This window comes from Oncorhynchus masou, chromosome 5, assembly GCF_036934945.1.
Source record: "Oncorhynchus masou masou isolate Uvic2021 chromosome 5, UVic_Omas_1.1, whole genome shotgun sequence".
Classification (NCBI taxonomy): domain Eukaryota; kingdom Metazoa; phylum Chordata; class Actinopteri; order Salmoniformes; family Salmonidae; genus Oncorhynchus; species Oncorhynchus masou.
This window is the reverse complement of record NC_088216.1, coordinates 89,521,978-89,594,066: the sequence shown is the minus strand read 5'-3', so window position 1 is coordinate 89,594,066 and position 72,089 is coordinate 89,521,978. Positions and strand designations below refer to the sequence as shown.

Here is a 72,089-nt window from a genome sequence, read left to right as displayed (position 1 = left end):
TGGCCTTGAGATAGAAGCTGTTTTTCAGTCTCTCGGTCCCAGCTTTGATGCACCTATACTGATCTCGCCTTCTGGATGATAGCGGGGTGAACATGCAGTGGCTCGGGTGGTTGTGTCCTTGATGATCTTTATGGCCTGCCTGTAACATCGGGTGGTGTAGGTGTCCTGGAGGGCAGGTAGTTTGCCCCCGGTGATGCGTTGTGCAGACCTCACTACCCTCTGGAGAGCCTTACGGTTGTGGGCGGAGCAGTTGCCGTACCAGGCGGTGATACAGCCCGCCAGGATGCTCTCGATTGTGCATCTGTAGAAGTTTGTGAGTGCTTTTGGTGACAAGCCGTATTTCTTTAGCCTCCTGAGTTTGAAGAGGCACTGCTGCGCCTTGTTCACGATGCTGTCTGTGTGGGTGGACCAATTCAGTTTGTCTGTGATGTGTATGCCGAGGAACTTAAAACTTGCTACCCTCTCCACTACTGTTCCATCAATTTGGATAGGGGGGTGATCCCTCTGCTGTTTCCTGAAGTCCACAATCATCTCCTTAGTTTTGTTGACGTTGAGTGCGAGGTTATTTTCCTGACACCACACTCCGAGTGCCCTCACCTCCTCCCTGTAGGCCGTCTCGTCGTTGGTGGTAATCAAGCCTGCCACTGTTGTGTCGTCCGCAAACTTGATGATTGAGTTGGAGGCGTGCGTGGCCACGCAGTCGTGGGTGAACAGGGAGTACAGGAGAGGGCTCAGAACGCATCCTTGTGGGGCCCCAGTGTTGAGGATCAGCGGGGTGGAGATGTTGTTGCCTACCCTCACCACCTGTGGGCGGCCCGTCAGGAAGTCCAGTACCCAGTTGCACAGGGCGGGGTTGAGACCCAGGGTCTCGAGCTTGATGACGAGCTTGGAGGGTACTATGGTGTTAAATGCCAAGCTGTAGTCAATGAACAGCATTCTCACATAGGTCTTGTCTCTTGTCCAGATGGGTTAGGGCAGTGTGCAGTGTGGTTGAGATTGCATCGTCTGTGGACCTATTTGGGCAGTAAGCAAATTGGAGTGGGTCTAGGGTGTCAGGTAGGGTGGAGGTGATATGGTCCTTGACTAGTCTCTCAAAGCACTTCATGATGACGGAAGTGAGTGATACGGGGCGGTAGTCGTTTAGCTCAGTTATCTTAGCTTTCTTGGGAACAGGAACAATGGTGGCCCTCTTGAAGCATGTAGGAACAGCAGACTGGGATAGGGATTGATTGAATATGTCCGTAAACACACCAGCCAGCAGGTCTGTGCATGCTCTGAGGGTGCGGCTGGGGATGCCGTCTGGGCCTGCAGCCTTGCGAGGGTTAACGCGTTTGAATGTTTTGCTCACCTCGGCTGCAGTGAAGGAGAGGCCGCATGTTTTGGTTGCAGGCCTTGTCAGTGGCACTGTATTGTCCTCAAAGCGGGCAAAAAAGTTATTTAGTCTGCCTGGGAGCAAGACATCCTGGTCCGTGACGGGGCTGGTTTTCTTTTTGTAATCCGTGATTGACTGTAGACCCTGCCACATACCTCTTGTGTCTGAGCCGTTGAATTGAGTTTCTACTTTGTCTCTATACTGACGCTTAGCTTGTTTGATTGCCTTGCGGAGGGAATAGCTACACTGTTTGTATTCGGTCATGTTTCCGGTCACCTTGCCCTGATTAAAAGCAGTGGTTCACGCTTTCAGTTTCACACGAATGCTGCCATCAATCCACGGTTTCTGGTTTGGGAATGTTTTAATCGTTGCTATGGGAACGACATCTTCAACGCACGTTCTATTGAACTCGCACACCGAATCAGCGTATTCGTCAGTGTTGTTGTCTGACGCAATACGAAACATATCCCAGTCCACGTTATGGAAGCAGTCTTGGAGTGTGGAATCAGATTGGTCGGACCAGCGTTGGACAGACCTCAGCGTGGGAGCTTCTTGTTTTAGTTTCTGTCTGTAGGCAGGGATCAACAAAATGGCGTCGTGGTCTTCTTACCAGAAAGATGTTTGTTTCTGTCGGCGCGATGCGTGGAGAAACCAGCTGTCTGCACCGACTCCGATAGCGTCTCTCCAGTGAGCCATGTTTCCGTGAAGCAAAAAACGTTACAGTCTCTGATGTCCCTCTGGAATGCTACCCTTGCTCGGATGTCATCAACCTTGTTGTCAAGAGACTGGACATTGGCGAGAAGTATGCTAGGGAGTGGTGCGCGATGTACCCGTCTCCGGAGTCTGACCAGAAGACCGCTTCGTTTCCCTCTTTTACAAAGTTGTTGTTTTGGGTCGCCAGCTGGGATCCATTCCGTTGTCCTGGGTGAAAGGCAGAACACAGAATCCGCTTCGCGAAAGTCATATTCTTGGTCGTACTGATGGTGAGTTGACGCTGCTCCTATATTCAGTAGTTCTTCTCGACTGTATGTAATGAAACCTAAGATGACCTGGGGTACTAATGTAAGAAATAACACGTAAAAAAAACTGCATAGTTTCCTAGGAACGCGAAGCGAGGCGGCCATCTCTGTCGGCACCGGAAGTTTATTATAGGTTAAGTTTAGATTCCCAGTGGTTAACTTATTTTTGTACTCTGACGTCGTGGTAGGTGGAGGGAGTGGGTTGTCCGAGAATTAATAGCGCGACATTTGATAATCCTTGGTTGGGGTCTGCAAATACGTTTGCAGACCTACTCATTCAAAGGTTTTCTTTTTTTAAACTATTTTCTACATTCTAGAATAATAGTGAAGACATCAAAACTATGAAATAACACATACTGTATGGAATCATGTAGTAACCAAAAAGTGTTGAAAAAATCTAATGTATTTTATATTTTATATTCTACAATGTAACCACCTTTTGCCTTGATCACAGCTTTGCACACTCTTGGGATTCTCTCAACCAGCAGGAGGAATGCCTTCCCAACAGTCTTGAAGGAGTTCCCACATATGCTGATCACTTGTTGGCAGTTTTTCCTTTACTCATAGGCCCAACTCATCCCAAAACATCTCAATTGGGTTGTGGTCGGGTGATTGTGGAGGCCGGGTCATCTGATGCAGCACTCCATCACTCTCATTCTTGGTCATTCTTGGTCAAATAGCCCTTACACATCCCAGAGGAGTGTTTTGAGTCATTGTCCTGTTGAATAACAAATGATAGTCCCACTAAGCAAAAAAACAGATGGGATGGTGTATCGCTGCAGAATGCAGGTGGAGCCATGCTGGTTGGGTGTGCCTTGAATTCTAAATAAATCCCCTACAGTGTCACCAGCAAAGCACTCCCACTCCCTCCTCACTCTGGGACTCACAAAGAACCAAAAATCTCCAAATTTGGACTAATCAGACCAAAGGACAGATTTCCACCAGTCTAATGTTCATTGCTCATGTTTCTTGGCCCAACCAAGTCTCTTCTTAATATTGGTGTTCTTTAGTAGTGGTTTCTTTTTAGAAATTCAACCATGAAAGCCTGATTCACGCAGTCTCTTCTGAACAGTTGATGTTAAGATGTGTCTGTTTCTTAAACTCCGCGAAGCATTTATTTGGGCTGCAATTTCTGAGGCTGGTAACTCTAATGAACTTATCCTCTGCAGCAGAGGTAACTCTGGGTCTTCCTTTCCTGTGGCGGTCCTCAGTTTCATCACTTGATAGTTTTTGTGACTGCACTTGAAGAAACTTTCAGTTCTGGATTGACTGACATTCATGTCTTAAAGTAATGATGGACTGTCGTTTCTCTTCGCTTATTTGAGCTGTTCTTGCCATAATATGGACTTGGTCTTTCACCAAATCAGGCTGTCTTCTGTATACCCCCACTACTTTGTCACAACATAACTGATTGGCTTAAATGCATTAAGAAGGAAATCAATTCCACAAATTCACTTTTAACAAGGCACACCTGTAAATTGAAATGCATTTCAGGTAACTACCTCTTGAAACTGGTTGAGAGACTGTCAAGAGTGTGCAAAGCTGTCATCAATGCAAAGGGTGTCTATATGAAGAATCAAATATAAAATACACTTTTTTGGTTACTACATGATTTCATGTGTTATTTCATAGTTTTGATGTCTCCAAGTATCCTACAATGTAGAAAATAGTAAAAACAAAAGAAAAACCCTTGAATGAGAAGGTCCAAACTTTTGACTGGTACTGTAGGTGCACACAGGTCGAGAGACACATTTGATGTGACAGACGGTGCCACACGAGCAGACGGTGACATTCAATACCGCTTTGCACACACTTGCCTGCTGATAGTTAATGATAGTAATCATTAGTCCAACAGTTGCAAGCGAAAGTTTCTTTTGGACAAATTCAGGTATGTTTATCCCAGTTTTGTTATGTTTACTTCTGTTCAAGAAACGTTTTCCAACAGAATTGACGGAATGAATACACCCCTGATCATGCGTCAACACAGTTCACTTTCATAGCAGCCACCTCATATTCCTTCTCGAAATGAGCTTCCTTCTTTCACCTTTTCCCCTTGTGGACTTTAAATGCACAACACATCAGCTGTATGTTGTATTACAAAAGTATTTTGAAATGTTTTGGCAAAGTTTAAAGATGTTTTGTACTTTGCGCAAATTGTTTTTTTTTCTGGATCAAACGCACCAAATAAATGGACCAATTGTGATGTTTATGGGACATATTGGAGTGCCAACAGAAGAAGCTCGTCAAAGGTAAGGCATGTTTTATATTTTATTTATGTGTAGCGCCTGCAGGGTTGAAATATGCTACTCTCTTTGTTTACTGCTGTGCTATCATCAGATAGTACTATAAAATTCTAACTTTCCCTAAATCACACATGCAAGATAGCAAATTAAAGCTACAGTCATTGTGAATCCAGCCAACGTGTCAGATTTCAAAAAGGCTTTTCGGCGAAAAGAAGTTTTGAATCTGGCGTTCTGCATTTTCCCTGGCAATTGGCCAAGTGGGACATTTGCGTCCCCCTATCCCAGAGAGATAACACCAAAAGTTTACCTTGGAAAAGTTCCCGTGTTGTGTTGGGTAGTCATAGCCAGCTAGCTAACATGGCATCCCTCTGTTATAGCCAGCTAGCTAACATAGCACCCCTCTGTTATCATAGCATCCCTCTGTTATAGCCAGCTAGCCAACATAACATCCCTCTGTTATAGCCAGCTAGCTAACATAGCATCCCTCTGCTATAGCCAGCTTGCTAACATAGCATCCCTTTGTTATAGCCAGCTAGCTAACATAGCATCCCTCTGTTTGAGCAGAGTGTTTCAGTAGGCTAAACTTGCTAGCTGCATTTGGTAGCTAAGTAAGTGAAACTGAAAAATAATGACAAGCTCTCTCAATCTCTATTTATCTCCTTACTTTAGGAAGAAATGCATTTTTTAAACTGTTAAAATATTGTCTTTCTCTCTCTCTATGAGTCAAATACTCACCACATTTTATGCACTGCAGTGCTAGCTAGCTGTAGCTTATGCTTTCAGTACTAGAACAATTATCTGATCCTTTGATTGGGTGGACAACATGTCAGTTCATGCTGCAAGAGCTCTGGAGGTCCTCAAGTTGTCATAATTATTGTGTAAGTCTAGGGAATGAGGTGAGAACCATGAGCCTCCTAGGTTTGGTACTGAAGTCAATGTATCCAGAGGAGGACGGAAGCTAGCTGTCCTCCAGCTACACCATGGTGCTACCTTACAGAGTGCTGTTGAGGCTACTGTACACCTTCTTTGCAAAATAGTGTGCTTTAATCATTTATTTTGTGAAGTGATTATATTTAGTATAGTTTTATCTAAAAAGTATAACTTTTTAAATTTTTTAAAATGATCATTTTCATGAGATTCACTGAGGACGATGGTCCTCCCCTTCCGCCTCTGTGGAGCCTCCACTGCTCTCTGTATCTCTTTCTCTCTCGCTCTTTCCCTCTCTCCTCGTGTCTCGGTCTTTTTCCTCTCTGACTTTTTGTTTGACAATTGAGAGATAACTATGGAGGTGAGCTGGTTTCTAACACCATGTGGTTCCAAGGCTACAACTCAGCAGTATTGTGTATCTATAGCCTCCCTGCTACCAGTGATAGAAATGGACTGGGTCAACACTGTTATTCTCCTGCTCTCTCGCTTTTTGACAACAACGAAAAACATCCTCACCAGGATAAAGAACACCAGAGAAAATGTTCTGTGTGGAATATGTCCGTTTAGTTTAAATGAACTGGGGTTGACCTTGAGTTGACCTCATCTGTCTCTGCTGCGTGATGACCGGCTCCATACACCAAGGAATGTTGTCTATGTAATGGAGGCTCTTCCTTCACTGCTGAAGTGGTCAGAGAAACGCATCACAAGTCTGCTCAGTATTACAATTCTGATATACTTATTACAATCCCAACCTTCCCCTGGACCGGTCTCCCTCTCTCCATCCCTCTGTTCTCTGTCATCTATATTTACTGAGACCTGCTCAATGTATTTACAGAGGAGACTATGGCAGTTAGGACTAAACCCTGAAACTACAACATCCAGGGGGCCTTCACAGCCAGTCAGCTTGTCCTGGTGTACCAATCATGTCGCCGCTTTGTGTAAGGGTTAGGTTTGGTTAGGTAAGGGTTAGGGTAAGTTATTGTTAGGTTCGGCTTAGGTAACGGTTAGGGTTATGTAAGGTAGGGGTTAGGTGAGGTTATTGTTAGGTTAGGGTTAAGTAACGGTTATGGTTAGATAAAGGTTAGGTTAGGGTTAGGTAACAGTTAGGGTTAGGTAAGGTAGGGGTTAGGTGAGGTTATTGTTAGGTTAGGGTTAAGTAACGGTTATGGTTAGATAAAGGTTAGGTTAGTAACAGTTAGGGTTAGGTAATTGTTAGGTAGGGGTTAGGTGAGGTGAGGTTATTAGGTTAGGGTTAGGTTATTGTTAGATTAGGTACGGGTTAGGTACGGGTTAGGTAACAGTTAGGGTTAGGTAAGGGTTAGTATGTACTGACTATGACTGTGATATATGGTTGTCCCTCCTAGGTTAGATAAAGATGAATGTTAGTAACAGTTAGGGTTATGTCACCTAGCTATCTGGAGATGAATGTAGGTTATTGTTGCTTAGGGTTAAGAGCGTTATGGTTAGATAAAATGTTAAAATAGGGTTAGGTAAAGGGTTAGACAGGGATGGGGGTTAGGTGAAATATTGTTAGGTTAGGGTTAATAGTATCATGAAATTTGGTTAGATAAAGGTTAGGTTAGTAACAGTTAGGGTTTTTTGTTAGGTAGGAGGTGAGGTTGGTGTGCAAGGTTATTAGGTTAGGGTTATTTTGTTGTTAGATGGGCCATGTAATTCAGGGCAAACACTTAGGTAACAGTTAGGGTTAGGTAAGTCACCTAGGGCAAACACTACTGACCATGACTGTGATATGTGGTTGTCTCACTAGCTATCTGAAGATGAATGTAACTGACTATGACTGGTTGGTCTAGCTAATCTGGGATGAATGTACTGACAATGACTGGTCCACCTAGCTATCTGAAGATGAATGTACTGACTATGACTGGTCCACCTGGCTATCTGAAGATGAATGTACTGACTATGACTGGTCCACAAGCTATCTGAAGATGAATGTACTAACAGAAATTGCTCTGGATAAGAGCGTCTGCTAAATAACTAAAATGTAAAAATGTTAGGTAAAGGTTAGACAGGGATGGGGGAGGTTGAAATAATTGAATTATTTCACTACTCTAATAGTATCATGAAATTTGCTCAGATATATGCGTAATCGAAATACACTCAATTATTTTTTTTACTGAGTCTGGTCTGCTGTCACCTCAGGGCAAACACTCTAACCACAAGGCCACAGAGTTGGTCCATGTAATCTCAGGGCAAACACTCTAACCACAAGGCCACTGAGTTGGTCTAGGCTGTCACCTCAGGGCAAACACTCTAACCACAAGGCCACTGAGTTGGTCTAGGCTGTCATCTCAGGGCAAACACTCTAACCACAAGGCCACTGAGTTGGTCTAGGCTGTCATCTCAGGGCAAACACTCTAACCACAAGGCCACTGAGTTGGTCTAGGCTGTAACCTCAAGGCAGACACTCTAACCACAAGGCCACTGAGTTGGTCTAGGCTGTAACCTCAAGGCAGACACTCTAACCACAAGGCCACTGAGTTGGTCTAGGCTGTAACCTCAAGGCAGACACTCTAACCACAAGGCCACTGAGTTGGTCTAGGCTGTAACCTCAAGGCAGACACTCTAACCACAAGGCCACGAAGTTGGTCTAGGCTGTAATCTCAGGGCAGACACTCTAACCACAAGGCCACAGTTGGTCTAGGCTGTTTAGTTTAGTATTGTGTAGTTCCTTAAGTACGTTTGCCAATCGGTTGTGCTGCCAGACTTATTTGCCTTTTAGCCTCATCCCTCTCAACCATACCATTATTCAATTCCTCATCAATCCACAGGGATTCAACAGTTTTTACAGTCATTTTCTTAATGGGAGCATACTTATTATTAAATGGAATAAGCAATTTCATAAATGTATCAAGGGCAGTGTTGCTCCTCATTACACACCACAGACCAACAAATATTATTTACATCATCAATGTAAGAATCACTACAAAACATATTGTATAAATCCTCTTATACACACTATTAGGCCCAGCCTTTGGAACTTTGGTTTTCCTAGATATGGCTGCTATATTGTGATGGATCTGGACACTGCTTTAAAGCATATTTCTGCAGCATTAGTAAAGATGTGATCAATACATATTGAGGATTTCATTCCTGTGTTGTTTGTAAATACCTTGGTAGGTTGACTGATAACCTGGTTACAGTTTGACGTTTTTTCTTGAGTGGGCAGTTTGATGAGAGCCCGTCAATACTTAAATCACCCAGAAAAGATGCTTCTCTGTTGATATCACATACATTATCAAGTATTTCACACACATTATCCAGATACTGACTGTTCGCACTTGGTGGTCTATAGCAGCTTACCACCAGAATGGGCTTTAGGTGAGGCAGATGAACCTGTAGCCATATTACTTCAACAGTATTTAACATGAGATCCTCTCTAATCTTTACAGGAATGTGGTTCTGAATATCCACCATAATTTGCAAATAAATTCATAAAAAATCCTACAATGTGATTTTCTGGATTCTTTTTTCCTCATTTTGCAGTGGTGGGCCGTCAGGACCAGCAAGGCCTTCTCTGCTGGCCTAAACATCATCAGAATAAAAAAAAAATGTAAATATATTTTCCAACAAATATGTATTAAATTATTCCCCAGAGTAAGAGTTACAATCTTCATTTCATAGCGTTCCTCTTGGTTGCACTGCTTCCAGCCCCAGGTTGAGATTTGGAGGGCTGGTCTTTATTAGATATTAGATATTTTATCCAATCATATTCAGCCATCATGTGTTGCCAGGGGTCTAAAATCTGCCCTCAGGCCTTCAGAATCAACAGTACGGGCGCTTGTAGCTTAAAGTGAATGGAAATTAAAATGGGTTTTATTATGTGGTGTGTTTTGTTTTGGGTTTTTGGTAGGTGTTGGGATTGTGAATTAGTAGGGTTATCCAGAAAAGTCTATGGCTGTCTGAAGTGGTTCTCAATCAGAGGCAGGTGTTTATTGTTGTCTCTGATTGGGAACCATATTTAGGCAGCCATATTCTTTGAGTATTTCGTGGGTGATTGTTCCTGTCTCTGTGTTTGTTGTCACCAGATAGGCTGTTTCGGTTTTCATGTTACGTTTCTTGGTTTTGTTTTGTATTGTTCGTGTTTATTCATTATTAAACATGTATGAAAATTACCACGCTGCATTTTGGTCCGATCCTTGCTACACCTCGTCGTCAGAGGAGGAGATAGAAGAAAACCGTGCCAACTAAGCTGTTTTTTCAACCCACAATGGCGGAAGGAGAACATATCAATTTGGTCGAGGATATAATTATAACGCCATTCTCAAGACAAACATTTCAAGAAAAGTTAGACATTGTCAGGAGAGGTAGACGCCGACGCTACAAAGCCGACGCTACAAAGACAGGCTCCGAGAAGCACTGCAAACTGTACTGCTGGGAATGCCTATTATTTGCAAGTGATCGATTTGGTGTTTGGAGCCACACTGGCTTTGCAAACCTGAGTTGTCTAACCAAGGCAGCAGCGAGACACCAAAGTACGGCTGGGCACTTACAAACAATGGTGCTTTTGAAAACTTTTGGGGACGCCTGAGTGGATCTACAGCTCAACGAACAAGCCCGCAGGGCAACGAAGCTGCACGATGAAAAGGTATTGTACTCTTCCCCTGCAATTCTCTGAATAAAAATTTCAATTTCAAGGTGACGCAACGCCTGGTTATACTGCGTTCCTGTCTAAATGTATAGTGTCTAGAGCCATGGCATCATAATGATGGTAATAAGAGGTGGATTAATTCGGGTGGGACTGTGTAGGACTTCACTGAAGGCCCAGGTCCCAGAACCACGGCACGCTACTGTCATTTTGTCTGTCATAGTTGAAGTGTACCTATGATGAAAATTACAGGCCTCTCTCATCTTTTTAAGTGGGAGAACATGCACAATTGGTGGCTGACTGTCACGCCCTGGTCTATATTTATTATGTTATCTTCATTTATTGAGTCAGGCCAGGGTGTGACATGGGTTTATTTGTAGTGTGTTTCGTCTTGGGGTTGTGTGGGGTGTATAGATTAGTCCATGGCTGCCTGAGGCGGTTCTCAATCAGAGTCAGGTGATTATCGTTGTCTCTGATTGGGAACCCTATTTTGGTAGCCTGGGTTTCACTGTGTGTTTGTGGGTGATTGTTCCTGTCTCTGTGTTTGTTGCACCAGTCAGGGCTGTTTCGGTTTTCGACGTTTGTTGTTTTGTATTGTTCGTGTTTTTCATCATTAAAGATGTATCGAACGAACCACGTTGCATTTTGGTCAGATCCTTGTTCCACCTCTTCGTCAGAGGAGGAGGGAGAAGAAAGACGTTACACTGACTAAATACTTTTTTGCCCCACTGTACATCCACAGACTCAAATGATGTCAATTAGCCTATCAGAAGCTTCTCAAGCCATGACATCATTTTCTGGAATTTTCCAAACTGTTCAAAGGTACAGTCAACTTCTGACCCACTGGAATTGTGATACATTAAATTATAAGGGAAATAATCTCTGTAAACAATTGTTGTAAAAAATTACTTGTGTCATGAACAAAGTAGATGTATTAGTATTTCATAGTATTTCAGAAAGACAACATTCACTAAATCAAGCAATCTCATATTGAATGAGTGGTCTGGGTCACGGAGAGAACGAAGGAGGTTCATGGCAACATTCATTAAAAGGAATAACTCCATACTATCTGATCACCGACTCACAGCGACCAAGTACTGCTTTTTCTTTGGACAAAACACAGACAATAGATAATGATTAATAATGATACAACACAGATAATAGATAATGATTAATAATGATACAACATGGATAATAGATAATGATTAATAATGATACAACATGGATAATAGATAATGATTAATGATACAACATGGATAATAGATAATGATTAATGATGATACAACATGGATAATAGATAATGATTAATGATGATACAACATGGATAATAGATAATGATTAATAATGATACAACACAGATAATAGATAATGATACAACATGGATAATAGATAATGATTAATAATGATACAACATGGATAATAGATAATGATTAATAATGATACAACATGGATAATAGATAATGATTAATGATACAACATGGATAATAGATAATGATTAATGATGATACAACATGGATAATAGATAATGATTAATAATGATACAACACAGATAATAGATAATGATTAATAATGACCAGATAATGACCAGAACAGATGCTCTGAGAAATGAAATCCCTGCCTGGTATTACAGCTCTTTAAAATACACTTAGAGTATATGTATCGCATGCAGCACCCTATTCCCTATATAGTGCACTACTTTTGACCAGGGCCCATATGACTGGTCAAAAGTAGTGCACTACATAGGGAATCGGCTGAAATTTTGGATGCAGCCCTAAACTAGCCAGAAACTCACAGCCACTGTTGAATAATTCACATATGAACCCTGAATACTGGAATATGCTGTGCTTGCTTCTTTTAATGTCTCTCTCTCTCTCTCTCTCGCTTTCTCTCTCTCTCTCTTGCTCTCTCTTGCTCTCTCTCTCTCTCTCTCTCTCTCTCTTTTCTCTCTTTCTCTCTCTCTCTCGCTTTCTCTCTTTCTCTCTCTCTCTCGTTTCTCTCTCTCTCTCTGTCTCTCTCTCTCTTTTTCGCTTTCTCTCTCTCTCGCTTTCTCTCTCTTTCTCTCTCTCTCTCACTTTCTCTCTCTCTCTCTCTCTCTCTCTCTCTCTCCTCTCTGTCTCAACATCTTTCTCTCTCCCCCCTCTCCACTTTCTATCTCTTCCATCTCTCTCTTGCCCCTCTCTGTCTCAACATCTTGTCTCTCTCTACCCCCCATCTACCCCTTCCATTCTCTCACTACCCCCCCTCCTCCTCTCTCTCTCTGTACCACTGAGGCAGCAGCATCAGTCTGGGTCTATCCCTCAGTCCTCTCCTCTCTCTCTGTACCCCCTCCCCTTCCTCTCTCTCTCTGTACCCCCCCCCTCCTCTCTCTCTCTCTCTCTCTCTGTATCTCTCTCTCCTCTCTCTCTACCCCCCCCCCTTCCTCTCTCTCTACCCCCTCCTCCTCCTCTCTCTCTGTACCCCCCCTCCCTCTGTACCCCCTCCTCTCTCTCTCTACCCCCCCTCCCCTCTCTCTCTCTCTCTGTACCCCCCCCCCCTTCCCTCTCTCTCTGTACCCCCCCCCCCTTCCTCTCTCTCTGTACCCCCCCCCCCCCTCTCTCTCTCTACCCCCCCCTCCTCCCTCTCTCTCTCTACCCCCTCCCCCTCCTCTCTCTCTACCCCCCCCTCTCTCTCTCTCCCCCCCCCCCTCCTCCTCTCTCTCTCTGTACCCCCCTCCCTCCTCTCTCTACCCCCCCCCTCCTCTCTCTCTCTCTCTGTACCCCCCCCTCCTCTCTCTCTCTCTGTACCCCCCCCTCCCCTCTCTCTCTCTACCCCCCCCCCCCCTCTCTCTCTCTCCCCCCCCCCCCCTCTCTCTCTCTACCCCCCCCCTCCTCCTCTCTCTCTGTACCACTGAGGCAGCAGCATCAGTCTGGGTCTATCCCTCCTCTCTCTCTCTCTACCCCCCCTCCTCCCCTCTCTCTCTCTCTCTCTGTACCCCCCCTCCCCCTCTCTCTCTCTCTCTGTACCCCCCCCCCCTCCTCTCTCTCTCTACCCCCCCCCCCCCTCCCTCTCTCTCTCTACCCCCCCTCCTCCTCTCTCTCTCTACCCCCCCTCTCTCTCTCTGTACCACTGAGGCAGCAGCATCAGTCTGGGTCTATCCCTCAGTCCCCCTCCTAAGACATGCCTTATAATATAGAGTAAAACGTTCAGATTTCAAACAATGTTTTCAAAATTCTCTCCGGCTCTTTGCAAAAGTGTGACGCGAAATAAAAATAGTAGCTATTTTTAATCGTGGCCATCAAAAAAAAGTTTTTAACACGCGATTGCATTTAGAATTGTTGCGCAATGACTGGGCTTCTAAAAGTTAATGTTTCACTCCAGCTGTTTGATGAGCTGAAGCAGCAGCTCTCGTACTACATCGATTGGTATTTCAATCAATTAAGGAAACCCTGACTCTCACACTGAAGCACACACACGCAGACACACGCAGACACACGCAGACACACGCAGACGCACACAGACGCACACAGACGCACACAGACGCACACAGACGCACACAGACACACACAGACACACTCAGAGCTATAAACACACGTCCATTCTGACCTCACTGACATTTGCACCACATGAACCATACATCTCTCCTTCCGTGGCCTCCAACTGCTCTTAAACGCTAGCAAAACCAAATGCATGCTCTTCAACCGTTCGCTGCCCGCACCCGCCCGACTAGCATCACTGCTCTGGACGGTTCTGACAGAATATGTGGACTACAAATACCTAGGTGTCTGGTTAGACTGTAAACTCTCCTTCCTTACCCACATTAAGCGTCTCCAATCCAAAATCAAATCTAGATTCAGCTTTCTATTTCGCAAGGTTGCAGTTGTAAATGAGAACTGGTTCTCAACTCGCCTATCTGGTTAAATAAAGGTGACATATTTTTTTATTTTAAAAAGGTGATATAACAGTGGTGATTTAGACTACGAGGAATGCAGTAAACACACACACCATGAAGGTGTTCTTCTCAGAGTGTGGCCATGTCCTGTCCTGATTTAACCCCAATCTCAGATGACTTCTCAGCTCCTCCTGATTAATCGGGAATCCCTGTTCTTCTGACATAATCATGTGTTTATTCGTACATCACTGACATCATCACACTGACCAACCAATAACTTCTCCTGATCCTCTGATCCTGACACTCTGATCGCTGTCAAGGCATCGTCCTTCTGATCCTTTTCTTATTAAACCTCTATCCATCTGCTCCTCCATCTTCCTCTATCTTCCTCATCCATCTAATCCCCCATGTCCTCCTCCCCCATGTCCTCCTCCCCCATGTCCTCCTCCCCCATGTCCTCCACCATCTCCTCCTCCATCTCCTCCCCCATCTAATCCTCCATCTCCTCCCACACTTCCACCCACACCTCCTCCCCCATCTCCTCCTCAATCTCCTCATTCATCTTCCTCCCCCATCTCCTCCTCCATCTAATCCTCCATCTCCTCCCCATCTAATCCCCCATGTCCTCCTCCCCCATGTCCTCCCCCATCTAATCCTCCATCTCCTCCCACACTTCCTCCCACACCTCCTCCCCCATCTCCTCATTCATCTTCCTCCCCCATCTCTTTCTACATCGTCTCCTCCGTCTCCTGCTCAATCTCCTCCCCCGTCTCCTCCTACATCTCCCCCGTCTCCTCCCCCATCCCCTTCCCTGTTTCCTCCCCCATCTCCATCTCTTCTCCCGTCTCCTCCCCCATCTCCACACCCGTCTCCGTCTCCTCCACCGCCTCCTCTCCATCTCCTCCCCCATCTCCTCCTCCATCTCCCCCCCCCCCCCCATCTAGTGTTAAAGGCGATAGTCAGTCCAACTGCAGGGACTTCACTGTTAAAGGGGCTAGTCAGTCCAACTGCAGGGACTTCACTGTTAAAGGGGCTAGTCAGTCCAACTGCAGGGACTTCACTGTTAAAGGCGATAGTCAGTCCAACTGCAGGGACTTCACTGTTAAAGGCGATAGTCAGTCCAACTGCAGGGACTTCACTGTTAAAGGCGATAGTCAGTCCAACTGCAGGGACAGCCAGATGGTGAAGCGTGATTCGTCATTCCACCACGCGTTTCCACTGAGTCCACTGAGCTTTAAACCACTCCAACCGACACTTGGCATTGCGCATGGTGATTTTAGGCTTGTGTGCGGCTGCTCGGTCATGGAAACCCATTTCATGAAGCTCCACGATGAAAAGTTATTGTGCTGGCGTTGCTTCCAGAGGCAGTTTGGAACTCAGCAGTGAGTGTTGCAACCGAGGACGATTGTTACGTGCCATGCGTTTCAGCACTCGGCGGTCCCGTTCTGTGAGCTTGTGGCCTACCACTTCACGGCTGAGCCGTTGTTGCTCCGAGACGTTTCCACTTCACATTAACAGCACTTACAGATGACCGGGGGCAGCTCTAGCAGGGAAGAAATTTTATGAACTGACTTGTTGGAAAGGTGGCATCCTATGATGGTGCCATGTTGAAAGTCACTGATCTCTTCAGTAAGGCCATTCTACTGCCTAAATTCTACCGTGTCTAGACAAATAGACAGCAGAACTAATGGAGTCTGTTCAGGGAAAATTCTGGTTCCATCTAGTGTCTAACTAAGACCTAAAGGTTTATACTCTGGGCCCTTCTAGTGTATAACTAAGACCCAGAGGGTTCAACTCTGGTTCCTTCTACCGTCTTGAAAATAAAAGAGAGCCGCACATTCTAGGAGCGTTTCGACAGCTTGGCTGAAACGTTGGTAATTACATTTTTGGATCTGAGCTCCAAGAGTGTGCGGCTCTCTTTTATTTTCAAGTTTCTACTCCGCTAGCCAGCACCTCGTCTTAATAGGTGTGTGTTTCTTTTTCTTCTAGATCCTTCTACCGTCTAACTAAGACCTGGAGGTTTAAACTCTGGGCCCTTCTAGTGTATAACTAGAACCTGATTTTTTTTTGTTCTTGGTCCAATCACATGGTAAAAACAAACTCCTGGCCCTATTACAGAAGAAACTCCTTGCCCTACGACAGGACAAACGGATTCAAATCATTCCCAAAAACCAAAAGGTAATTTAACAAGATTCCGTACAACTCTTTTTGGTCTGTACATTTAGCCAGGGTCTAGTGTTGCGAGGCTGTAAGTCTGTAACTTACTGTTGAGAGGCTAACAGTAGCTAGTAGCTTCAGCGCTCCGTGGGTAAATCTGTAACTTACTGATGAGAGGCTAACAGTAGCTAGTAGCGTCAGCGCTCCGTGGGTAAATCTGTAACTTACTGATGAGAGGCTAACAGTAGCTAGTAGCTTCAGCGCTCAGTAGGTAAATCTGTTCCTTACTGTTGAGAGGCTAACAGTAGCTAGTAGCGTCAGCGCTCCGTGGGTAAATCTGTAACTTACTGATGAGAGGCTAACAGTAGCTAGTAGCTTCAGCGCTCAGTAGGTAAATCTGTTCCTTACTGTTGAGAGGCTAACAGTAGCTAGTAGCGTCAGCGCTCCGTGGGTAAATCTGTAACTTACTGATGAGAGGCTAACAGTAGCTAGTAGCTTCAGCGCTCAGTAGGTAAATCTGTTCCTTACTGTTGAGAGGCTAACAGTAGCTAGTAGCGTCAGCGCTCCGTGGGTAAATCTGTAACTTATTGTTCATTGGGGGGGTTTGGGAAGAGAGGGATGGAAACCCAAGAGTTAGCTGTCAGAGTCTGAAGTAAATGTTAAGTCATTGGGACAGAGGGATAAAGAGGCATTGTCTGCTGCCAGTGGCTCTATGCCTTCTGTCCTGCAGCTGTGAGTGTAAAAACAAACCTTTGGTTTTTCTCTTCATCGCTAGATGTGAGCTACAGCTGCTACTTAGACGTCCAAATGAGTAGAAAAGTCATAACACTGTACTTGTCAAATATGTAACTTCTTTGTAAATACATTGTTATAAGATAGAATGTAATGTAATATTGTGGTCAACGACAAGTTCATTTCAGATTTCACCATAGGATTTTATCAACCATGAGAATTTTTTTTTTTCAATCAGGGCGGTCCATTCATGACTAGTCTTCTCAGGTCGGGTGGGTGAGAGGGGAGGGAGGTTGAGAGAGAGAGAGAGAGAGGAGAGGAGAGGGGGAGGGAGGTTGAGAGAGAGGGGAGGGAGGGGGTGAGGAGGGGGGGGGGTGAGTGAGAGGGGAGGGGGGGGAGGCAGGGGGGAGAGGGGGAGGGAAGGGGAGAGAGGGAGGGAAGGGGGTGAGAGGGAGGAGGGAGGGGGTGAGAGAGAGGGGAGGGAGGGAGGGGGGGGTGAGAGAGGGGGAGGGAGGGAGGGAGTGAGAGGGGGGGGAGGGGGGGAGTGAGGGGGAGGGGGTGAGTGAGAGGGGGAGGGGGGGTGAGTGAGAGGGGAGGGAGGGGGAGTGAGTGAGGGAGGGGGGAGGGAGGGGGGGAGGAAGGGGTGAGAGAGAGGGGAGGAGGGGGGGGGAGGGAGGAAGGGGGGAGGGAGGGGGGGTGAGAGAGAGAGGGAGGGGGGTGAGAGGGAGAGGGAGGGGGGTGAGACGCGGGAGGGAAGAGAGGGATCTGTTAAAGAGGAACCGACCACATCAATTACCCATTGTCCTTTGTTTCTAATCTCATTATTATAGGTCTATTGAAATCTGAAAGGCATGTATGTGAATGTTTAGAAGGGACAATCTTAGCTAATTGTATTGTTATGGTCCAGTGTCCAGCCTAACCATCATGGATGGTACATTGGCATGGAATACTAGTCTCTGTGCCAGAGGTTGCCCCAAATGGATTGTAAATCGGCATGGAATACTAGTCTCTGTGCCAGAGGTTGCCCCAAATGTTTCTCTACGCAATTATGCAAATTATGCATTTGGAGATCCCAAGAGACTTCTCCAGTTTCCCCGGAATCCGAACAGGTTGAATTAATTATTAGTCACATATTTTAGGCCATTTGTGTGCTATTCAGGTGGCGAGAGACATAGAGGGAACATGATGTCCGAAACACTTTCCACTCCGCTCCGCTGTGCGCTGCGTCTTTAACTGTTCCCCAACTCCTCCTTCTCCTTCAGTGACATGCCCTCCGGTCTGCATACTCCTTTTACTTCGGTCTGCCTCTCATAGCGGTTACTGGAAATGACACACGGGAGGCGGTCGAAAGGCAAATGTCCAAAAATAATGTGCTGTAGTTATGATTCATCTGGAAGCCACATTTTGATCAGATTTATAAAACCAGACAACACTTAGCCTATAGGGTATTTTCAGTAATAGGACGCAGTATCAAACGGTCTGAGAGAATATCGTTAGTGTGTTGAAGCCTGGTGGTGTGTTGATTCCGTCTACCAGCCCGGGTGAGCTGCTGCTGTATCGTGGGACGACCGGGATCAGAGCGGACGGACGTGGTTCTGTCCATATCCACACGAGTAGAAGTTTTGCGCCGTGATTTTTTTTTTTTGCCCGTGTGTTAGTGCAAAGAGCCGCATCTATATTTCCCTAATGAAAATTACTCTTTGGAAGGGTTCCCGGGTCGTGACAGAGATGATGTCGAGTAAAAGTGTGGAATGGCTTCAAGAGGAACTTGAGTCCGGGCTCGGTGTGAGCTCGCTACTGCTACTGGACTGCCGATCGCACGAGCTCTACGAATCATCACACATAGAGTCGGCCATCAATCTGGCGATTCCCGGTTTGATGCTGCGGAGACTAAAGAAGGGGAATCTACCGATCCGGTCCATCATTCCCAACAACGAGGATAAGGAGAAATTCGTGAAGCGGTGCAAAACGGATATGATTCTTCTCTACGACGAGGCCACTACGGACTGGCAGGAGACCGGGCTGGTGAGCTCTGTCCTCGGCTTGCTACTGCAAAAGCTCCGGGATGACGGCTCCAAGGCTTTTTACCTGGAAGGTGAGAGTTAGCTTCTTTGCTCTTTAATTGTGATATTTCCGTATTCTATTCTACACTCTTGGAAAAAAGGTGCAGTCTAGAACAACAGAGAATCAACAGAGAATCCTTTAGAGAATCCTTTTGGTTCCAGATAAATCCCCCTTGGGTTCCATGTTGAACCTTTTTTAAAGAGGGTTCTACATGGAACGAAAAAGTGTTCTCCTATGGGGACAGCGAAATAATCCTTTTATAACCCTTTATGTTCTAAGAGTGTATATTATATTCTGTTCTAGACTACCTGTTAGCCTACGAATCCACTATAGCCCAAACTATGTTCTATTCCTCAGCCTGGTCTCATAGACTAGACGTAACATACTAAATTCAGTGTCTGGATTTACATTTCCTATGATATATTATGTTTGGTATGGTAACATAAGACGAGGTTGCTGAAGGCAAAAATGAAAAGAGGGTGGTTGGTCAGGCAGATAACGTCTAGCAACCCAAAGGTTGTGTGTTCGAATCTCATCACATGCAATATTAGCTACTTTGCAACTTCTTAGAATGTTAGCTAACCTTTCTCCTAACTCTAACCTTAAACCTTTTAGTTAACCCTAACCCTTTAACCGAATTCCTAACCTTTGTCTTAATTAACCAGGGATGCAAACTAGTCACCTTTCAGTGAAATTCGCCATTTTGAATCCAAAATAGGTGACCTACGTGATTTGTGTAGATCCAATGATAACACTTTTGGAGTAGGGGTCGGAGCAATACTGGTTGTGTCCAAGGCTCAGCCAATCGTTCACATAACAACAGAATGCAGCGCAGCTGAAGAAAGAAGAGGCAACCAACTGACTAGTTACAGCATCAGCGAGCCTCTGGAAAGGTAGCTTGTCAGTTACAGCAGCGCGTCCCCTGAACGATAATAAACAGGTAACGTTACGTGAGAAGGTTATACAACAGCGCGTCCCCTGAACGATAATAAACAGGTAACGTTACGTGAGAAGGTTATACAACAGCGCGTCCCCTGAACGATAATAAACAGGTAACGTTACGTGAGAAGGTTACAACAGCGCGTCCCCTGAACGATAATGAACAGGTAACGTTAGGTGAGGAGCCTGACCACGGAGACGGGGGTGAGAAGGTGATGATGCGTACTTCATGAGCTGTAACCGAAAAACATTTGGAAAGTTTGAGGTGAGGGAGAAAGGGTGGTGGATCGAGTATTTGAAGTATCTTGCGAGCTGGATCGAATTCTCCGCTAGTGAGCCAGAGAAATGTTGAGCAACATTAGCCAACTTTACTGATCAAATAATTGAGTTTATGGTGTGAAAATTAGCTTGCTAATAAAGTCAGACAGCTAATGTTAGCTAGCTAACGTTACAACATGAAGCTAACATTAGTAACCTAACTAATTTGCCATAGTATCAACTGGTATATGACTCCTTGCCGTTCCTCAAGTTATAACGCGTTAATTGCTTACTAAACCCCGGCAATCTGTGTGAAAATTAAGAATTTGTTCTTAACTGCCTAGTTAAATAAAGGTAAAAAAAATAAAATAATGTTAACTAGTTAACGAACTAATCCCTCTACACTATGTGGTTAATTTTCAGAATGAGAGAATTAGGTGAAAATGAGACGTTGCTTGTTAAACAAGTGTAGCTGGAGCCTCGCCTGGTTTAAGCTGGATGCCTCTATAGAGGTGAAAGGAACAACACACACGTTCCCTCTTTCTCACTCCTTCAATACAGTGGAGAAAAGGGTTGTCAGGTGTTACTCTCTGCCTGAAAGAGATCAATTATGCCAACAAAGGGTCTCATGCTCTGCTGGCACATTGTAGAACAGATGTCCACAGGCAGAAAGTGTACAATGTAATAATGTGTAGCCCAAAGATGTTGCTTTTGTTGTGTTGAACTTGACAGTAACACGTGTGTGTGTTTATAATTTTTTTTTTTACTCAGTGAATATAATTTTTTGCACACATGTAGCCTTGTGCACCTGATCGATGTCTACTGTAGTGGCCACTGTAATAGAGCAACAATAGAAAGCTTGTTTGTTTCATTATATTTCTACTTTAAGATGTTTCCCCCCCCCCCCCCAAGTGCAATATTTAGGTGTGTGTGTGTGTGTGTGGTCACAAGCGTTCTATTATAAAGGCTGTCATGGTAACTGCAACATTAGTTTTTTTTACTCAAGACTTGAGTGTCATTTGCAGTAAAGTTTAGTCAACAAATAACATTGGATTGTTTTCTTTACGTTTTTTTTCAGCTGTGAGTTCGGTTCACATTAACCACTTTATATTTTACACACAGAGACGGATCATGTAGATTATATTCTTTGTTGTTTAATTAGTTAAAACCTGTATTTCCACCTAGCAGAGATTTATTGTATGTTTCAGTGCAACAAAAAAGTGTCACCTTTCTGGGCCCTCAGCAGTTGGCATCCCTGCCTAAAACCTAGACTAGCTAACGTTAGCAACAACAAATTGGAATTTGCAACATATCATACGTTCTCCAAATCCGTAACATATTGTATGAGTTGCAATTCGTAACATACTGTATCATTGTAATTGGTAACATATCATACAAATTGGTTGATGGACATCCACAAATTAATACCTACCATACGAAACGTAACATATCATAGCAATTGGAGTGTTATGTAATTTACATACAGAATAATACGAAATGCTGTGAAACCAGGTTGCAGCCATTCCTAAGGGGCAGTAGGTAGCCTAGTGGTTAGAGTGTTGGAATCCCCGAGCTGACGAGGTACGAAAATCTGTCGTTCGGCATTGAACAAGGCAGTTAACCCACTGTTCCTAGGCCGTTCTGCCCCTGAACAAGGCAGTTAACCCACTGTTCCTAGGCCGTTCTACCCCTGAACAAGGCAGTTAACCCACTGTTCCTAGGCCGTTCTTCCATTGAACAAGGCAGTTAACCCACTGTTCCTAGGCCGTTCTGCCCCCACTGTTCCTAACAAGGCAGTTAACCCACTGTTCCTAGGCCGTTCTGCCCCTGAACAAGGCAGTTAACCCACTGTTCCAAGGCCGTTCTGCCCCTGAACAAGGCAGTTAACCCACTGTTCCAAGGCCGTTCTACCCCTGAACAAGGTAGTTAACCCACTGTTCCAAGGCCGTTCTACCCCTGAACAAGGCAGTTAACCCACCCCTGAACAAGGCAGTTAACCCACTGTTCCAAGGCCGTTCTACCCCTGAACAAGGTAGTTAACCCACTGTTCCAAGGCCGTTCTACCCCTGAACAAGGCAGTTAACCCACTGTTCCTAGGCCGTTCCTACCCTTCCATGAACAAGGCAGTTAACCCACTGTTCCTAGGCCGTTCTACCCCTGAACAAGGCAGTTAACCCACTGTTCCTAGGCCGTTCTGCCATTGAACAAGGCAGTTAACCCACTGTTCCTAGGCCGTTCTGCCATTAAACAAGGCAGTTAACCCACTGTTCCTAGGCCGTTCTGCCATTGAACAAGGCAGTTAACCCACTGTTCCTAGGCCGTTCTTCCATTGAACAAGGCAGTTAACCCACTGTTCCTAGGCCGTTCTGCCATTGAACCCACTGTTCCTAGGCCGTTCTGCCATTAAATGTACAAGGCAGTTAACCCACTGTTCCTAGGCCGTTCTGCCCCTGAACAAGGCAGTTAACCCACTGTTCCTAGGCCGTCCTGCCCCTAAATGAACAAGGCAGTTAACCCACTGTTCCTAGGCCGTTCTGCCCCTGAACAAGGCATTTAACCCACTGTTCCTAGGCCGTTCTGCCCCTGAACAAGGCAGTTAACCCACTGTTCCTAGGCCAAGGCAGTTAACCCACTGTTCCTACCCTGCCATTGAACAAGGCAGTTAACCCACTGTTCCTAGGCCGTTCTGCCCCTGAACAAGGCATTTAACCCACTGTTCCTAGGCCGTTCTGCCCCTGAACAAGGCAGTTAACCCACTGTTCCTAGGCCGTTCTTCCCCTGAACAAGGCATTTAACCCACTGTTCCTAGGCCGTTCTTCCCCTGAACAAGGCAGTTAACCCACTGTTCCTAGGCCGTTCTACCCCTGAACAAGGTATTTAACCCACTGTTCCAAGGCCGTTCTACCCCTGAACAAGGTATTTAACCCACTGTTCCTAGGCCGTTCTGCCATTGAACAAGGCAGTTAACCCACTGTTCCAAGGCCGTTCTGCCCCTGAACAAGGTAGTTAACCCACTGTTCCTAGGCCGTTCTGCCCCTTCAAGCCAGTTAACCCACTGTTCCTGAACAAGGTATTTAACCCACTGTTCCAAGGCCGTTCTACCCCTGAACAAGGTATTTAACCCACTGTTCCTAGGCCGTTCTACCCCTTGAACAAGGCAGTTAACCCACTGTTCCAAGGCCGTTCTGCCCCTGAACAAGGTATTTAACCCACTGTTCCTAGGCCGTTCTTCCATTGAACAAGGCAGTTAACCCACTGTTCCTAGGCCGTTCTACCCCTGAACAAGGCAGTTAACCCACTGTTCCTAGGCCGTTCTGCCATTGAACAAGGCAGTTAACCCACTGTTCCTAGGCCGTTCTGCCCCTGAACAAGGCAGTTAACCCACTGTTCCTAGGCCGTTCTGCCATTAAACAAGGCAGTTAACCCACTGTTCCTAGGCCAGTTAACTGTTCCCCGTTCTGCCATTGAACAAGGCAGTTAACCCACTGTTCCTAGGCCGTTCTGCCATTAAACAAGGCAGTTAACCCACTGTTCCTAGGCCGTTCTTCCATTGAACAAGGCAGTTAACCCACTGTTCCTAGGCCGTTCTGCCATTGAACAAGGCAGTTAACCCATTTCCTAGTTCCCATTGAGGCCCTCATTGTAAATAAGAATTTGTTCTTAACTGACTTGCCGAGTTAAATAAAGATACTACAGTTACCACTGGATTATAGCCCAAAGTTATATTGTCGCTAAATCAAGGCAACCGTATGATACTAATGATCTGTTTCCCTTTCAACAAGTTACACTATTCTTTTACATTCTGTATCATATTAAAGTTGTAAAATAATTGTTGTCTGAATGAAAAGTCAATGGATGGCAGCCATGTTTCCTATGCCATAATATACAGTATTAGGATATTTAAAAAAATACTGCTCTTTATGTTCTCAAACACTTCAAAATAAACCAGTTATATTTTGGTTTAGTTTTTGTATTGTCTAGGTGTTTTTACCCTGTCTTGGGTTTTTGTATATCTATGGGGTTTTGGTTTGTCTAGGTATATGTAGGTCTATGGTGCCCTGATTGGAATCAATCTGTTGGCAGTGGTGGGAATGATCCATTCTTCTTCTATTGTCTTAATAGTCGCTTATTTCTTACTATGTCACAGTAGTAAGAATCACAATGGTTCAAGCCCTTTAACTTTCGACTGGTAGACCAATCTAAACGAGTAAACATGTTATGTGTCACGCCCTGACCTTAGTTAATTTTGTTTTCTTTATTATTTTGGTTAGGTCAGGGTGTGACATGGGTGGTTGGTTTCGTTTTGCATTGTCTTGGTGTTTTTGGCCTGTCTAGGTTTTTTGACTATCTATGGATTTTTTACTATGTCTAGGTATATGTAGGTCTATGGTGGCGTGAATTAGTTCCCAATCAGACAGCTGTTTATCGTTGTCTCTGATTGGGGATCCTATTTAGGTTGCCATTTTTCAATTTGCGTTTTGTGGGTTATTGTCTATGTGTAGTTGTCTGGCAGCACTCGTTTTAGTAGCGTCACGGTTGTTTTGTATAGTTTGTTCAGTGTTTATTCTTCATTTAAAGAAGTATGTATTCATCTCACGCCTTGGTCTCATCGTTATGACGAACGTGACAATATTAATTATTTAAGGATTTTGGAAAGAATTGCGCACGTTAGGCTAAATTTCATAAAATATATTGAGACAAATTACAGACAGTAGCCTACAAGTAGCAATGTAGAACTCAATTTATTTAACATGCAATATAATTCAATATGATTTAAATGTATTGGCCTATAGCCTACTGTATTTACATGTTAATGCTTTCATCTCAGGTCTATTCATTTGAAGCATCCTTTTTATACGTCGCTTGTTTGTATTAATTGCAAAGACATGGGAAACTTTCAATTGGTAGTCAACTTTGTTCTAAAGTTATGGCGGTCATAGCGGATAAACCGCGTGATTCCACGTGTAGCGGAGATGTTCCGTGTATTAAGTGACGCGCGGCGGAGAAAATGCATTTTAACGATACATTTAGCTGTTCTACCAGCGGTCTGACGCGGGCGTTAGATTACGAGCGTTTTCAAGTGCTTTTTGGGAAACAGCTCGGAGATTTAACGATGCTCCTACGAACTTTCTAACGATAAACTTAACCTTAAGATGTTTTTGGGGAACCGGGCCCAGAACCGGGCCTATGAAATGTTGAAGGATTGGAAACATGGGATGTACAGTAATCCCATTCCCAAAACATCAGTGTTTGAGATGGGTTTATTATTGTGTTATAGGGTTTAATGTGCTACGGTATCAGTATACATTTATTTTACGGTCATGTAGGAAGTAGGCCCGTTTCCTGTTTAGCACATATAAATAGTATCTGGTTGTTCTTGGAGTTTATTTCGCCATTTTGAATTGATACATGCTGTTCACACCTTTCGGTCAGTATTCTGGTAGATCTCTGTTCATGCTATCATTTATCACACACACAGATGATATTCCAATTTGCACATTGGACAATAAAGCTATAATCTATTCTAATTTCTCTGTATTGTATTTATAGAATCGCTGGAACGACATGTCACAGATACCTTTCTCATGTTGTTCTGATTCTGTTCTTTCCAGCAGTTCTGTTCTGTTCTGTTTGATTTGATTCTATTCTAAACGACCCATCTGTGTTCTGTTCTATTTAATTCTATTCTAAAACGTTCTTTTGTTCTTTCCAGCAGTTCTCTTCTGTTTTATTTGATTCTATTTGATTTGATTATATTCTAAACGATTCTCTTCTGTTCTATTTAATTCTATTCTAAAACGTCTCTTTTGTTCTTTCCATTCTGTTCTATTTAATTCTATTCTAAAACGTTCTTTCTTTCCAGCAGTTCTGTTCTATTTAATTCTATTCTAAAACATCTCTTTTGTTCTTTCCAGCAGTTCTCTTCTGTTTTGATTTGATTCTATTTTATTTGATTCTATTCTAAAACGTCTCCGTTGGTGTTTCCAGGTGGATTCAACAAGTTCCAGACAGACTACCCAGAACACTGTGAGATGAACCTTGACTGTTCCTGCCCCAGCAGCTCCCCGCCTGCGTCTGTCCTGGGGCTGGGGGGGCTGAGGATCAGCTCTGACTGTTCTGATGGGGAGTCATCGGACAGAGAACCGGTCAGCGCCACCGAGTCCGAGGGCAGCCCTCTCCCCAACAACCAGCCTGCCTTCCCGGTCCAGATCTTACCGTACCTCTACCTGGGCTGTGCCAAAGACTCCACCAACCTGGACATCCTGGGGAAGTACAACATCAAGTACATCCTGAACGTCACGCCCAACCTGCCCAACATGTTTGAACACGACGGAGACTTCAAGTACAAACAGATCCCCATCTCCGATCACTGGAGCCAAAACCTCTCGCAGTTTTTCCCAGAGGCCATTTCTTTCATTGGTGAGTTGTGGCAGTAGCCTGCTCATTTGAATGTTGTTCAATCACAGATCAGTTGGAGTTCAAAGTCTTTTCATTCTTGTCTTGTGTTGTTATGTTCGTTTGCGTAATGTTTCATGAACCCAGGTCATAGTTGATTCATTTGAAAAATTGTTTCCTCAGCTCATCCCACCAACATTCAGGTTATATAACTATAACACTAAATTAGGCAGCGATAGATTCATTAAGTTGTTGGCTGAGTCAAACAAGCTAGATTTGCAAGTACAATAACAAAGCTTATAACTCAAAACATATATAGTATAGACGTATGAGTCAGCAACTTAAGCTAACAAGCCTCAGATGCATCATCCTTTAAGAAACCACTCTGATTGATCTCTTTCCGAGCGGTTTGTGATATTTCCTGCTCCACGCCTCATTTCACACCATGAACGCGATGAGTCATGACTTGATCTGAGTCGCTCCAGCGTTGGAGGGATTATATCATCAAATCACAGTGTTGGCCTTTAATTAACTCATCAAAACTCGGCCAACAGGTTTCTAGCACACTCATTATACAACAGAAAGGAATCTGTGAATGAACTAGGCCAGGTCATTTAGAGAAGCACTGTGAATGAACTAGGCCAGGTCATTTAGAGAACCACTGTGAATGAAGTAGGCCAGGTCATTTAAAGAACCACTGTGAATGAACTAGGCCAGGTCATTTAGAGAAGCACTGTGAATAAAGTAGGCCAGGTCATTTAGAGAACCACTGAATGAACTAGGCCAGGTCTTTTAGAAAAGCACTGTGAATAAAGTAGGCCAGGTCATTTAGAAAAGCACTGTGAATAAAGTAGGCCAGGTCATTTAGAGAACCACTGTGAATGAAGTAGGCCAGGTCATTTAGAGAACCACCGTGAATGAAGTAGGTCCAGGTCATTTAGAGAACCACCGTGAATGAAGTAGGCCAGGTCATTTAGAGAACCACTGTGAATGAAGTAGGCCAGGTCATTTAGAGAACCACTGTGAATGAAGTAGGTCAGGTCATTTAGAGAACCACTGAATGAAGTAGGCCAGGTCATTTAGCGAACCACTGTGAATGAAGTAGGCCAGGTCATTTAGAGAACCACTGTGAATGAAGTAGGTTAGGTCATTTAGAGAACCACTGTGAATGAAGTAGGCCAGGTCATTTAGAGAACCACTGTGAATGAAGTAGGCCAGGTCATTTAGAGAACCACTGTGAATGAGGTAGGCCAGGTCATTTAGCGAACCACTGTGAATGAAGTAGGCCAGGTCATTTAGAGAACCACTGTGAATGAAGTAATCTGCCTTCATTTTGCTGGATCCCAGGAATGAAGTAGGCCAGGTCATTTAGAGGAACTGTGAATGAAGTAGGCCATCATTTAGAAACCACTGGAATGAAGTAGGCTGGTCTGCTTTGGCAGGAACCACTGGGATCCATGAATAAACCCCAGGAAGAGTAGCACTGTGAATGAAGTAATGGGGATCATTTATAAACCCCAGGAAGAGTAGGCCAGGTAATTTAGGAACCACTAATGAACCTGTCACGCCCTGGTTTATTTTATTATGTTATCTTCATTTAATGAAGTCAGGCCAGGTCATTTGACATGGGTTTATTTGAAGTGTGTTTCAGGTCTTGGGGTTGTGTGGGGTGAATAGATTAGTCCATGGTCATTTAGAGAAGCACTTCTCAATCAGAGTCAGGTGATTATCGTTGTCTCTGATTGAAGAAGGCCAGGTCATTTAGAGAACCTGGGTTTCACTGTGAATGAACTGTGGGTGATTGTTCCTGTCTCTGTGTTTATGCACCAGTCCAGGGCTGTTTAGAGAAGCACTTTGTTGTTTTGTATTGTTCAGTGTTTTCTTCATCATTAAAGATGTATCTAACGAACCACGCTGCATTTTGGTCCAGATCCTTGTTCCACCTCTTGTCAGAGGAGGTCATTTGGAAGAAACACTGTGAAAAAGGCCAGGAAGAGTAGCTGCCACTGTGAATAACTAATGGGGATCCATAATAAACCCCAGGAAGAAGTAGCTGGTCATTTAGCAGTAACAATGGGGATCCATAATAAACCCCAGGAAGAGTAGCTGCTGCCTGAAGTAACTAATGGGGATCCATAATGGATCCTCAGGAAGAGTAGCTGCTGCCTTGGCAGTAACTAATGGGGATCCATAATAAACCCCAGGAAGAGTAGCTGCTGCCTTGGCATGAACTAATGGGGTTCTATATTTAATGTTATCCCAGGAAGAGTCAGCTGCTGCCTTGGGTTTAATGGGGATCCATAATAAACCCCAGGAAGAGTAGCTGCTGCCTTGGCATGAACTAATGGGGATCCATAATAAACCCCAGGAAGAGTAGCTGCTGCCTTGGCAGTAACTAATTTAGGATCCATAATAAACCCCAGGAAGAGGAGCTGCTGCCTGTCTGTTTGTTGCACCAATGGGCTGATCCATAATAAACCCCAGGAAGTTTTGTATTGCTGCTTTCTTGATCATTAACTAATGGGGATCCATAATAAACCTCAGGAAGAGTAGCTGTTCCACTTGGCAGTAACTAATGGGGATCCATAATAAAACCCCAGGAAGAGTAGCTGCTGCCTTGGCATGAACTAATGGGGTTCCATAATAAACCCCAGGAAGAGTAGCTGCTGCCTTGGCAGTAACTAATGGGGATCCATAATAAACCCCAGGAAGAGGAGCTGCTGCCTTGGCATGAACTAATGGGGATCCATAATAAACCCCAGGAAGAGTAGCTGCTGCCTTGGCAGTAACTAATGGGGATCCATAATAAACCCCAGGAAGAGGAGCTGCTGCCTTGGCAGTAACTAATGGGGATCCATAATAAACCCCAGGAAGAGGAGCTGCTGCCTTGGCAGTAACTAATGGGGATCCATAATAAACAGCAGGAAGAGTAGCTGCTGCCTTGGCAGTAACTAATGGGGATCCATAATAAACCCCAGGAAGAGTAGCTGCTGCCTTGGCAGGAACTAATGGGGTTCCACAATAAACCCCCAGGAAGAGTAGCTGCTGCCTTGACAGGAACTAATGGGGATCCATAATTAATACAATTGTTGCACCCACGCTACTCGCACGCGTCAACAGCGTCTACTTAGCCAGGCGCAAAAATTTAAATTTGTTCTATTTGTGACGCTTGGAGCGCTGCAAGTTCCGCCTGTCCCATCTCCTCATTGGTTTTTAGGTGCGTATACGTACGTGGGTGATTGAAAGATAAACTGAGGTCCAATCCAGTCCAGTTGGTGGTGGTAATGCACCTTAATGTTGGTTGCCAACCGCCATATAAAGTCCACAGAAGAAGAAGAAGCCTGAAGGAGGAGAGATTACTAGAAACTAACTCGGTTTACCCTTTTATCTGTGGATTCATTGTCTGAGTCGAGGACCTTGTGCATTTCAGGTAAAATAACAACCCAATATTTATATCCCAGGACAAATTATCTAGCAACAGCAAGCTAGCTAAATTCCAATCAATGTTTAATACTTATCGACCTGTCCCCAAATTGATATAGTTGGTTCAGAGTTCATTTTGACATTTCAACCTGCGTGTCCTCATCTCGTCTGGTGTGGCGATGACAGACACACGCGCCCAGTCTGGTCTGCATGTTAGTTTGTAATGAATGATGGATAACTAGGGTTGTTTGGCTGATGAATGATGGCTGGCTAGGGGTTCATAGCGTTGGGCCAGTAACTGAAAGGTTGCTGGTTCGATTCACTGAGGTAACTTGGTAAAAAGTCTGTCTGTACCCTTGAGCAAGGTACTTAGCCCTAATTGCTCATGTAATTCGCTCTGGATAAGGGTGTCTGCTCGGTAACTAAAATATAAATGCAAGATAAAAACGTCCGGGGAAACAGTGAAGAAATACAGTTTAACCTTTAATTAGTTTAACCTCCATGACTTGAAATGTAGTGCACTATATAGGGAATAGGGCTCTGGTATAAAGTAGTGCACTATATAGGGAATAGGGCTCTGGTCTAAACTAGTGCACTATGTAGGGAATAGGGGTCTGGTATAAAGTAGTGCACTATATAGGGAATAGGGCTCTGGTCTAAACTAGTGCACTATGTAGGGAATAGGGGTCTGGTCTAAAGTAATGCCCTATATAGGGAATAGGACTCTGGTCTATAGTAGTACCACTACATAGGAATAGGGCTCTGGTATAAAGTAGTGCACTATATAGGGAATAGGGCTCTGGTATAAAGTAGTGCACTATATAGGGAATGGGGCTCTGGTATAAAGTAGTGCACTATACTCTGGTATAAAGTAGTGCACTATGTAGGAATAGGGCTCTGGTATAAAGTAGTGCACTATGTAGGGAATAGGGCTCTGGTATAAAGTAGTGCACTATATAGGGAATAGGGCTCTGGTATAAGGTAGTGCACTATACAGGGAATAGGGCTCTGGTATAAAGTAGTGCACTATATAGGGAATTGGGCTCTGGTATTAGGTAGTGCACTATATAGGGAATAGGGCTCTGGTATAAAGTAGTGCACTATATAGGGAATAGGGCTCTGGTATAAAGTAGTGCACTATATAGGGAATAGGGCTCTGGTATTAGGTAGTGCACTATATAGGGAATTGGGCTCTGGTATTAGGTAGTGCACTATATAGGGAATATGGCTCTGGTATAAAGTAGTGAAAGAATTATAACAGAGGTTTGTTTTGTAATATTTACTTAGGACTATTTCAGTATTTCAGACCAGACTATTTGACGATAGTTTCAGTATTTCAGACCAGACTATTTGTGGTTAGTTTCAGTATTTAATTAATCAGCCTAGACGAATACCCAGGGTATTCTCCTCATCAGCTTCATGGGAATGTGGAGTTTCGGTTTGGCTCTGGAATATATCCTGAGCCATGTTTGTTTTGAAACACAGTTAAGAGACCCACTATGACATGTGAAAGGTTTCGAGTCAGAGTCGGAGGGTCAATCGCTGGAATGTGTGGTAGCAGGGATTGCTGCTCCACTTTTAGGGTAATATGTATACTGTAAAGGACCTGTTACCTGTTAGTTAGTTAGGACCTGTTAGTTAGTTAGGACTGTTAGTTAGTTAGGACCTGTTAGTTATTAGTTTAGTTAGTTAGGACCTGTTAGTTGTTAGGACCTGTTAGTTAGTTAGGACCTTTGGGCCTGTTAGTTGCTTTGGAACTGTTAGTTAGTTTGGACCTGTTTGTTAGTTAGTTAGTTACTTCGGGCCTGTTTGTTAGTTCGGGCCTGTTTGTTAGTTAGTTAGGGCCTTTTGTTAGTTAGTTAGGGACAGTTTGTTTAGTTAGGGACAGTTTGTTAATCAAATCAAATGTATTTGTCACATACACATGGTTAGCAGATGTTGATGCGATTGAAATGCTTGTGCTTCTAGTTCCGACAATGCAGTAATAACCAACGAGTAATCTAACCTAACAATTCCACAACAACTACTTTATACACACAAGTGTGAAGGAATGAATACGAATATGTACATAAAAATATATGAATGAGCGATGTCCGAACAGCATAGGAAAGATGCAGTAGATTGTATAGAGTACAGTATATACATATGAGATGAGTAATGTAGGGTATGTAAACAAAGTGGCATAGTTTAAAGTGGCTAGTGATACATTACATCAAGATTGCAAGATGCAGTAGATGGTATAGAGTACAGTTTAAACATATGAAATGAGTAATGTAGGGTAAGTAAACATTATATAATATAAAGTGGCTAGTGATAAATTGATTACATACATTTTTCCATTATTAAAGTGGCTAGAGATGAGTCAGTATGTTGGCAGCAGCCACTCAATGTTAGTGATGGCTGTTTAACAGTCTGATGGCCTTGAGATAGAAGCTGTTTTTCAGTCTCTCGGTCCAGCTTTGATGCACCTGTACTGACCTCGCCTTCTGGATTATAGCGGGGTGAACAGGCAGTGGCTCGGATGGTTGTTGTCCTTGATGATATTTTTGGCATTCCTGTGACATCGGGTGGTGTAGGTGTCCTGGAGGGCAGGTAGTTTGCCCCCGGTGATGCGTTGTGTAGACCTCACTACCCTCTGGGAGCCTTACGGTTGTGGGCGGAGCAGTTGCCGTACCAGGCAGTGATACAGCCCGTTTGTGCATCTATAAAAGCTTGTGAGTGTTTTTGGTGACAAGCTGAATTTCTTCAGCCTCCTTGGGAATGTTTTAATCGTTGCTGTGGGAACGACATCTTCATTGCACTTTCTAATGAACTCCCTCACCGACTCAGCGTATTCGTCAATGTTGTTGTTGGACGTGTAACAGTATAATTTTCGACCGTCCCTCGCCCATACCCGGGCGCGAACCAGGGACCCTCTGCACACATCAACAACAGTCACCCTCGAGGCATCGTTACCCATCACTCCACAAAGCCGCGGCTCTTGCAGAGCAAGGGGAACTACTACTTCAAGGTCTCAGAGCAAGTGACGTCACCGATTTGAAACGCTATTTAGCGCGAACCACCGCTAACTAAGCTAGCGTTTCACATCCGTTACAGACGCAATGCGGAACATATCCCAGTACACGTGATCGACGCAATCTTGAAGCGTGTAATCCGATTGGTCGGACCAGCGATGAACAGACCTGAGCGCGGGTGCTTCGTGTTTTAGTTTCTGTCTGTAGGCTGGGGGCAACAAAATGGAGTCGTGGTCAGCTTTTCTGAAGGAGAGGGCGGGGGATGGCCTTATATGCGTCACGGAAGTTAGAATAACAGTGGTCTAGGGTTATGCCAGCCCTGGTAGCACAATCGATATGCTGATAGAATTTAGGGAGCCTTGTTTTCAGATTAGCCTTGTTAAAATCCCCAGCTACAATAAATGCAGCCTCAGGAAATGTGGTTTCCAGTTTACATAGAGTCAAATGAAGTTCTTTCAGGGCCGTCAATGTGTCTGCTTGGGGGGGAATATACATGACTTATTATGATCGAAGAGAATTCTCTTGGTAGATAATGCGGTCAGCATTTGATTGTGAGGAATTCTAAGTCAGGTGAACGAAAGGACTTGAGTTCCTGCATGTTGTTATGATCACACCATGTCTCGTTAATCATAAGGCATTCACCCCGACCTTCTTCTTACCAGAGAGATGGTTGTTTCTGTCTGTGCGATGCGTGAAGAAACCAGGTGGCTGTACCGACTCAGATAGCGTGTCTCAAGTGAGCCATCTTTCCGTGAAACAAAGAACGTTCCAGTCTCTGATGTCTCTCTGGAATGCTCCCCTTGCTCGGATTTCATCAACCTTGTTGTCAAGAGACTGGACATTGGCGAGTAGTATGCTAGGGAGTGGTGCTCGATGTGCCCGTCTACGGAGCCTGACCAGAAGACCGCTCCGTCTGCCCCTTCTACAGCGTTGTTGTTTTGGGATGCCGGCTGGGATCTGATCCATTGTCCTGGGTGGTGGGCCAAACAGAGGAACCGTTTCGGGAAAGTCTTATTTATGGTCGTAATGATGGTGAGTTGACGTTGCTCTTATATCCAATAGTTCCTCCCAGCTGTATGTAATAAAATCTAAGATTTCCTGGGGTAACAATCTAAGAAATAACACGTAAAAAAAACTAAATATTGCATAGTTTCCTAGGAACGTGAAGCAAGGCGGACCATCTCTGTCAGCGCAGGAAGTTGTCTGACCTGTTAGATGGGGCCTGTTTGTTCGATAGGTAGGGACAGTTGGATAGTTTAGTTAGGTGACCTGTTCTTTCAACTTGAACTTTTAATTCCATCATTTTAATTGAATGTTCAATGGATCTGCTAACTTGTTTTTTTTTATCTGCTAACTTTTTCCACATACGGAGGCTTCATGACTATAGCCTATTGATGCTTTGATGACTCATGATTGGTCAACGACAAGCTACACGCGCCACGCTCCAATATTGTGTAAAGTAAAGAGCAGCAACAGCAACATCAATTGTAAAATGTCTCTACTGCAGCAGTCAAGTTCAGATCTGTACGGCCCTTCCAGAGAAGTAAATGAAAACGAGAACCAATCAGATCCGACCCAGATCCATGACATTATTTTCAATTCTGGATACTGATCATCTCGTGTCCCGGATTGGGTCTCAGGTATTCGGGTACAGGTGGATCCATGAAGATCTCTACTGATCACACAGCTTTGTGGTTTAAACTCAACCTCAGGTGAGATGTAGGAGTGTAGTTTAACCCACAATCATCTCAACCTTTATTTCCTTTAAGTTATAAACTCTTAACAGGCTCACTAGAGGCTCACTGGAGTTGAGATACACTGTATACTCTAGAAGGGCCCAGAGTTTAAACCTAAACCTCCAGCTCCTCCTAGTTATACACTAGAAGGGCCCAGAGTTTAAACCTCCAGGTCTTAACCTCTAGCTCCTAGTTATACACTAGAAGGAACCATAGTTTTCCTGACTAGACTCCATTAGTTCTACTGTCTTTGTCTCGACACACTAGAGTTAATTTATACACACTATATATACAAAAGTATCGGGACACCCATTCAAATTAGTGGCTATTTCAGCCACATTCGTTGCCGATAGGTGTATAAAATGGAGCACAAAGCCATGCAATCCCCATAGACAAACATTGGCAGTAGAATGACCTTACTGAAGAGCTCAGTGACTTTCAATGTGGCACCATCATAGGGTATCACTATTCCAACAAGTCGATTTGTCAAATGTCTTCCCTGCTGGAGCTGACCCGGTTAACTGCTGTTATTGTGAAGTGGAGCAACAACGGCTCAGCCACGAAGTGGTAGGCCACACAAGCTCACAGAACGGGGCCACCGAGTGCTGAAACGAGAAGCTCGTAACAAATGTCTGTCCTCGGTTGCAACACTCACTACCGAGTTCCAAACTGCCTCTGGAAGCAACGTCAGGGCAATAACTGTTTGTCGGAAGCTTCATGAAATGGGTTTCCATGGCCGAGCAGCCGCACACAAGCCTAAGATCACCATGCGCAATGCCAAGCATCATCTGGAGTGGTGTAAATCCCGCCACCATTGGACTCTGGAGCAGTGGAAACGCGTTCTGTTCTCTGGAGTGATGAATCACTCTTCACCAACTGTCAGTCCGACGGACAAATCTGAGTTTGGTGGATGAGGACTAATGGTCTGGGGAGGGAGGGAGGGGAGGGAAGGAAGGAGTAGGGGTTGAAAGAGAGTGGGACTGACTTACTTTGCGGTATCCTTTGAAGCACTAATGGCTTGATAGTGCAGAGTGTTGCACCAGATAAAACCTAGGAACATCATCTGGGTTGTGAATAATGGATCATCTATATCAATGACTATGTCCCAAATGCACTACTTTTAAAAATGGTCCCTGGTCAACATTTGTATACTAATTTTTAATATGGGCCTGGTGTCTTGAGATGTTGCTTCAATATATCCACATAATTTTCCTCCCTCATGAAGCCATCTATTTTGTGAAGTGCACCAGTCCCTCCTGCAGCAAAGCACACCCACAAGTTCAATTTTTTTGGAGCAGTGGCTTCTTCCTTGCTGAGCGGCCTTTCAGGTTATGTCGATATAGGACTCGTTTTACTGTGGATATAGATTCTTTTGTACCTGTTTCCTCCAGCATCTTCACAAAGTCCTTTGCTGTTGTTCTGGGATTGATTTGCACGTTTTGCACCAAAGTACGTTCATCTCTAGGGGACGCTTCTCCTTCCTGAGCGGTATGACAGCTGCGTGGTCCCATGGTGTTTATACTTGTGTACTATTTTTTTTGTACAGATGAACGTGGTACTTTCAGGCATTTGAAGTTCATTTAGTTCTGAATGTTGGTCATTTAGTTCTGAATGTTGGTCATTTAGTTCGAAATGTGGGTAATTTAGTTCTGAATATAGTTCATTTTGTTCTGAACGTGGGTCATTTTGTTCTGAACGTGGGTCATTTTGTTCTGAACGTGGGTCATTTTGTTCTGAACGTGGGTCATTTTGTTCTGAACGTGGGTCATTTTGTTCTGAACGTGGGTCATTTTGTTCTGAACGTGGGTCATTTTGTTCTGAACGTGGGTCATTTTGTTCTGAACGTGGGTCATTTTGTTCTGAACGTGGGTCTTTTTGTTCTGAACGTGGGTCTTTTTGTTCTGAACGTGGGTCTTTTTGTTCTGAATGGGTCATTTAGTTCTGAACGTGGGTCTTTTTGTTCTGAAATGTGGGTCATTTAGTTCTGAAATACAGTTCATTTAGTTCTGAATGTGGGTCATTTAGTTCTGCATATAGGTAATGTAGTTCTGAACGTGGGCCATTTGGTTCTGAACGTGGTTCATTTGGTTCTTTAGTTCTGAATATGGGTCATTTGGTTCTGAATATAGTTCATTTGGTTCTGAACGTGGGTCATTTGGTTCTGAACGTGGGTCATTTAGTTCCTTCAGAAAATATTCACACTTTTTCCACATGTTGTGTTATAGCCGAATTTAAATTTGATTAAATATAGATTTTGTGTCACTGGCCTAAACACATTACCCCATAATGACAAAGTGGAATAATTGTTTTTCGAAATCTTTAGAAAAAAAAAATAAAATGAAAAGCTGATATGTCTTGAGTCAATAAGTATTCAACCCCTATGTTTTAAGTAAAAACCTCCAGTGTTTAACATGAGTTTTGAATGACTTCCTCATCTCTGTAACCCACACATACAATTATCTGTAAGGTCCTTTAGTTGAGAAGTGAATTTCAAACACCTATTCAACCACAAAGACCAGGGAGGTTTTCAAATTCCTTGCCAAGAAGGGCACCTACAGTGGCTTGCGAAAGTATTCACCCCCCTTGGCATTTTTCCTATTTTTGTGGGGTTTGTATCATTTGATTTATGTAATATGCCTACCACTTTGAAGATGCAAAGTATTTTTTTATTGTGAAACAAATAAGAAATAAGACAAAAAAACAGAACTTGAATGTTCATAACTAGGGGCGGCAGGGTAGCCTAGTGGTTAGAGCGTTGGACTAGTAATTGAAAGGTTGCAAGTTCAAATCCCCGAGCTGACAAGGTACAAATCTGTCGTTCTGCCCCTGAACAGGCAGTTAACCCACTGCTCCTAGGCAGTCATTGAAAATAAGAATTTGTTCTTAACTGACTTGCCTAGTAAAATAAAGGTAAAAATTAAATTAAAATTCACCCCCCAAAGTCAATACTTTGTAGAGCCACCTTTCACAGCAATTACAGCTGTAAGTGTCTTGGGCTATGTCTCTATAAGCTTGGCACATCTAGCCACTGGGATTGTTGCCCATTCTTCAAGGAAAAACTGCTCCAGCTCCTTCAAGTTGTATGGGTTCCACTGATGTACAGCAATCTTTAAGTCATACCACAGATTCTCAATTGGATTGAGGTCTGGGCTTTGACTAGAGTGTTGCTTTAGCAGTATGCTTAGGGTCATTGTCCTGCTGGAAGGTGAACCTCCGTCCCAGTCTCAAATCTCTGGAAAACTGAAACAGGTTTCCTTCAAGAATTTCCCTGTATTTAGCCCCATCCATCATTCCTTCATTTCTGACTAGTTTCCCAGTCCCTGATGATGAGAGGTGTTGGGTTTGCGCCAGACATAGCGTTTTCCTTGATGGCCAAAAAGCTACATTTTAATCTCATCTGACCAGAGTACCTTCTTCCATCTGTTTGGGGAGATTCCCACATGCATTTCGGCAAACATCAAAAGTGTTTGCTTATTTTTTTCTTTAAGCAATGGCTTTTTTCTTGCCACTCTTCCATAAAGCCCAGCTCTGTGGAGTGTACGGCTTAAAGTGGTCCTATGGGCAGATACTCCAATCTCCGCTGTGGAGCTTTGCAGCTCCTTCAGGGTTATCTTTGGTCTCTTTGTTGCCTCTCTGATTAATGCCCTCCTTGCCTGGTCTGTGAGTTTGTGGGCGGCCCTCTCTTGGCAGGTTTGTTGTGGTGCCATATTCTTTCCATTTTTTAATAAGGGATTTAATGGTGCTCCGGGGATGTTCAAAGTTTCAGATATTTTTTTATAACCCAACCCTGATCTGTCCTTCTCCACAACTTTGTCCTTGAACTAGTCTTCATGGTGCCGCTTGCTTGGTGGTGTTGCAGACTCTGGGGCCTTTCAGAACATGTGTATATATACTGAGATCATGTGACACTTAGATTGCACACAGGTGGACTTTATTTAACTAATTCTGTGACTTCTGAAGGTAATTGGTTGCACCTGATCTTACTTAGGGGCTTCATAGCAAAGGGGAGGGGCTTCATAGCAAAGGGGAGGGGCTTCATAGCAACGTGTGACTAAATATGCAGGAACCACCTTTCCATTTTTTATTTATCTTTAATCTTTTATTTTTATTTTTCATTTCACTTCACCAATTTTGACTATTGTATATATTTCCATTACATGAAATCCAAATAAAAATCAATTTAAATTACAGGTTTTAATGCAACAAAATAGGAAAAACGCCAAGGGGGATGAATACATTTGCAGGGCACTGTATTGGTGGATAGGTAAACAGAACAGACATTGACTATCCCTTTGAGCATGGTGCAATAATTAATTACTTTGGATGGTGTATCAATACAACCAGTCACTACAAAGATACAGGCGTCCTTCCGAACTCAGTTGCTGGAGAGGAAGGAAACCGCTCAGGGATTTCACCATGAGAGCAAAGTTGACTTTAAAACAGTTACAGAGGGTAATGGCTGATAGGAGAAAACTGAGGATGGATCAACAACATTGTAGTTACTTCACAATACTAACCTAAATGACAGAGTGAAAAGAAGGAAGCTTGTACAGAATAAAAATATTCCAAAACATGCATCCTGTTTGCAACAAGGCACTAAAGTAATACTGCAGAAAATGTGGCAAAGCAATGAACTTCTTGTCCTAAGGTTTTATGTTTGAGGCAGATCCAATACAGCAAATTACTGAGTACCACTCTCCATATTTTAAAGCATAGTGCTGGCTGCATCATGTTATAGGTATGCTTGTAATCGTTAAGGACCGGAGAGTTTTTCAGGATAAAAAAGAAATGGAATGGAGCAAGGCGCAGGCAAAATCCTAGAGGAAAAACTGGTTCAGTCTGCTTTCAACCTGGGAGATGAATTCACCTTTCAGCAAGACAACCTAAAAAGTTGTTGTAGCTGTTCCCTCATTATAAACTCTAGAAACCAGAGAGGTGTAGTTGGTGTAGCTGTTCTCTCATTATAAACTCCTGAAACCAGAGAGGTGGAGTTGTTGTAGCTGTTCCCTCATTATAAACTCTAGAAACCAGAGAGGTGGAGTTGGTGTAGCTGTTCTCTCATTATAAACTCCTGAAACTCCTGAAACCAGAGAGGTGTAGCTGTTCCCTCATTATAAACTCTAGAAACCAGAGGGTGTAGCTGTTCTCTCATTATAAACTCTAGAAACCAGAGAGGTGGAGTTTGTGTAGCTGTTCTCTCATTATAAACTCTAGAAACCAGAGAGGTGGAGTTGGTGTAGCTGTTCTCTCATTATAAACTCTAGAAACCAGAGAGGTGGAGTTGGTGTAGCTGTTCCCATTATAAACTCTAGAAACCAGAGAGGTGTAGTGGAGTTTGTGTAGCTGTTCTCTCATTATAAACTCTAGAAACCAGAGAGGTGGAGTTGGTGTAGCTGTTCTCTCATTATAAACTCCTGAAACCAGAGAGGTATAAACTCTAGAAACCAGAGAGGTGGAGTTGGTGTAGCTGTTCTCTCATTATAAACTCTAGAAACCAGAGAGGTGTAGTTGGTGTAGCTGTTCCCTCATAATAAACTCTAGAAACCAGAGAGGTGGAGTTGGTGTAGCTGTTCCCTCATTATAAACTCTAGAAACCAGAGAGGTGGAGTTGATGTAGCTGTTCCCTCATTATAAACTCTAGAAACCAGAGAGGTGGAGTTGGTGTAGCTGTTCCCTTTAAATATTTCTGAACACTCAAAGGCTTCACACAAGTTCAATAAAGTAATTAAAACTAATTTATGTTGCATTAAAAAACACCTCAAACTCATCTTTACCTTTTCTCTTCCAGATGAAGCTCGTTCCAAAAAGTGTGGTGTCCTGGTGCACTGCCTGGCAGGGATCAGTCGCTCGGTAACGGTCACCGTGGCCTACCTGATGCAGAAGCTTAACCTGTCGCTCAACGACGCCTACGACTTCGTCAAACGCAAGAAGTCCAACATCTCTCCCAACTTCAACTTCATGGGTCAGCTTCTGGACTTTGAGAGAACGTTAGGGCTCAATAGCCCATGTGACAACCACACCTCCACCAATGACCAGCTGTTCTTCACCACGCCAACCAATCATAACGTGTTCCAGCTCGACACGCTGGAATCTACATGAAAAGGAGGAAGGGTGAGACTTGAGCGGCCAACTTGGATGTGAATGTTTATCTTCTGATCGGCAGAGGCTGGCTGGCTTTGACAGCGGACAGTCTGGGATGGACATGGAAGAGGACAGAACAGACACCTAATGGAAGTCTGTTTGGCTTGTTGAATCATTGGTCTCTCAGAGAGGAGGAGGAGGAAGCCTGTTCCTCTGTTTCATCTCCACAGTGGTTTGGGTAGCGCCTTATCTTGTCATCTTGTTGACCAGCCTGTTTATTTTATGTCGAAGGAAGGAAGAAGTCCTAGATGTAGACTGATTCATGCTGCAGAACAGAACCGTACAGAGAATCATACAAAGATGGGTCACGCAGATAGATGGATCTGCTGCAGTCATTCATTGATTCATTGTCGTCCTCTTGGACAAGCTCCTCATCAACAACGTCTTCATGATGATGATGATGATGTGTTGGAGGGCCTTGGATTCACCCGTATGGAGCTGGTCTCCCTCTATTGAATGTTGGTCAAATTTTTTAACAAACTTAAGTTATTATTAAAACAAAACACAAGTCTGTTCAAGTGATGCTAATAACAATGTAATTACAAGTACGTATTATCAGTATGTATGTATGCATTTGTATATTTGAATATATTTACACACAAATGTCTACTACTACTATACTCTTACCTGTACAAAAACACACTGACAGCTGAAGGAGATATTATAACTAAAGAGAAAACAGACCAACAGAAAGTAACTTTTTGATAATATTCTGGTTGTTTTTGTCATTTCTTTTCTATGTTTGTAAAGATGACCTAATGCAGTTTGCACAGTGAAGCCTTTTGTTTCTTGGCACTTGCGAGAGAGAGCGACATTGCGAGAGAGAGCGACATTGAGAGAGAGAGCGACATTGAGAGGGAGAGCGACATTGAGAGAGAGAGAGCGACATTGAGAGAGAGAGCGACATTGAGAGAGAGAGCGACATTGAGAGAGAGAGAGCGACATTGAGAGAGAGAGAGCGACATTGAGAGAGAGAGAGCGACATTGAGAGAGAGAGAGCGACATTGAGAGAGAGAGAGCGACATTGAGAGAGAGAGAGCGACATTGAGAGAGAGAGAGAGCGACATTGAGAGAGAGAGAGCGACATTGAGAGAGAGAGAGCGACATTGAGAGAGAGAGAGCGACATTGAGAGAGAGAGAGCGACATTGAGAGAGAGAGAGCGACATTGAGAGAGAGAGAAAGACGTGTCAGAGAGGGACATTCAGAGATTGAGGGACATTCAGAGAGGGACATTCAGAGATTCAGAGATTGAGAGATTCAGAGATTGAGAGAAGAAGAGGGACATTACGAGATTGAGAGAAGGAGATTGTCATTCAGACAGTGAGAGAAGAAAAGGGACATTCAGAGATTGAGAGAAGAAAAGGGACATTCAGAGATTGAGCTGGGTGAAGCACTTAATTGAAAGCTTAGTTCCTTAATTGTATATGAAAGATAGTATGCATCCCAAATGTCTCCCCTACTCCCTACATCAGGGATATTCAACTCCTACCCTACAAGGTCCGGAGCCTGCTAGTTTTTTGTTCTATCTGATAACGAATTGCACACTTGGTGTCCCAGAACTAAATCATTCCCTGATTAGAGGGAAACAATGAAAACATGCAATGGAACTGTCTTCCAGAGTTGAGATGGAGAGCCCTACGTAGTGCACTACGGAGGGAATAGGGTGCCATTTGGAACGTAGATTCATTATTTTGGTTTAAGCAAAGATCCCAACATCACCCGAAAGAGTTTTAATCGTGGGAACAATCACCCTGCAAGCCATGGCTATATTATACATATTATATTTCTCTAAATGATTATATCATATTAGGAATAAAATATTAGCTCAATTCTCTACATGAGCATGCTACTGTGTGCTCTCTACCCGTGGGGTGGTGGGGGACTACACAAGGAAAGAATTGGTTGTGAACAGGTTTGAAAATGTTTTCTACATTTCCAGGTTTTCCCAAAAAATCCTGGTTTGGAGATTTCCGTATTGAGACAACAAGCAGAACATCCAGGAATCCTTCTTCAAGGTATTATGGAAAACCTGGGAATTGTAGAAAATGGCTGTAATTTTGCAACCCTAGTTGGGAGGTGGTCGGTTGTTTATTTACCAGTTGGAAGACGGACGATGACATCAGTTTTTTCTTACTACTATTACTGTTGTCTGTCTGTCTGCCTGTCATGTACAGACCCCGTTCACACCGAGGACTTTATTGAATCTGTAATCTGTATAGCTGAAGGTTGTGCGACCTAAATGAAAGGTCATTTCACATTGAGCCGACATATGGAGTCTCTGCTAACACGGTGAACATTGCCTTTAGATTTCAATCACGCTGAACTTCAGCCATACAGATGGAACCCAGACCTTAGGTTGCACCACTGATGTACAACGCATTTTGGTACAACGGTTGTGATACAATTTATATATTTTCCTAATACTTCATGCTGAAAAATTCTCTGTTGCATCACAACCGTTGTACCAAATGTGTTGTACACCAGTTGTACGACTCGAGTGTGGGGTCATATAGAGGAGAATATATCCCATTTAGCAGACGCTTTTGTCCAAAGCGACTTACAAGTCGGCTGGGGCCACTACTTTTACATATGGGTGGCCCCAGCAGGAATCGAACCCACGACGCTTGGCGTTGCAAGAGCCATGCTCTACCGACTGAGCCACACAGGACCAGGAGAGAAAGGTTGTTAGCATTAGCTATTATAAGAGGTTATAAGCTGTAGCTGTTATAAGCTGTAACTGTAGCTATTTTAAGTGGTTATAAGCTCTAGCTGTTAGAAGAGGTTATAAGCTCTAGCTGTTGGAAGAGGTTATAAGCTCTAGCTGTTGGAAGAGGTTATAAGCTCTAGCTGTTGGAAGAGGTTATAAGCTCTAGCTCATCACATACAGCAGTATACAGTATATGGCCAGGAGGGTTTCTACAGCCTAATTCATACCGTACATAAAACACAACACAAGAACACACTTAGTTACTCAGAATCCTGCATAGTTGCGTCGAGTTACTCCAGAGCTGCGCACATTTGCATATTTTTGCTATGCAAGTACACAGAACAGCCATTTTGCAAATATGATGATATTATTGTGTATGGTCCACATCAGGCTCAACACAGAGTCATGTGACTGGTCCAAAGGAAGAAGATCAGGTAGCATGCTAGCAGATACCCATAGACCTCCAGTCATCGCGCTAACACTAGTTAGCATTGGCTCACCAAACTACCTCTTAACTTCCTTCACACTGGACACAGAGACATTACAATGGTGTCCATGAGTTCGTCTGACTCCGGGGAAGTAGATAAAGGGCCTTAATGCCAAAATCCCCAAGTATCCCTTTAATAATAATATAAATCAAAACAAACATGTTAATGACGAGCAACTAGTTGGCTGAAATAGCACCCTGTTCCCTATAAAGTGCACTACCGCTACTTTAGTGCTCTATTGTGGTCCTAAATAGTGTGTTATATAGGGGAACAGGGTGCCATTCAGGGACGAATGAATTGTTTCTTAACTGGTTTTCAGACTAGGTGGTTAATCTTACTTTGCAATATATCAACAAACACCTTTTGCAGTGTTTTCAACATCTATCTATCATGTCTTATTGCTCATCTGTTCAAGACCTCTCCTGTTTTCAGAGAACAATTCTGGACATCAATACAGAATACAGCTATAGAATTCTAGACATCAGTATAGAATACAGCTATAGAATTCTAGGCATCAATACAGAATACAGCTATAGAATTCTAGACATCAAAACAGAATACAGCTATAGAATTCTAGACATCAGTACAGAATACAGCTATAGAATTCTAGACATCAAAACAGAATACAGCTATAGAATTCTAGACATCAGTACAGAATACAGCTATAGAATTCTAGACATCAAAACAGAATACAGCTATAGAATTCTAGACATCAAAACAGAATACAGCTATAGAATTCTAGACATCAAAACAGAATACAGCTATAGAATTCTAGACATCAGTACAGAATACAGCTATAGAATTCTAGACATCAGTACAGAATACAGCTATAGCTCTGACGGCTCTGCTTATTTGTTGGGTCAAGTTGCCCCTAAATACTGGTCTTGGGCAGTTTTTCTAGCCTGGGTCCCACGTCTCTTGCCAATCTTGCTAACTCCCAGCTGTGTGAGGAAGGAAGCTATACAGTTAAGCAAGCACAGTGAAACCTATTACACCTACTCCATTGCTAACTCTCATTGTCAAGCCATTTGTGTGGGATAGCAATTCCATAATGAGTTGGCAAGAGAGCACAAACAGACTGGCACCCAGGCTAATACCTAGTATATCACCTAGCCTGGGCATCAGTCTGGTTGTGCTAACATTCCACACCTTGTAGTGTGTTGTCATATGTTTGGCTGTGGCAAGGTATATGATGGTACAAACTGATCTGGGATCAGGCCTACCAAAACACTTAAGAAGTGGGTGACAACCTGCACCTATATCTGGATCTATCACAGATCATTACACCCTTACATTGAAATGTCTTTCTTCTTCAGTGATTTTTGTTGTTGATTTTGATAGCGTGCTCTATGCTATCGGTCTAGTCATGTGGCTTTTCTCAGTATATTAAGCTGATATGCAAAGTTGTTTCTCCTAAATATAATAAAGCATTTTTTTTTCTTTTTTCGATGATGGTGGTTATTTTACATCCTTGAAAGAAGTTTAATAGTAGAGAGTTTGAACAACAAAGAAAGATGAGGGTGGAAGATTTGGGACACACTTTTACGTTACACCCTTAGGGTTTGAATGTATTTAAGTACAGAACTTTTTTTATTTGTATTTTATTAAGAGAAAATCTTTGATTTCAAGCTGCTTCATGTGTTTGTCTCTTGTGTAACGATGAAAGATAAAACCTTGCATTTTTTCTCCGTTCGTATATTTGATGGGAACACAGGAACAATGTAACTGAGTGTGCATCCAAAATAGCAACCTATTCCCTATGTAGTGCCCTACTTATGACAGGCTCTGGTCTAAAGTAGGGCACTAATATAGGGAATAGGGTGCCGTTTGGGACACGAGAGAAAGTGACCGATCATCATCTTTACCTCACAGGGAATTTTCAGGGATTGTTTTGACAATGCATCTTCATACCCGTTCAATACCTGTTTAATACCTGTTCAACACTCCTTCAAGACCTGTTCAACACTCCTTCAATACCTGTTTAATACCTGTTCAACACTCCTTCAATACTCCTTCTATACCTGTTCAATACCTGTTCAACACTCCTTCAATACCTGTTCAACACTCCTTCAATACCTGTTCAACACTCCTTCAATACCTGTTCAACACTCCTTCAATACTCCTTCTATACCTGTTCAATACCTGTTCAACACTCCTTCAATACCTGTTCAACACTCCTTCAATACCTGTTCAACACTCCTTCAATACCTGTTCAACACTCCTTCAATACCTGTTCAACACTCCTTCAATACCTGTTCAACACTCCTTCAATACTCCTTCAATACCTGTTCACCACTCCTTCAGTACCTGTTTAACGTGTGGATACATTTTGAACACGATGCCATCTATAAATGATGTGTAGAAAACTGTCAACAGGGCAGTTGATTCTTCCTGATGTTAAAGGACGTTGACCATATGTATTGTATAGTTAAATGGAAACATGTTTATACCACAAAATAAATATTGAATAATCATTTTCTTTAACATGTGTAATCTGCTCTTATGTGGGTTAATGTATGGTGATAACATGTGTATGTGCTGAAACAGGGTTAGTGAAGGTGAGACCACATCAGGACTGTGGTTCCTATTTCACATGGTCACATGGTTTCAGAGTCATGTGGTGGTGCTACATCCTATGACTCTTTCCATGTACCCCATCTAGTTCATGTTATTGACATGCTGATATACCCCATCTAGGTCTGTTTGTAGACATGCTGATATACCCCATCTAGTTCTAGACATGCTGATATACCCCATTTAGTTCCAGACATGCTGATGTACCCCATCGAGTTCATTTTCTAGACACGCTGACATCCCATCTAGTTCTAGACATGCTGATGTATCCCATCTAGTTCATGCTATAGGCATGCTGATGTACCCCATCTAGTTCATGCTATAGACACACTGATGTACCCCATCTAGTTATTGACATGCTGATGTACCCCATCTAGTTCATGCTATAGACATGCTGAAGTACCCCATCTAGTTATTGACATGCTGATGTACCCCATCTAGTTCATGCTATAGACATGCTGAAGTACCCCATCTAGTTATAGACATGCTGAGGTACCCCATCTAGTTCATGCTATAGACATGCTGAAGTACCCCATCTAGTTATAGACATGCTGAGGTACCCCATCTAGTTCATGCTATAGACATGCTGAAGTACCCCATCTAGTTATAGACATGCTGAGGTACCCCATCTAGTTCATGGTATAGACATGCTGAAGTTCCCCATAGTGTAATATACAGTGCATTCGGAAAGTCTTCAGACCCCTTGATTCTCTCCACATTTTGTTACATTACAGCCTTATTCTGAAATGGATCAAATAAAATAAATATCCTCATTAATCTACACACAATACCCCATTGTGACAGGTTTATAGTCATTTTTGCAAATGTATAAAACATGTAAACAGATACCTTATTTACATAAGTATTCAGATCCTTTGCTATGAAACTCAAAATGGAGCTCAGGTGCATCCTGTTTCCATTGATCGTCCTTGAGATGTTTCTACAACTTGATTGGAGTCCACCGGTGGTTATTGAGTGGTTATAAGTTATTAAAGGATGTTGACGTTATGTCAGTGAGAAGATACTAATTCCAGAATATGGTACCTCTATATCTCATATTGACTGTGGGGTATTGTATTGACTGTGAGGTATTGTATTGACTGTGAGGTATTGTATTGACTGTGGGGTATTGTATTGACTGTGAGTATTGTATTGACTGTGGGGTATTGTATTGACTGTGGGGTATTGTATTGACTGTGAGGTATTGTATTGACTGTGAGGTATTGTACTGACTGTGAGGTATTGTACTGACTGTGAGGTATTGTATTGACTGTGAGGTATTGTACTGACTGTGAGGTATTGTACTGACTGTGAGGTATTGTACTGACTGTGAGCATTATATTGACTGTGAGTATTATATTGACTGTGAGTATTGTACTGACTGTGAGGTATTGTACTGACTGTGAGTATTGTACTGACTGTGAGTATTGTATTGACCGTGAGTATTGTACTGACTGTGAGTATTGTACTGACTGTGTGAGGTGTGTCAGTGGGGAGGGTGAAGGTTACCACAGTGTCTTGTGTTATATAGATAGATTTCAGAATTAACCTGGAATTATCCAATGAAGGGTTTAGGTGAATTGTTTGGGGGGGGGGGGGGGGTTATGACTATTTGTAGATAAAGTGCTTAACTGGTGTACAGTAATGTTGTAAATAGACACGATATTGAGTTTCTTAATTGAGGCTGCGATCCCATTAACGGGATCGATATGACAGCAGCCAGTGAAAGTGCAGAGCGCCAAATTCAAACAACAGAAATCTCATAATTAAAATTCCTCAAACATACATGTATTTTATACCACTTTGGGGGTAATCTTGTTGTTAATCCCACCAAAGTGTCCGATTTCAAATAGGCTTTACATCGAAAGCACCACAAATGATTGTTAGGTCACCACCAAGTCACAGAACAATTCTGCCATTTTTCCAGCCAAAGAGATGAGTCACAAAAAGCACAATTAGAGATGAAATTAATCACTAACCTTTGATGATCTTCATCAGATGACACTCATAGGACTTCATGTTACACAATACATATATGTTTTGTTTGAGAAAGTGCATATTTATATAAAAAAATCCTAGTATATACTGGTGCGTTATGTTCACTAGTTCCAAAAACATCCGGTGATTTTGCAGAGAGCCACATCATTTTACAGAAATACTCATTATAAATGTCGATGAAAATACAATTGTTAGACATGGAAATATAGAGACACTTCTCCTTAATGCAACCTCTGTGTCAGATTTCAAAAAAACTTTATGGAAAAGGCAAACCATGCAATAATCTGAGTACAGATTTCAGACAACTAGTCAGAAATATGATAAATATTCACTTACCTTTGATGATCTTCATCAGAATGCACTCCCATGAATCCCAGTTCCACATTAAATGTTTGATTTAGTTCGAAAATGTCCATCATTTATGTCCAAAGAGCTACTTCTGTTAGCAAGTTTGGTAAACAAATCCTGAAGCGCGTTCCCTAGTTGTAGACGAAATGTCAAAAAGTTCCGTTCCTGTCCATAGAAACATGTCAAACGATGTATGGAATCAATCTTTAGGATGTTTTTAACATAAAACGTCAATAATGTTCCAACTGGAGAATTCCATTGTCTTCAGAAGTGCGATGGAACAGAGCTCCCTCTCATGTGAACGCGCATGGTCAGAGCATGGTCAGCTCATGGCAGACCTGACTCATTCCTCTCTCATTCGGTCTCACTTCACAGTAGAATCCTCAAGCAAGTTTCTAAAGATGGTTGACATCTACTGGAAGCCTTAGGAAGTGCAACATAACCAATATCCCACTGTGTATTCAATAGGGGCTGGGTTGTAAATCGACCAACCACAGATTTCCCACTTCCTGTTTGGATTTCGTCTCTGGTTTTTGCCTGCCATATGAGTTCTGTTATACTCACAGACATCATTCAAACAGTTTTAGAAACTTCAGAGTGTTTTCTATCCAATACTAATTGTTATGGATATAGTTATCCTGTGTGTGTGTGAACTTTGTTAAATACACTAGTTAGAACTGGGCGGACCACCCACTGTATTTTTGGTTAGTTAGTTAGCTGTTGTTAAAGTAGGCTAGTCTAGCTTAGGGGTGTTTTTGAATACTTATTGTTTCTTTCCTTGGGTCCAGCTCAGCCCCTTTTCCTGCTCCCCCCATTACCGTGTGTTTATAAATAAACCTGGAGTTTTACGGTAGATTTCTGTTGTCGTGGTTATGTCGTTCACACTTTTACTTTGTCACAATAATAATTTGCATGAGTTATGTTACGGGTCTCATTACCATCCCCCCTAGACTGTCGGGCCAAAAGGGATTTGTAACATATGTGGGGGCTCATCCGGGATCTGTCATAACTGACACCCATGCCGCTCATGTAGATTGTTGTAGTGGTATAGTTCAGTGTTGAGCGTCATAACTGAAGTAATATTAGTGTTTGCTATTTTCTTTGGCACTTGTGAAGTAGTGTAAAATGACTACTTTTGATTTGAAATATTTTTGGGATAACCCTTCGTGGGAGGTTTTTGACAAATGTCGTAGAGTTGATTTAATGACCTTGGCTGACCATTATTCAGTATCGATTCCGCAGAGTTTAGTTAAGGCGGAGGTGAAACGGCTAGTATTAAATGTATTGTTGGAAGAGCAGCTGCTTGTGTTACCGCTGCCTGAGCCTACTACCCCTGTAGCGGATGTTGCTGCTCCTGTAAGACCATTGGTGTCTGATAATGAGGGAGAGGCTAAAACACCAGCCACATTGTCCCGTTTTGATCCACTCTCCCCACTGTCAAATGGTGATGCCAGGAGGGATGTCCGTTTAGCACAGTTCCAACTGGAGGTGGAAGAGAGAGTCCAAATTAGGCGAGAGACTCTCCAGTTGGAGATGTGTTAAATAGAGGCAGAAAAAGAACGAGAACAACGGCATTTGGAGATGTGTAAAATTGAGGCAGACAGGGAACAAAGGCAGTTGGAGTTCAAAATGCGCCAGATGGAACTTGAGGCAGAGACAGCGAGGCTAGCCTCCGGTCCTACTGTGCCTGTTTGTGAGCCGTCCTCACCTGCTGTGTCCTCAAACACGTTTGACATTAGTAGGCAGATTGCCTTAGTACCTTTGTTCAGAGAGTCAGAGGTTGACTCCTATTTTTGTGTATTTGAGCGTATAGCCGTAGCATTGAAATGGCCTGAAGAGGTATGGTGCCTATTACTTCAGTGTAAATTAACTGGTAAAGCCCAAGAGGTTTTGTCAGCGCTACCTCTGGAGGACAGTTTGAATTATGAAGTGGTCAAAGCTACTGTTCTTCGTGCCTATGAGCTTGTGCCTGAGGCATACCGACAGAGATTTAGGTCTCATAGAAAGTCTTCTAGTAAGACTTAAGTGGAATTTGCTAGAGACAAGGGAAATCTGTTTGATAAATGGCATGCTGCTAGTAAGGTAACTGATTTCAACTCTCTCCGGGAGTTAATCTTGTTGGAAGAGTTTAAAGATTGCTTACCCGAACGCATTGTAGTTTACCTAAACGAACAGAAAGTATCCTCCCTGGCAGAAGCGTCTGTGTTGGCAGACGAGTTTGTGTTGACGCACACAAGAGTGTGTTTTCGGCTCAAACTGAGAGTAGAGCCACTGAGTTTCCTACCTTTAGCCCTAGTCGGCCAGCAGTAGTATGTCAAGCACGCCAGAAGAATGAGCGTTCATGTTTCTATTGTCATAAAGTAGGACATATGATTAATGATTGCTTCCTGCTTAAACGCAAACAAGGGATGCCTCTTCGTGCCAAGCCACCAACAGGTGTTGCTCTAATTCGTACGGTTGTGAGGTCTGCAACAAAACAGGTGCCTCAGGGTAACTGTAGTTTGAAAGTCTCAGTCCCCGACCGCAGTTATGAACCATTCATTTTCGAGGGGTTTGTGTCCCTAACGAATGACGAAGCGTCTCAACGACCGGTTAAAATCCTTAGAAATACTGGTGCGGCGCAGTCGTTTATATTGTCTGATGTGTTGCCCTTATCTGACGATACATACTGTGGTTCCAGTGTGTTAGTGCAGGGTATTGAAATGGGTTTTGTCCCAGTGCCATTGCACTTTGTGAAAGTACACTCTGAGTTAATCAGTGGAATATTCAGAGTGGGGGTACGCCCTATGTTGCCAGTGAAAGGTGTGACCTTTATAATGGGTAACGATATTGCCGGAGGAAAGGTAGTACCCGTATTGGATAAAAGTGACCACTCTCTCTCCAATGAGCTGGCACAGAGTTATCCACATGTGTTCCCCGCTTGTGCTGTCACTCGTGCTCAGGCACGACAAGAGGGTGATGAGATAGATTTGTTGAACACTGTTCTGTTCAGAGGTTGATCAAGAGGATGGATTGTGTGATACCTCTGAGAAGCTGATCACCTCTGACAAACAGCCCAGGAAAGAATCAAAGAACGTTGAACTTATTGCTGATGCAATACAGTTACCAGTCACTCGTGAGCAGCTGATTGCTAACCAAAAGGTTGACAACAAGCTTGCTAAATGTTTTTCTAGTGTTGTCTCATTGGAAGATGTAAAGAAGAAGAACGTGGCTTACTTCATTGATGGTAATCTCCTCATGCGTAAATGGAAATCCCATGTTGACGCGGATGGAGATTGGAATGCTGTTTACCAAATAGTAATTCCTACAGCCTTTCGACAAAATGTGTTATCCCTTGCTCATGATCACCAGTGGTCTGGTCATTTAGGAATCACAAAAACTTATGATCGGATCCTTCGACATTTCTTTTGGCCGGGTTTAAAACAAGATGTGGCTCAGTTCTGTCGGACATGCCACACATGTCAGATAACAGGAAAACCAAATCAGGTTATTCCTCCCGCTCCTCTTTGTCCCATACCTGTCATAGGTGAACCATTCGAGCATGTGGTGATTGATTGTGTCGGACCGTTACCGAAGACAAAATCGTAACCAGTTTTTGTTAATGATAATGTGTTGGCATATGCTTTGTCTCGTGTGTGAAAATTATTTCTGTATGTTTTGCAAGGTTGTTGCTTTGTTGTGAGTATTCATTGAAATACTGTAGTCGCAACCCCTAGGGTTGCTCTTTTAAGGGTGGGAGTGTTACGGATATAGTTATCCTGTGTGTGTGTGTGTATATCCTGTGTGTGTGTTTCTTTTCTCTCCTTCTCCCCTCACAGGTGAAAATCATCACTCCCAATCAGTCAACAATCAATCATCAATCAGAAGACACACCTCCTATTTCCTAACCTATCACAGTTCCTTCTCCATGGTTTAAAAACCCCATCATTTGTTTGTTCTAGAGCTCAATCTCTCTGTAAATGCCATGTCTGTAGGTCTCTGTGTTTCACTCTCGCTTTGTGTCTTAACCTGTCTTTTGTTTAAACACCTCATAGCACTTTGTCATCACCTGTGAGTATTGTTTTTGGTTATGGTGTTTGTTTGTTGCTGGTGGGAAAAGGGGGAAACCAAGACAAGTCGCCCATGGGCATACACTACACGTAGGTGAACTTTGTTAAATACACTAGTTAGAACTGGGCGGCCCACCCACTGTATTTTTGGTTAGTTAGCTGTTGTTAGAGTAGGCTAGTCTAGCTTAGGGGTGTTTTTGAATACTTATTGTTTCTTTCCTTGGGTCCAGCTCAGCCCCTTTTCCTGCTCCCCCATTACCGTGTGTTTATAAATAAACCTGGAGTTTGACGGTAGATTTCTGTTGTCGTGGTTATTTCGTTCACACTTTTACTTTGTCACAATAATAATTTGCATGAGTTATGTTACGGGTCTCATTACCACCCCCCCTAGACTGTCGGGCCAAAAGGGATTCGTAACACTAATAATAATATCCATATATTAGCAACTGGGACTGAGGAGCTGGCCGTTTACAGTGGGCACCTTTTCATCCAAGCTACTCAATACTGCCCCTGCAGCCATAATAAGTTTTAAGCGAAGGTGCATATGGAGCCAGGTAATTAGATGAGGCAGCTAGTCTTGCAGATGTATTTTGCATGATGAGTAATTTGTGTAGGTAGGAGGTACATGTACCGGCCCAGACAATATTACAGTAACCCTAAGTCTCCCAGATGAATTACAGACCGATAGTGAGAGCAGGCCAGCGCCAAAAGCCTCCTACGTCTTTCCCTCTGTGTAAATTTGTACATTTTGATCTGGGATTGCTTACTTTGCCGTTCTATTTTGAAACCGCACTATGGATCTTATCCCAATAACCAGAATAGGGAGACAAGGGAAGGATTGAACTACATCAATTGAGCTGTGGCAATATATTTATTTAGACATGTAACGGCTTTCCTCCTGGGAAGGAGCGGCGGACCAAAACGCAGCGTCGTTAGAGTTCATGTTATTTTAGTAAGGTAACTCAACATGAACTGAATACAAAACAATAAACTTGGCAAAACCCAACCAGTCCTAACTGGTGCAGACAACACAAAGACAGGAAACAATCACCCACAAACCCCAACACAAAACAAGCTACCTAAATATGGTTCCCAATCAGAGACAATGACTAACACCTGCCTTTGATTGAGAACCATATCAGGTCAAACACAGAAACAGACAAACTAGACACACAACATAGAATGCCCACCCAGCTCACGTCCTGACCAACACTAAAACAAGGAAAACACACAAGAACTATGGTCAGAACGTGACAGTACCCCCCCCCCCCCCCCCAAGGTGCGACCTAAACCTATAGGGGAGGGTCTGGGTGCGTATCTGTCCGCGGTGGCGGCTCTGGCGCTGGACGTGGACCCCACTCCATCATTGTCTTAGTCCCCCTCCTTAGCGTCCTTTGAGTGGCGACCCTCGCCGCCGACCTTGGCCTAGGAACCCTAACAAAGGGCCCCACTGGACTGAGGGGCAGCTCCGGACTGAAGGGCAGCTCGGGACGGAGGTGGCTCAGGACTGAAGGGTAGCTCAGGACTGAAGGGTAGCTCAGGACTGAAGGGTAGCTCAGGCTGGTTGACGGCTCTGGCAGATCCTGGCTGAATGGTGGCTCTGGCAGATCCTGGCTGACTGGCGGCTCTGGCAGATCCTGGCTGACTGGCGGATCTGGCAGAACCTGGCTGACTGGCGGCTCTGGCAGATCCTGTCTGACTGGCGGCTCTGGCAGATCCTGGCTGACTGGCGGCTCTGGCAGATCCTGTCTGACTGGCGGCTCTGGCAGATCCTGTCTGACTGGCGGCTCTGGCAGATCCTGGCTGACTGGCGGCTCTGGCAGAACCTGGCTGACTGGCGGCTCTGGCAGATCCTGTCTGACTGGCGGCTCTGGCAGATCCTGTCTGACTGGCGGCTCTGGCAGATCCTGGCTGACTGGCGGCTCTGGCAGATCCTGGCTGACTGGCGGCTCTGGCAGATCCTGGCTGACTGGCGGCTCTGGCAGATCCTGGCTGACTGGCGACTATGGAAGTATATATTTATTTAGACAAAAGATATTCTGCCGGCTAAAACAGCTGGGATATCCAGATTGAATCGATTTGATTTAAGAGTTCTGTTAAAGGTTCTGGCAATGGTTTTATCTATGGAAGGATCAAATCTATTCCCAAATATTTAAAATGGAAACGGTTAGGATTCCTTACGTAGAGATAGAGGCAGTAGGAACAATTTGGTTTGATTAATTTTATAACTTGAGATGGAGCTGAATTTGTCTACGATCTTCAAAGCTTTGGGGAGATACGTTGTCTAGATAAAATAATATATTGTCGGAGATCCATAGAATTGAGAGATATTGGTAGTATGTCTTTGGATTATCAAAGTGCCTGGGCCAGGGGCTCCATAGACAATAAAAATAGCATAGGTGAGATGGGATCACCTTGCCTGCTACATCTAGTTATTCTGAACAGAACAGAGAAGATATTGCCTGTTATTACTATGGCTGAGTGATTGGCATGTAGTATTTAAATCAGATGAATTAAATTGGAGCCAAGTCCCATATGTTCCAAAACCGACCAAAGATATGACTGTTCTAGTCAATCAAAAGATATGACTGTTCTAGTCAATCAAAAGATATGACCTTTCTAGTCTATCAAAAGATATGACCGTTCTAGTTTATCAAAATATATGACCGTTCTAGTCTATCAAAAGTTTTTTCTGCATTGAGAGAACTGTCCAAGGAGCTATATGAAGCATGTCAGATGTAATAGACAACAGAGATTATCTGAGGAGAATCCTTTTTCTTTTACTAACTTTGGTCCGGATGTACCAGTCTGGGTAAGTAAGAATTTTATAAAATAGTTTCATATCTGTGTTTTTTAGAGATACGGGGCAATAGTGAGAGCATCTATAACCGTATGTTTGTGTTATGAATGACCAAAGGGGTCTGACTTTAAAGTAAGTACAGTTTAATGTGATATAGTGTCTTAATGCATGTGTTATGAATGGCTGAAGGTGTCTCACTTCAAACAAAGTATTACAGGATACTACAATACTCTACAATACTTTCAATGTTGCCAACAGTTTGTGACTGATCTTTAATTGAGACATAGTGTGAATGTGTCAGAGACCTGACTGGGCGCAGCATCGCATGGATTGACTCCTTATATTGTTGTACAGACCTGACTGGGCCCAGCACCGCGTGGATTGACTCCTTATATTGTTGTACAGACCTGACTGGGCCCAGCACCGCGTGGATTGACTCCTTATATTGTTGTACAGACCTGACTGGGCCCAGCACCGCGTGGATTGACTCCTTATATTGTTGTACAGACCTGACTGGGCCCAGCACCGCGTGGATTGACTCCTTATATTGTTGTACAGACCTGACTGGGCCCAGCATCGCGTGGATTGACTCCTTATACTGTTGTCAGAGACCTGACTGGGTCCAGCATCGCGTGGATTGACTCCTTATACTTTACTCTGTTCTCCTGTAACAGCTAAGGACTACTTTACACTGTTGTCCTATAACAGCTAAGGACTACTTTACACTGTTGTCCTGTAACAGCTAAGGACTACTTTACACTGTTGTCCTGTTACAGCTAAGGACTACTTTACACTGTTGTCCTGTTACAGCTAAGGACTACTTTACACTGTTCTCCTGCTGTAACAGCTAAGGACTACTGTACACTGTTGTCCTGTAACAGCTAAGGACTACTTTACACTGTTCTCCTGCTGTAACAGCTAAGGACTACTGTACACTGTTCTCCTGCTGTAACAGCTAAGGACTACTTTACACTGTTGTCCTGTAACAGCTAAGGACTATTTTACACTGTTCTCCTGCTGTAACAGCTAAGGACTACTTTACACTGTTCTCCTGCTGTAACAGCTAAGGACTACTTTACACTGTTCTCCTGCTGTAACAGCTAAGGACTACTTTACACTGTTGTCCTGTTACAGCTAAGGACTACTTTACACTGTTGTCCTGTAACAGCTAAGGACTACTTTACACTGTTGTCCTGTAACAGCTAAGGATTACTTTACACTGTTCTCCTGCTGTAACAGCTAAGGACTACTTTACACTGTTCTCCTGCTGTAACAGCTAAGGACTACTTTACACTGTTGTCCTGTTACAGCTAAGGACTACTGTACACTGTTCTCCTGCTGTAACAGCTAAGGACTACTTTACACTGTTGTCCTGTTACAGCTAAGGACTACTTTACACTGTTGTCCTGTAACAGCTAAGGACTACTTTACACTGTTGTCCTGTTACAGCTAAGGACTACTTTACACTGTTGTCCTGTAACAGCTAAGGACTACTTTACACTGTTGTCCTGTAACAGCTAAGGATTACTTTACACTGTTCTCCTGCTGTAACAGCTAAGGACTACTTTACACTGTTCTCCTGCTGTAACAGCTAAGGACTACTTTACACTGTTGTCCTGTTACAGCTAAGGACTACTGTACACTGTTCTCCTGCTGTAACAGCTAAGGACTACTTTACACTGTTCTCCTGCTGTTACAGCTAAGGACTACTTTACACTGTTCTCCTGCTGTTACAGCTAAGGACTACTTTACACTGTTGTGCTGTAACAGCTAAGGACTACTTTACACTGTTGTCCTGTTACAGCTAAGGACTACTTTACACTGTTCTCCTGCTGTAACAGCTAAGGACTACTTTACACTGTTGTCCTGTAACAGCTATGGACTACTTTACACTGTTGTCCTGTAACAGCTAAGGACTACTTTACGCCGTGCTCCTGCTGTAACAGCTAAGGACTACTTTACACTATGCTCCTGCTGTAACATCTAAAAAAAGCCTATTTCTCACCTCTCACCTATTTACCTTCTCACCTGCACTAGTAATTATGTTCAATGGTTTACTGGACTCCATTGAAAGTACATTTTTAGTCCAAGACTAGGTTTAAGACTAGGTTTAAGACTAGGTTTAAGACTAGGTTTAAGACTAGGTTTAAGACTAGGTTTAAGACTAGGTTTAATCTGTGTCTGGGAAAACAACCCTGAGTGATTTCTTCTACACTTCTCACCGAATTACTATTCCCCATTCTAATAACAAGCCTCACCGGGGTGCAGCTTGACCTCCTTCCTAACAGATTTTTGAGAAGGTAAACATTGTGGACTTTGGATCTACCAGCCATAAAATGTAAATACTTTGAAGTCAAGTCAGAGATGGATTGATCAAGATTGTCTGAATGACTATTTAATTTATTTAACCTTTGTAAGCCTACATGTGTTTACAGCTAAGTCAATGAAGTCGGCAATATGCGATTGCTACATACATTTTTGTACTTTTAAATTCTTTAATTAACCTTTGTTTCTTGAAGAATGTAACTTTTAAATGCCTCAAGCTTAGTTCGACTGTCACACTCCACCAGACCCCAAAATACTCCAATGCTTGTAAACAATGTAATTATAAACAAACATTTTACAGCCTCAACGTAGTTAATTAAAACCACAATTTTAATATCATGGATGGTCAGTCCCTGCATCCATAGATTTGGCTATGAATTCGATAGTGGTTAAATTTCTCCTGCCCCATCCCTCAGCTGTTCGATAGTGGTTAAATTTCTCCAGCCCCATCCCTCAGCTGTTCGATAGTGGTTAAATTTCTCCAGCCCCGTCCCTCAGCTGGTTACCAAAACAGAGGCTTTTTTATTGTTTGTTTGGCAGATTCCCCCTTTAATAGCAGTCTCTTATTGCAAAGACGATCAGTCAAGTTCATAGCTTGGAAGACAGAAATGTGTCCTTCAGTATTGGATATGCTAGAAATGATATATGAGAGAGGAGTAGGTTGGATATGGTTGGATATGGTTGGACATGGAGGTAGGTTGGATATGGTTGGATATGTAGGTAGGTTGGATATGGTTGGATATGGTTGGATATGTAGGTAGGTTGGATATGGTTGGATATGTAGGTAGGTTGGATATGGTTGGATATGTAGGTAGGTTGGATATGGTTGGATATGGAGGTAGGTTGGATATGGAGGTAGGTTGGATATGGTTGGATATGGTTGGATATGGTTGGATATGTAGGTTGGATATGGTTGGATATGTAGGTAGGTTTGATATGGTTGGATATGTAGGTAGGTTGGATATGGAGGTAGGTTGGATATGTAGTTAGGTTGGATATGGAGGTAGGTTGGATATGGTTGGATATGTAGGTAGGTTGGATATGGTTGGATATGTAGGTAGGTTGGATATGGTTGGATATGTAGGTAGGTTGGATATGCTAGTAATGATATATGAGACAGGAGTAGGTTGTCCCATCAGGGACTGTCTGGACTGTCTGACGGAGCGGCATTTGGCACACTAACACAATTAACTTTACACCCATCAGTCTGAGGGAGCGTTATTTGGCATGCCAACACACACACACACACACACACACACACACACACACACACACACACACACACACACACACACACACACACACACACACACACACACACACACACACACACACACACACACACACACACACACACACACACACACACACACACACACACACTATGCTTGTGGGGACCAAGCAATTGATTCCCATTCAAAATCCTATTTTCTCCTACCCATAACCCTTTTTAACCCAACCTTAACCCTAACACTGACCTTAATCCCAACACCCTAAATCTAAACCTAAGACCGAACTCGTAACCCTAAATCTAAACCTAAGACCTAACTCCTAACCCTAAATCTAAACCTAAGACCTAACTCCTAAACCTACATCTAAACCTAAGACAAAACTCCTAACCCTAAATCTAAACCTAAGACCTAACTCCTAACCCTAAATCTAACCACTAACACGCATCTTAACCCTAAACCTAATTGTAACCCTAACCCTAATACCTAAGCCTAAAAAAAGCTATTTTTCAAATGGGGACCAGCAAAATGTCCCCACTTGTCCGAAGTGTGCATGTTTATCTATCCTTGTGTGGACTTATAGTCCCATTGAGTCGACAGATGCAGCATTTACCGTGAATGCAGTCACCATGAACGTTGGAACATTGCCTTTACATTTAAAAACGCTTTGTACCATGGATCTTCAGTGCTACAGATTGAATTAATTTAATTGAATTAAGCCCCTGGTGAGTACTACGGTGTACAGCAGTTCCCCGTTCCTCTCCAGCCTCTCTGAACAGAACACAGCTTATAAATGATGTGTCAGAAGGCAGTCAGACAGTCATTCATCACCACTAGAGTTCTACAATGAGTTCTAGAGTTTTACAATGAGTTCTAGAGTTCTACACAAATCCAGGAAAAGAACACAAATCTGACTGATCTAATAATAATTTATAACAGCCTCTAATAATAATTTATAACAGCCTCTAATAATAATTTATAACAGCCTCTAATAATAATTTAGAAAGGCCTAATAATAATTTAGAACAGCCTCTAATAATTATTTAGAACAGCTTCTAATAATAATTTAGAAAGGCCTAATAATAATTTAGAACAGCCTCTAATAATTATTTAGAACAGCTTCTAATAATTATTTAGAAAGGCCTAATAATAATTTAGAACAGACTAAAAATAATTTAGAACAGCCTGATGTTGATGACTGATGACTGTTGACAGCCTGATGACTGTTCCAACCATGTTCTGTCTGTTTGACTGATGGCTGTTCCAACCATGTTCTGTCTGTTTGACTGATGGCTGTTCCAACCATGTTCTGTCTGTTTGACTGATGGCTGTTCCAACCATGTTCTGTCTGTTTGACTGATGACTGTTCCAACCATGTTCTTCCAGTTTGACCGATGACTGTTCCAACCATGTTCTGCCTGATGACTGTTCCAACCATGTTCTGCCTGTTTGACTGATGAGAGTTCCGACCATGTTCTGCCAGTTTGACTGATGACTGTTCCAACCATGCTCTGCCTGTTTGACTGATGAGAGTTCCGACCATGTTCTGCCAGTTTGACTGATGACTGTTCCAACCATGCTCTGCCTGATGACTTTTCCAACCATGCTCTGCCTGTTTGACTGATGACTGTTCCAACCATGTTCTGCCAGTTTGACTGATGGCTGTTCCAACCATGCTCTGCCTGATGACTTTTCCAACCATGTTCTGCCTGTTTGACTGATAACTGTTAAAAACATGTTCTGCCTGTTTGACTGATGACAATTCCAACCATGTTCTACCTGATGAATGTTCCAACCATGCTCTGCCTGTGTGACTGATGACTGTTCCAACCATGTTCTGTCTGTTTGACAGATGACTGTTCCAACCATGTTCTGCCTGTTTGACTGATGACTGTTCCAACCATGTTCTGCCTGTTTGATGACTGTTCCAACCATGTTCTACTTGATGACTGTTCCAACCATGTTCTACCTGATGACTGTTCCAACCATGTTCTGCCTGTTTGACTGATGACTGTTCCAACCTTGTTCTGCCTGTTTGACTGATGACTGTTCCAAACATGTTCTGTCTGTTTGACTGATGACTGTTCCAACCATGTTCTGCCTGTTTGACTGATGACTGTTCCAACCATGCTCTGCCTGTTTGACTGATGACTGTTCCAACCATGTTCTGCCTGTTTGACTGATGGCTGTTCCAACCATGTTCTGCCTGTTTGACTGATGACTGTTCCAACCATGTTCTGTCTGTTTGACTGATGACTGTTCCAACCATGTTCTGCCTGTTTGACTGATGACTGTTCCAACCATGTTCTGCCTGTTTGATGACTGTTCCAACCATGTTCTACTTGATGACTGTTCCAACCATGTTCTACCTGATGACTGTTCCAACCATGTTCTGCCTGTTTGACTGATGACTGTTCCAACCTTGTTCTGCCTGTTTGACTGATGACTGTTCCAAACATGTTCTGTCTGTTTGACTGATGACTGTTCCAACCATGTTCTGCCTGTTTGACTGATGACTGTTCCAACCATGCTCTGCCTGTTTGACTGATGACTGTTCCAACCATGTTCTGCCTGTTTGACTGATGGCTGTTCCAACCATGTTCTGCCTGTTTGACTGATGACTGTTCCAACCATGTTCTGTCTGTTTGACTGATGACTGTTCCAACCATGTTCTGCCTGTTTGACTGATGGCTGTTCCAACCATGTTCTGCCTGATGACTGTTCCAACCATGCTCTGCCTGTTTGACTGATGACTGTTCCAACCATGTTCTGTCTGTTTGACAGATGACTGTTCCAACCATGCTCTGCCTGTTTAACTGATGACTGTTCCAACCATGCTCTGCCTGTTTGACTGATGACTGTTCCAACCATGTTCTGCCTGTTTGACTGATGACCTAGCTGGTTAGAATAACACTGGTCTGGTGATGATGACCTGGTTAGAATAACACTAGTCTGGTAATGATGACCTGGTTAGAATAACACTAGTCTGGTGATGATGACCTGGTTAGAATAACACTAGTCTGGTGATGATGACCTGGTTAGAATAACACTCGTCTGGTGATGATGACCTGGTTAGAATAACACTCGTCTGGTAATGATGACCTGGTTAGAATAACACTAGTCTGGTGATGATGACCTGGTTAGAATAACACCAGTCTGGTGATGATGACCTGGTTAGAATAACACCAGTCTGGTGATGACGACCTGGTTAGAATAACACTAGTCTGGTGATGATGACCTGGTTAGAATAACACTAGTCTGGTGATGATGACCTGGTTAGAATAACACTAGTCTGGTGATGATGACCTGGTTAGAATAACACTAGTCTGGTGATGACGACCTGGTTAGAATAACACCAGTCTGGTGATGATGACCTGGTTAGAATAACACTAGTCTGGTGATGATGACCTGGTTAGAATAACACTAGTCTGGTGATGATGACCTGGTTAGAATAACACTAGTTGGTTGGTTAGAATACCTATTGGTAGAATAACACCAGTCTGGTTTATCTGGGACCTATTGGTAGAATAACACCAGTCTGGTTTATCTGGGCCAATGACTCTATTACCTCTTCCTCTGAGGGCAAAGAGCAACAGGTAAATTAGTTTGTCAATGTTTGTTGACGATGAGCCGACTCAGACTCAAAGTCCACAACGCAACAGACAGACACACGCACAGACACACACACATTACAGTACAGTAGAGGGTACATGTCTGTTGTGTGTGTGTGTTGTGTTGTGTAGGCCAGGGCAACACCTTAATGTTCCAGCCTTCTATTTTCCTCCCACCTGAGAGGTACTAGCTAACTCATAACTCTCACAGCTCTTTGTCTGATGTTAGATAACACCCCCCCCCCCCCACACACACACACACACACACTCTAACAGCAATGTATAGGCTTGTCCACACACACTCTAACTGCAGTGTTTAGGCTAGCCCATAGTAGCACATTTTAAGTGCAGACAAACTGGCCTCCAACAAATCTGGCCTCCAACAGTCATGTATCCATTCAAAGCTTTCCACATGCCCAGTGAGAGTGATTCTCTCCTTTCTGTAGCTCGACAATCTCCTTCAGTGGACAAGACATTTAGCTAACGTGGCGTAATCTGTGGCAAGGAGGCTGTCAAAGTCAAATCATTAAAGAGAACACAATAATATTTCTGTATCTCTATGGTCCAAAGAATTGTGTTAGCGTGTATCCTACCCAGAGCCCAGATCAAGTCCTCATTTAACGGACTAGAGGTGCTAAATGTCAGACATGTCACTCCTCTGGGTTCAGGAAAGGGTTGGTCACCATCTTGGGTTTCAGCTGCTGGCAGCCGCCGGGGCATATGGGAGGAAGTGCAACTTGACATGAGGTCATCACTGATCGTCTCCTTTGGGGTTTCGCTCACTTCCTGTAGAACGGCATTGCAACGCACTTCCTTCCGGTTCTTTCTCAGGTTACTCCCCTGGCTTTCAGACCAGTAGCAATTGCAGCATTGGACTAGTCAGTCAGCCAGTCAGTCAGTCAGTCAGCCACTCAGTCAGTCAGTCAGTCAGCCACTCAGTCAGTCAGTCAGTCAGCCACTCAGTCAGTCAGTCAGTCAGCCAGTCAGCCACTCAGTCAGTCAGTCAGCCACTCAGCCAGTCAGTCAGTCAGTCAGTCAGTCAGCCACTCAGTCAGTCAGCCAGCCAGTCAGTCAGTCAGTCAGTCAGTCAGTCAGTCACTCAGCCACTGACAGACAGGGCTGGCTGACTATCTCTCAGTCTATCTGTCTGTCAGTGTGTCATTCTGTCTTTCAGTCCAACTGTCTGTCACTCCTCCAGGTATGAAGCCAAGCCACGCCAATACAGAATGGGACACACCCCACAAAGCCACTGCAGGCCACAACACGTCCACACACACACACACACACACACACACACACACACACACACACCACTGTATACAGTGCCTTGCGAAAGTATTCGGCCCCCTTGAACTTTGCGACCTTTTGCCACATTTCAGGCTCCAAACATAAAGATGTAAAACTGTATTTTTTTGTGAAGAATCAACAACAAGTGGGACACAATCATGAAGTGGAACGACATTCATTGGATATTTCAAACTTTTTTAACAAATCAAAAACTGAAAAATTGGGCGTGCAAAATTATTCAGCCCCTTTACTTTCAGTGCAGCAAACTCTCTCCAGAAGTTCAGTGAGGATCTCTGAATGATCCAATGTTGACCTAAATGACTAATGATGAAAAATACAATCTACCTGTGTGTAATCAAGTCTCCGTATAAATGCACCTGCACTGTGATAGTCTCAGAGGTCCGTTAAAAGCGCAGAGAGCATCATGAAGAACAAGGAACACACCAGGCAGGTCCGAGATACTGTTGTGACGAAGTTTAAAGCCGGATTTGGATACAAAAAGATTTCCCAAGCTTTAAACATCCCAAGGAGCACTGTGCAAGCGATAATATTGAAATGGAAGGAGTATCAGACCACTGCAAATCTACCAAGACCTGGCTGTCCCTCTAAACTTTCAGCTCATACAAGGAGAAGACTGATCAGAGATGCAGCCAAGAGGCCCATGATCACTCTGGATGAACTGCAGAGATCTACAGCTGAGGTGGGAGACTCTGTCCATAGGACAACAATCAGTCGTATATTGCACAAATCTGGCCTTTATGGAAGAGTGGCAAGAAGAAAGCCATTTCTTAAAGATATCCATAAAAATTGTCGTTTAAAGTTTGCCACAAGCCACCTGGGAGACACACCAAACATGCGGAAGAAGGTGTTCTGGTCAGATGAAACCAAAATTGAACTTTTTGGCAACAATGCAAAACGTTATGTTTGGCGTAAAAGCAACACAGCTCATCACCCTGAACACCCTATACCCACTGTCAAACATGGTGGTGGCAGCATCATGGTTTGGGCCTGCTTTTCTTCAGCAGGGACAGGGAAGATGGTTAAAATTGATGGGAAGATGGATGGAGCAAAATACAGGACCATTCTGGAAGAAAACCTGATGGAGTCTGCAAAAGACCTGAGACTGGGACGGAGATTTGTCTTCCAACAAGACAATGATCCAAAACATAAAGCAAAATCTACAATGGAATGGTTCAAAAATAAACATATCCAGGTGTTAGAATGGCCAAGTCAAAGTCCAGACCTGAATCCAATCGAGAATCTGTGGAAAGAACTGAAAACTGCTGTTCACAAATGCTCTCCATCCAACCTCACTGAGCTCAAGCTGTTTTGCAAGGAGGAATGGGAAAAAATTTCAGTCTCTCGATGTGCAAAACTGATAGAGACATACCCCAAGCGACTTACAGCTGTAATCGCAGCAGAAGGTGGCGATACAAAGTTTTAACTTAAGGGGGTTGAATAATTTTGCACGACCAATTCTTCAGTTTTTGATTTGTTAAAAAAGTAATATAATAAATGTCGTTCCACTTCATGACTGTGTCCCACTTGTTGTTGATTCTTCACAAAAAAATACAGTTTTATATCTTTATGTTTGAAGCCTGAAATGTGGCAAAAGGTCGCAAAGTTCAAGGGGGCCGAATACTTTCGCAAGGCACTGTATTTGTATAATGACTCCTCATCCTCTTAAGGGTCTCTTTTCGCCTTCCCTACGTACTTCTGGGTAGTTGTTAAGACGAACCATATGCAGGTGCATAATGGGACGGATAAATGTCATTCAACTGCTGAAAACCCTCCCACTTGCCAGCCAACAGATTTTCTCCTGGAGTTTTCATTCAATAGGGATATTGCTCGCTAATGTTCAGTCTCTAAAGGGGACGAGCTCAGGGTGAGGATTTCTTTCCAGAGTGACATCAGGGGATTGTAAAATACTTTGTTTCAGGGAAACACGTCTCTCTCAGGACATACTGTCTGAGTCCGTACAGCCAGTTGGGTTCTCAGTTTATCGCACAGACAGGAATAAATATCTCTCTGGGAAGAAGAAGGGTGGGGGTGTATTTTTTCCTGATGAAAGACTCATGGTGTAATTGTAACAACATACAGGAACTCAAGTCCTTTTGTTCACCCGACCTAGAATACCTCACAATCAAATGCCGACCTTATTACCTCCCAAGAGAATTCTCTTCGGTTATAGTCACAGCCGTGTACATCCCCCTTAAGCCGATACGATGACGACCCTCAAATAACTTCACTGGACTTTATGCAAACTGAAAACCACATATCCTGAGGCCGCATTCATTTAGGTAAAGCTCCGCCTTATCTCAGTTCACTGGTCACGATGGCAACACCCATCCGTAGCACGCGCTCCAGCAGGTGTATCTCACTGATCATCCCTAAAGCCAACACCTCATTTGGCCGCCTTTCGTTCCAGTACTCTGCTGCCTGTGACTGGAACGAATTGCAAAAATCCCTGAAGTTGGAGACTTTTATCTCCCTCACCAACTTCAAACATGTGCTATCTGAGCAGCTAACCGATCGCTGCAGCTGTACATAGTCTATTGGTAAATAGCCCACCCATTTTCACCTACCTCATCCCCATACTGTTTTTATTTATTTACTTTTCTGCTCTTTTGCACACCAATATCTCTACCTGTACATGACCATCTGATCATTTATCACTCCAGTGCTAATCTGCAAAATTGTAATTATTCGCCTACCTCCTCATGCCTTTTGCACACAATGTATATAGACTCCCCTTTTTTTGTACTGTGTTATTGACTTGTTAATTGTTTACTCCATGTGTAACTCTGTGTTGTCTGTTCACACTGCTATGCTTTATCTTGGCCAGGTCGCAGTTGCAAATGAGAACTTGTTCTCAACTAGCCTACCTGGTTAAATAAAGGTGAAAAAAAATATATTGTTTTTTATCACAGCTGGGGATTTTAACAAAACAAATTTGGGAAAAAGGCTGCTGATAGACTGTGGTACTCATGCTGCTAAAACGACCACTGCTACTCCAACTTCTGGGATGCTGATGCAAATCTGATCACGACTCCATTTTGCTCCTCCCTTCCTATAGACAGATACTCAAACAGGTAGCACCCGTGCTAAGGACTATTCAATGCTGGTCTGACCAATCGGAATCCACGCTTCAAGATGGTTTTGATCACGAAGACTGGGATATGTTGCGGGTAGCCTCTGAGATTGACATAGATGAATACACAGATACGGTGATTGAGTTTTTCAGGAAGTGTATAGGAGATGATGTCCCCACTGTGACTATTAAAACCTACCCTAGCCAGAAACCGTGGCAACAAAACTGAAAGTGTGAACGATCGCATTTAACCACGGCTGTGGATCACCATGGTGACTGTGAATATGGCCGAGTTGCAATTCAACGGCTCAGACATGAGACGTATGTGGCAGGGTCTACAGACAATCATGGACTACAGAGGGAAAACCAGCCACGTCGTGGACACCGACATCTAGCTTCCGGACAAGCTAAACACCTTCTTCTAAACACAGTGCCACCGATGCGGTCCGCTACCAAGGACTGTGGGCTCACCTTCTCTGTGAGAGACTTTTAACCCTCGCAAGGCTGCCGGCCCAGACTGCATCCCTAGCCGCGTCCTCAGAGCATGAGCAGAGCAACTGGCTGAGGTGTTTACGTACATATTTAATCTCTGTCTATCCCAGTCTACTGTCCCAATGTGCTTCAAGAGGGCCACCATTGTTCCTGTTCCCAAGAAAGCTAAGGTAACTGAACTAAATGACTACCTCCTTGTAGCACTCACTTCTGTCATCATGAAGTGCTTTGAGAGACTAGTCAAGGATCATATCAACTCCACCTTACCTGACATCCTAGACCCACTCCAATTTGCTTACCGCCCAAATAGATCCACAGACGATGCTATCTCAACCACACTGCACACTGCCCTATCCTCATATCCAAATTGACGGGACCGCAGTGGAGAAGGGGGAAAGCTTCAAAGTTCCTCGGCCACACATCACTGACAAACTGAAATGGTCCGCCCACACAGACAGTAGAGGCTGAAGAAATTTGGCTTGAGACCTAAATTCCCTCACAAAACTATTACAGATTCACAATTGAGAGCATCCTGTCTGGCTGTATCACTGCCTGGTATGGCAACTGCCTCTCTACTGTATATAGCCTCTCTACTGTATATAGCCCCTCTACTGTATATAGCCTCTCTACTGTATATAGCCTCTCTTCTGTATATAGCCTTTCTACTGTATATAGCCTCTCTACTGTATATAACCTCTCTACTGTTTATAGCCTCTCTACTGTATAGAGCCTCTCAAGTGTTTATAGCCTCTCTACTGTATATAGCCTCTACTGTATATAGCCTCTACTGTATATAGCCTCTACTGTATATAACCTCTCTACTGTATATAGCCTCTCTAATGTATATAGCCTCTCTACTGTATAAAGCCTCTCTACTGTATATAGCCTCTACTGTATATAGCCTCACTACTGTATAAAGCCTCCTAATGTATATAGCCTCTCTACTGTATATAGCCTCTCTACTGTTTATAGCCTCTCTACTGTATATAGCCTCTCTACTGTATATAGCCTCTCTACTGTATGTAGCCTCTCTACTGTATATAGCCTCTCTACTGTATACAGTCTCTCTACTGTATATAACCTCTCTACTGTATATAGCCGCTCTACTGTATAGAGCCTCTCTACTGTATGTAGCCTCTCTACTGTATATAGCCAATCTACTGTATATAGCCTCTCTACTGTATATAGTCTCTCTACTGTATATAGCCTCTCTACTGTATATAGCCTCTCTACTGTATATAACCTCTCTACTGTATATAACCTCTCTACTGTATATAACCTCTCTACTGTATATAACCTCTCTACTGTATGTAGCCTCTCTACTGTATGTAGCCTCTCCACTGTATAGAGCCCCTCTACTGTATATAACCTCTCTACTGTATAGAGCCGCTCTACTGTATATAACCTCTCTACTGTATATAACCTCTCTACTGTATAGAGCCTCTCTACTGTATAGAGCCTCTCTACTGTATATAGCCTCACTACTGTATATAACCTCTCTACTGTATAGAGCCACTCTACTGTATAGAGCCACTCTACTGTATAGAGCCTCTCTACTGTATAGAGCCTCTCTACTGTATATAACCTCTCTACTGTATAGAGCCTCTCTACTGTATAGAGCCTCTCTACTGTATAGAGCCTCCTACTGTATAGAGCCTCTCTACTGTATAGAGCCTCCCTACTGTATATAGCCTCTCTACTGTATATAACCCCTCTACTGTATAGAGCCTCTCTACTGTATATAACCTCTCTACTGTATATAACCTCTACTGTATAGAGCCTCTCTACTGTATATAACCTCTCTACTGTATATAGCCGCTCTACTGTATAGAGCCTCTCGACTGTATATAGCCTCTCGACTGTATATAGCCTCTCTACTGTATGTAGCCTCTCTACTGTATATAGCCTCTCTACTGTATATAGCCTCTCTACTGTATATAGCCTCACTACTGTATATAACCTCTCTACTGTATAGAGCCTCACTACTGTATATAGCCTCTCTACTCTATATAACCTCTCTACTGTATATAACCTCTCTACTGTATATAGCCAATCTACTGTATATAGCCTCTCTACTGTATATAGTCTCTCTACTGTATATAGCCTCTCTACTGTATATAACCTCTCTACTGTATATAACCTCTACTGTATAGAGCCTCTCTACTGTATATAGCCTCTCTACTGTATATAGCCGCTCTACTGTATAGAGCCTCTCTACTCTGTATAGTCTCTCTACTGTATATAGCCTCTCTACTGTATGTAGCCTCTCTACTGTATATAGCCTCTCTACTGTATATAGCCGCTCTACTGTATAGAGCCTCTCTACTGTATATAGTCTCTCTACTGTATATAGCCTCTCTACTGTATATAGCCTCTCTACTGTATAGAGCCTCTCTACTGTATATAGCCTCTCTACTGTATATAACCTCTCTACTGTATATAACCCCTCTACTGTATATAACCCCTCTACTGTATAGAGCCTCTCTACTGTATATAACCTCTCTACTGTATAGAGCCTCTCTACTGTATAGAGCCACTCTACTGTGTATAACCTCTCTACTGTATATAACCTCTCTACTGTATAGAGCCTCTCTACTGTATAGAGCCGCTCTACTGTATAGAGCCTCTCTACTGTATATAGCCTCTCTACTGTATGTATACGCTCTACTGTATAGAGCCTCTCTACTGTATATAGCCTCTCTACTGTATAGAGCCTCTCTACTGTATATAACCCCTCTACTGTATAGAGCCTCTCTACTGTATATAACCTCTACTGTATAGAGCCTCTCTACTGTATATAACCTCTCTACTGTATATAGCCGCTCTACTGTATATAGCCGCTCTACTGTATAGAGCCTCTCTACTGTATAGAGCCTCTCTACTGTATATAGCCTCTCTACTGTATGTAGCCTCTCTACTGTATAGAGCCTCTCTACTGTATATAGCCTCTCTACTGTATATAACCTCTCTACTGTATAGAGCCTCACTACTGTATATAGCCTCTCTCCTCTATATAACCTCTCTACTGTATATAGCCTCTCTACTGTATAGAGCCGCTCTACTGTATATAACCTCTCTACTGTATATAACCTCTCTACTGTATAGAGCCGCTCTACTGTATATAACCTCTCTACTGTATAGAGCCTCTCTACTGTATATAACCTCTCTACTGTATAGAGCCTCTCTACTGTATAGAGCCTCTCTACTGTATATAACCTCTCTACTGTATAGAGCCTCTCTACTGTATATAACCTCTCTTCTGTATATAACCTCTCTACTGTATAGAGCCACTCTACTGTATAGAGCCACTCTACTGTATAGAGCCTCTCTACTGTATAGAGCCTCTCTACTGTATATAACCTCTCTACTGTATATAGCCTCTACTGTATAGAGCCTCTCTACTGTATATAACCTCTCTACTGTTTACAGCCTCTCTACTGTATATAGCCTCTCTACTGTATATAACCTCTCTACTGTATAGAGCCTCTCTACTGTATATAACCCCTCTACTGTATAGAGCCTCTCTACTGTATATAACCTCTACTGTATAGAGCCTCTCTACTGTATATAACCTCTCTACTGTATATAGCCGCTCTACTGTATAGAGCCTCTCTACTGTATAGAGCCTCTCTACTGTATATAGCCTCTCTACTGTATATAGCCTCTCTACTGTATGTAGCCTCTCTACTGTATATAGCCTCTCTACTGTATACAGTCTCTCTACTGTATATAACCTCTCTACTGTATAGAGCCTCTCTACTGTATATAACCTCTCTACTTTATAGAGCCTCTCTACTGTATAGAGCCTCTCTACTGTATAGAGCCTCTCTACTGTATATAACCCCTCTACTGTATAGAGCCCCTCTACTGTATATAACCTCTCTACTGTATAGAGCCTCTCTACTGTATATAGCCTCTCTACTGTATATAGCCTCTCTACTGTATATAACCTCTACTGTATAGAGCCTCTCTACTGTATATAACCTCTCTACTGTATATAGCCGCTCTACTGTATAGAGCCTCTCTACTGTATATAGTCTCTCTACTGTATATAGCCTCTCTACTGTATATAACCTCTACTCTATATAACCTCTCTACTGTATATAGCCTCTCTACTGTATAGAGCCGCTCTACTGTATATAACCTCTCTACTGTATATAACCTCTCTACTGTATAGAGCCGCTCTACTGTATA

General features: G+C 43.3%; 1 protein-coding gene across 1 annotated transcript; it reads left to right on the top strand.

The window, feature by feature from the left end:
* Positions 1-18,233: 18,233 nt before the first annotated feature.
* LOC135540432 (dual specificity protein phosphatase 7-like) lies at positions 18,234-46,575 on the top strand. The gene is made up of 3 exons (XM_064967059.1): positions 18,234-19,019; positions 26,174-26,605; positions 40,543-46,575. Exons 1-3 carry the CDS (start codon positions 18,611-18,613, stop codon positions 40,851-40,853), a joined length of 1,152 nt encoding a protein of 383 aa, XP_064823131.1. The 5' UTR covers positions 18,234-18,610; the 3' UTR covers positions 40,854-46,575.
* Positions 46,576-72,089: the final 25,514 nt, after the last annotated feature.

Bases quoted from the DNA above. Each gene is read 5' to 3' on its own strand.
- LOC135540432 (XM_064967059.1), top strand. From the start codon at position 18,611: ATGAAAATTACTCTTTGGAAGGGTTCCCGGGTCGTGACAGAGATGATG. The intron at 19,020-26,173 runs GTGAGAGTTAGC...TGGTGTTTCCAG, and splicing joins CAAGGCTTTTTACCTGGAAG to GTGGATTCAACAAGTTCCAG. The intron at 26,606-40,542 runs GTGAGTTGTGGC...TTTCTCTTCCAG, and splicing joins AGAGGCCATTTCTTTCATTG to ATGAAGCTCGTTCCAAAAAG.